This window comes from Prionailurus viverrinus, chromosome D1, assembly GCF_022837055.1.
Source record: "Prionailurus viverrinus isolate Anna chromosome D1, UM_Priviv_1.0, whole genome shotgun sequence".
Classification (NCBI taxonomy): Eukaryota; Metazoa; Chordata; class Mammalia; order Carnivora; family Felidae; genus Prionailurus; species Prionailurus viverrinus.
Window position 1 is genome coordinate 61849097 of NC_062570.1, and position 60948 is coordinate 61910044.

At 40.5% G+C, this 60948-nt stretch overlaps 5 protein-coding genes and 1 pseudogene across 6 annotated transcripts; all 6 read right to left on the reverse strand.

Annotated features, from left to right (window-relative positions):
• Positions 1-897, reverse strand: part of LOC125146688 (olfactory receptor 52Z1-like) — a 962-nt pseudogene extending 65 nt beyond the window's left edge.
• A 9325-nt stretch (positions 898-10222) lies between these two features.
• Positions 10223-13189, reverse strand: LOC125146485 (olfactory receptor 51V1). The gene is made up of 2 exons (XM_047823219.1): positions 13124-13189; positions 10223-11185 (listed from the first exon to the last, which is right to left on the reverse strand). The coding sequence occupies exons 1-2, from the start codon at positions 13187-13189 to the stop codon at positions 10223-10225; spliced, it is 1029 nt and encodes a 342-aa protein (XP_047679175.1).
• A 21138-nt stretch (positions 13190-34327) lies between these two features.
• Positions 34328-35668, reverse strand: LOC125147157 (hemoglobin subunit beta-1). Its single transcript, XM_047824208.1, has 3 exons — positions 35507-35668; positions 35153-35375; positions 34328-34582 (listed from the first exon to the last, which is right to left on the reverse strand). The coding sequence occupies exons 1-3, from the start codon at positions 35596-35598 to the stop codon at positions 34454-34456; spliced, it is 444 nt and encodes a 147-aa protein (XP_047680164.1). The 5' UTR covers positions 35599-35668; the 3' UTR covers positions 34328-34453.
• Positions 35669-38410: 2742 nt separating this feature from the next.
• LOC125146946 (hemoglobin subunit beta-2) lies at positions 38411-49933 on the reverse strand. 2 transcript variants are annotated; one of them, XM_047823876.1, is made up of 4 exons: positions 49923-49933; positions 41890-41895; positions 39426-39748; positions 38411-38665 (listed from the first exon to the last, which is right to left on the reverse strand). In XM_047823876.1, the coding sequence occupies exons 3-4, from the start codon at positions 39738-39740 to the stop codon at positions 38537-38539; spliced, it is 444 nt and encodes a 147-aa protein (XP_047679832.1). In that variant the 5' UTR covers positions 39741-39748; positions 41890-41895; positions 49923-49933; the 3' UTR covers positions 38411-38536. The 2 variants fall into 2 exon arrangements, with proteins under 2 accessions (XP_047679832.1, XP_047679831.1); XM_047823875.1 differs by lacking the exons at positions 41890-41895; positions 49923-49933 and adding an exon at positions 39780-39940 and having other exon boundaries at positions 39426-39648.
• Positions 42046-43581, reverse strand: LOC125146948 (hemoglobin subunit epsilon-2). The gene is made up of 3 exons (XM_047823877.1): positions 43479-43581; positions 43144-43366; positions 42046-42298 (listed from the first exon to the last, which is right to left on the reverse strand). The coding sequence occupies exons 1-3, from the start codon at positions 43568-43570 to the stop codon at positions 42170-42172; spliced, it is 444 nt and encodes a 147-aa protein (XP_047679833.1). The 5' UTR covers positions 43571-43581; the 3' UTR covers positions 42046-42169.
• Positions 49934-53717: 3784 nt separating the features above from the next.
• HBE1 (hemoglobin subunit epsilon 1) lies at positions 53718-55199 on the reverse strand. The gene is made up of 3 exons (XM_047878396.1): positions 55073-55199; positions 54727-54949; positions 53718-53926 (listed from the first exon to the last, which is right to left on the reverse strand). The coding sequence occupies exons 1-3, from the start codon at positions 55162-55164 to the stop codon at positions 53798-53800; spliced, it is 444 nt and encodes a 147-aa protein (XP_047734352.1). The 5' UTR covers positions 55165-55199; the 3' UTR covers positions 53718-53797.
• Between the last annotated feature and the right edge of the window lie 5749 nt (positions 55200-60948).

Here is a 60948-nt window from a genome sequence, read left to right on the forward strand (position 1 = left end):
CCCCATAAATGAGGGGGTTTAGCATAGGGGGCACTACCACATAGTGGTTGGCTACCAGGATGTATATGTGCTGAGGGACAGTTTTACCCCCAAATCTATGGGCAAAAAAGGAAAAGAATGCTGGGGCATAGAACGTAAGTATGACACAGATGTGGGAACCACATGTGTTGAGGGCCTTGAATCAGGCAGAGTTGAAGGTAACTGAAACACTGCAAAGGATCATTGCGTAGAACATAATGATGAACACAATGTCTAGTCCTGTAGACAGTAGGGTCACAGTCAGGCCATAAATGATGTTGACACTGATATTGTCACATGCCAATCTGGCAATGCCCATGTGCTCACAGTAAGAATGGGGAATGATGTTTCTCCCACAATACGTAAGTCGGTGTACCAGGAAGATGAATGGAAAGCAGATGATAAAGCTCCTGACAACAGCTGCGATGCCAATTTTCCCAGTGGCTGAGGAGGTTAAGATTGTGGTATATCTCAGTGGGTGACAGATGGCCACATAGCGGTCAAATGCCATGGCCAGGAGAATAGCAGATTCTGCCACAAAGAGGAAATGGATGAAGAACATCTGAGATACACAACTACCAAAGGATATATCCATGGAATGGAACCAGAAGATGGCCAGCATCTTGGGGGCTGTGGCTGTGGAGAGCAGGATATCTGATAAGGCCAGCATGGAAAGGAAGACATACATAGGCTCATGGAGATGGCGCTCAGTTACATTCAGGAAGAACAAGAATATTTGCCTATGACAGCTAAAATGTGCATAGAACAGATAGGGATGGAGATCCAGGTATGAGAATCTTCCAGTCCTGGGATTCCAGTGAGGACATACCACATATCCTGGGGATGGGTGTGATGGTAAGAGAAAGGGGCCATCTGGGGCAGTATATTCCAGACCTAGTATCTGGATTAAAGACCACAGGGCTGACTGAGGATTGAGGAGCAGCACCACTTTCGGTTGAATGACATCTGGTTAGATTGCTTGGCAATATTTTCTCCTCTGTGAAAAGATAGTGAGACGTATTAATGTGCTTAAAATTGCACTCTGACTCCTTCCATGGAAGAATTAAATCATATCTTGGGAAAAAAAGCTTCACGTTAGTAAGTGCTTAATATGTGCCATAGGACTTTATAAATATCACCTTATTAAATGTTCACAATAGCCTGTTGAAAAGACCTTTACAATGATCCTCAACATGGATACTGTTGTTATTGCAACAGATGCAAAAATATTCCACAGACTTTCAGCTTCTTGTCCCAGGTCCCATTGGATTCAGGGTCAGACAGCATAGATTTGAAAGCTCTGAGATCAGCCACCACCCAATACTCCATATAAAAATAAAACTAGACACAAAAACATGTCATCAAATTGTTCACTGATCGTATCCCTGAAGTATTATACTTCTTAAGGAAGAGGGAGGGAATTCATTTTTAACTAAATACATTTTGGGCAATACAGTACATATGCTCTTCTCAACCTTGATGGGCCGCTGGAATGATGCTAAGGGCCATGATAGGCACTAAACATCTACAGGTGACTTCATTGATTCTTGTCAGCTAATCAACATATTTCTTAAAATTATATGATGAATATTATAAAACCTAAAGAATGTGCAGCCTCAAACTGAGTTGGACTCTTAAATGGATGGATATGCCTGACAAGTGGTGAAGGAAAAATACACTGTCTCATTTGGGTCCCTGCTTGAAAATTAGACAATATATTTCTTTAAAATACCCCCAAGCAGGAAGTAACAGGGTTTCACATTAGGAAGTGGGGTCCCCAGGCCTTCAGTAAAAGGGAGGGAGGGTAATCTACTGGTTACTACTTTTCTGTAGTTGCAACAGAATGGATAAAAGCAAGGGATGTGTTGGGTGAAATGCCAGCGAGGAGATAGCCCATTTCAGTGGGATGTGTATGTGAGGGGGCGTGTTCCTATAAACACATAGCTATGAGGGAGGGTATAGATATGGATACAAAGCAGGTGGATGACAAGTGGCTTCCATCCTCCCCCAGTCCCCATTTTCAAATCAAAGAGGGCTGAGTGTATTTGCTTAAGAGGAACATGGGCTTAAAATATGTCTGCCTTTTTACCTCTTGATTGCATTGGAGTCAGTATCATTGTGCAACATAGTTTTACCACATTTACTTTCAGTTTTCATTAGGTGTTCAATATTCCAGTACTTCATAGCATATGATTGAAATATTTGGAATCCATTTCTTTCTTTTTCTTTTTTTTTAACTGAAGTATAGTTGATATGCAATGTAGCATTAGTTTCAAGTGTACCACACTGTGATTCCACAAGTCTATATGTTATAGTATGTTCTGTACTTGCCATGAGTGTCCCGTATGTCACCATGAAATTCTATCACAATCCCACTGACCAGATTCCCCATGCTTGGCATTTATTCCCATGACTGCAAGCTTCTATCCCTCTCTCCCTTCCTCATGTTGCCCGTCCTCCGACCTGCAGCCTGTTTGGTAAGCATTAGTTTGTTCTCTATATTCATTTGGACGCCATTTTTTTAGCCGACATAATACTCAAAGGGTCACCCCATTAGGACTTTCCTTAAGTTGGTATATGATTCTTTCAAAATAATGTAATAAAATGTTGAGATGCTTAAGTCTATCGATCTACTTTAGTTACATAAACCAACTGTGTAGCCATTTAACATAGAGCTAAAATTAATTGCTGGAAATTTATTTCCAATTGGATTACCATGTTTCGGGGACAGAAAGAAAAGATTAATCTGTGAGTGAAGTGCAGTTATGGGGAGGGGATGTTTAGTGAGTGGGGCTTCATCAGGACATCCGAGATGGGGAAGAGGAGAGTCTAAATGATGGAAGAAAAAGAAACAGAGATAGAAGAGACATAAGACAAATTTTACAGATTTTCTTCTAACTTTCCCGGTGATCTTTTGGGGCACCAGTGAGTGATCTGTTTCATTGTATTCCTTTTTGTTGTGATATAGCATTATCACCTGCAGCTCCCCAACTTATAACTCTGGGGCTCTAGGAAGCATATTTTATAATATTACTAATGGCAGATTCTGACTGAACCATGAATATATGCATAGAGGCAGGGTGTGGTTAATAGGGATTGCATACATCTGGGACCCATAGAAATATATTTAAGTGATAGCTACATCCTATTCTGACTGTATTACCACTAAAAACTACTTAATGGGAGGCTTAGTTTCCAGTTGTAAAACACCTAAAAGTAAACATCAATTACAAATGTGGGCCAGTATGTTAGGGTAGTTGCCACGTAAGTCAGATACATTTTTAGCTCAACATCAGATGAGATTAGGGCACTTGCAAAATTACCATCATTAAGATCAAAATAATTATTACATTGAACAAGTTCAAATTTTTGGACTTCAAGCTTCGGATCCTTTACACAGAGATTGAGCTAATATACAGTATCCATAAGGCCTAGACTTACTTTTGTATGCTAGACACAAATGTGAATTGGTAATTTTCACCCCCAATCTGTCATTTCTGTTTTATAAGGTGCAGACGGTTCAGCATGGTGAACTTGGCTTAGAAATGGAGTTTTAGGAGCACTTGGGTGGCTCAGTCAGTTACGCATCCAACTTCAGCTCAAGTCATGATCTCATGGTTTGTGAGCTGGAGCCCTACATCAGACTCTGTGCTGACAGCTCAGGCTCAGAGCCTGGAACCTACTTTGGATTCTGTATCTCCCTCTCTCTCTGCCCCTCGACTGCTTTCACTCTGTCAGTCTCTCATATATAAATAAACATTAAAAAAAAAGAAATGGGGTTCTATTCTATCCTCATGTTCAGTGTATCATCTTTGTTATATAGGGAAGGGAGTTGAAATCTCTGAGTTTAGGTTTTTTAATCTGTGTTTAGCCCAGCACCTGATGTATAGTGAATAGTCTGTAAATTTTAGGGGGAAATGCATGCATGTATTTGCATACATACACACATATGCATTGTCTTTAACTACTAGACTTGTTTAGCTACAAAGCCTTGCTTTTACTACTGGAACTGGAATCCAAATTCATTGCATCTATGCACAGCATTCAGGCCCACATTTCAAAGAAAAAGAACCATTGAGCAAAATGGAAACCAAGTGCGTCTAAAAGGAAAAACCTCTATTTGTGCCTTTGCAGATGGCCCATTTAGGAAAAGAGCTCAAAGAGACACTACAATTGCCCATGAGTCCCATTACAGCCACATCCAATGCCTCATAGGTCAAGACTGAGAGAAATACAAGATGATTAGTTGCTAGGAAGACGGAGCTGCCTCTGGAGTTCCCTATATTTTCTTTCTTTTTTTTTCCCCGGTGTTTCCAGGTGTCTTTTTCTACATGTCTTTGCTGAGCAAAACTCAGCTTACTTACCTATACTTTCTTGGATCCTGAAGGTATTTAACTGGTTGAGAGGGAAAAGTGAAAGCAAGATGATGTTCAGAAGACAAACAGCAAATGTGGAGCTATATATACCTCCTCTAGGCATCTCTCAGGCCCTAGACCTTCAGTCCCCAGAGGACTGAACTTTACACACTGGTGGAAGGAGATGGCCCAGAGTTGGCTCCGGGGAGAAACACGCCCACTGTCTCTCCCTCTACAGCATGTGCAGGGTTTCCTTGGTCCAGCACTCTGGGACATCCAAGTTAGCACACACTTGCATTGAGTACCCAGATCTCCTTTGCATGGCAGAGATTCTTGCTAGTGAAATACTATCTTGTTCCCATGGAGGCATCTGCAAATGTAGACTGTGAATGCCACATGTGGAAGGATTGTATGCTTTTGAGAGGGTACCTAAGACTAGATTCTGTCACCTTACTTACCTTGAAATTTTAAGGCTCTTTGGCTTTCTCTCTCTTCCATTGGTCACATGGTAGAATTCGCATCAGAAGGGTCCAGAAATGCCATTAGCTACCATAGAGAGTTTTATTTGGATTTTGATGTGGATTTTTATTTTCTCAGCCTGAGCTGCTCTTCTTCTCTTCTTTCTCCCTTTCCTCCACCTCCTCCTCCTCTTCCTCCTTCTTCTTTCAGAGACAAAGAGAGTGGACGAGGGACATAGGAAGAAGGAGAGAAAGAATCCCGATTCAGTGCTCAGTGCTCAGTGCTCAGCGTGGAGCCTGGCATGAGTCTTGATCTTACAACCTGGGATCATGACCTGATCACGAGTCGAATGCTTAACTGACTGAGTCACCCAGGTGCCTCTCTTTTCCTTTTCGTTTTTCTTTTTAAACTTTCTCTGTCCTGGTAACTTTTCTCTAAATGCATTGGGATTGTCTGGGGGTTTGGCTAAGGTTCTAATTATAATCATAATCTTAATTTCACATTTCTTTTATTGTTTAATTTTGCTTTTTAAAAAAAATGGAGAATCCTTTCATATATGTAGTAAACCTTTTTTGTCTTTTCTGTATCTATCACGGACCCTCACACAAGTTTTGTCTCTCTTGGTTATTATTCTTTCTCAATTCCTATTACAATATGTTTGCTCTTCCCTTCTGCACACTGTGGAAGGTAATCTGAGAAGCTGACTGCAATCATGCCCTTCTCTATCTCTCTGTGTGTGCTGCTGCTGTCATCTGTAGTGGAGCCCATTTCTCTTCCCCTTGAACCTGGGATGACAGTTCTTGTGACCACATAATGTAGCAGGAATGATGGTGCTGTTCTTGGGTGACTGAGCCAATGTAATACGAAGTCTGGCAACTTCTACCTTGTTTTTTATTCAAAACCAGGCACCCATATTAGGAATAGAACTCCACTGAAATCATACCAATAATATGAAGAAGCTATCCCCATGGAGAGAGGGTGACTATGGAGATGAGCCCAAAGGCACCAGGCATGGGACTGAAGTCCGTGGACTTTTCAACTCAGCTGAGGCTGAATTCTTAGTTGAATGCTGCCTATTGAGGTACCACAGCCCACTCCTTACGGAAACAGAACCATACGGTCAAGCCTTACCTGGATTGTTGACCCACAGAATTGTGAGAAACAATAAGTCATTGTTGTTTGGAGACACTACGTTTGGGGATGGTTTGTTACACAAGAGATAACAATTATAACATAGCAAATATTTTGAAATGATTTCATAATTTTCTTTTGGTCCTGACTTCAATTTGTTAAATTTAACTTTTTTTTAAGTTTATTTATTTTTGAGAGAGAGCAAGCATGAATGGGGGAGGGCCAGAGAAAGAGAGAGAGAGGGAGAGAATCCCAAGCAGACTCTGTGCTATCAGCATGGAGCCTGATGTGGGGTTTGAACCCACTAACTGCAAGATCACAACCTGAGATGAAATCAAGAGTCGGCAGCTTAACCAACTGAGCCACCCAAGCACCCCAACTTTAAACGATTCTTATATCATATGATCTATTTCTTGTCTATTTCTCGACTGTCTTTATTTTCTTATTTTATTCCCATATCTACCAATTATTCATAGAGAGAATGACTTCAGATCGAAGCAATATAATGTAGTTTGTCTAGGACACACCGGTGTGTGAGTGTGTCTGTGTGTGTTGTGTGGGTGTTCTTGCAGGGGAGACAGAGCATTTATCACCAGAAACATTTTTATTTTTATTTTTATTTTTATTTTTATTTTTACTTTTATTTTTTGTTTTCGACAGAAGCTCTTCACTGAAAATGCTTCCTGTTTTCCAGGAATATTGATAACAGTTGTATAAGGAAGAGTGAGGGGGTTCTTTCAGAGTAAGGTGGTTACTAGTTTTTTTCCAGTTTTAACTGGCAACCATTTCTGTCATGGTTTCTCTCCTCCCACAAAATCAACACTTACTCAAGAGTGCTTTCAAGCCTATGTCCATGCACTTTCAACTACTCCTATTAATTCCCCATTTGAGGAATGTCTGACTCAAAAGGCCTCAGATGTGTTCTCACTACTTTCCATTACAGGGTGGACTCTCTTTTTTGGCATTTGTGTCGGGGTTTGTGGTATGTCCAGTGTTTTCGCTAAGAGTAGGCTACTGTCCCCCAACACTCTCTCCCTAGACAGTCTTTTATGGTGTGGCTTGGGGGCTGGCTCAGAAAGTAGGAGATTGTTTTTCTCCCTATACATGAAAATATGGGTTGGCTCTTCTGCTCCCTATCGATTGAGGGAGGGCAAGGAACATGTAAACATACTGAGATACAAGTGTCTACTGTTGTCGTCAGGATCCCAGTAGCTTTCCTCAACATTTCACAGGGATTTTATGCTATCTTCTAGATCCTGTGTTACTGTGGAAATCGGCAAGGCCATTCTGTTTTCCAATCCTACAGGTGTCAGCTGTTTGTTTACTAACTTATTCATTTCCCTTTTGAAGCTACTAGTGTGTCCTTTTTACTACTCCCATTTTATATAAAAACTTAATGCTTGCATGTCTGATTTTTAAACAATTGAGCCAATATTGATGCATTACTATTAATCAAAGCCCACAGTTTACATCAAGATTCACTTTCTCTGTTACAGTTCTATGGTTCTGATAAGTACAGATCTATCCAAGAGTAGAACCTCCCTATGGAACGATTCCTGAGCTGAAATGGCATAAACAAAGAAGCAATTACCATTAATACATATGAAAAATTGTTTTAGCATTTCCAGTCCCCCAAAATATGATATGTCTTGCTAACAGATGCACAAAATTAATCTGGATAAAGCACAGATGCTCAGAGACATGTTTCAAAACTCTGGGGGGTTGATGCTGTGATGTTGAGTGTGGGTCCCCAGGAAGGCTGGCCTCCTCTCACTCCCTCTGTTATGGCTCAATGCAAAACACACACTGAATGCTTGTTTTGCTTTTCGCTTATTTTGTAAAAGTGAAAATACTCTCCAGAGTTCTTTCAAGTAGTGACAACAGGTACTGATGTAGGTCTTTCCGAAGAGCTAAGGGGCATAACGTGAACTTTCAAAAAGTGAGGGATACCTGTACATAATGTCATGTACCCTCCATCACAGTATCATACAGATCACTTTCACTACTCTACAATTCCCTGTGCTCCACCCATTCAACTCTCCCTCTCTCTTCCTACACTCCTGGCTACACTAATCTTTATGCTATTTCTAATTTGTATAGTTTTGCCTTTTCCAGAATGTCATATATTTGGAATCATATACAGATGTAACCTTCTCTGGATGGCTTCTTTCACTCAAAACTGTGCATTAAAGGCTCTTCCATGTCTTTTCATAGCTTGATAGCTCTCTTTTTTTTTAATTTTTTTTTAATGTTTATTTGCTTTTGAGACAGAGAGAGACAGAGTGTGAGCAAGGGAGGGGCAGAGAGAAAGAGGGAGACAGAATCCGAAGCAGGCTCCAGGCTCCACGCTGTCAGCATAGAGCCCGATGCGGGGCTCAAGCTCACAAGATGTGAGATCATGACCTGAGTCAAAGTCAGACTCATAGCCGACCGAGCCACCCAGGCCCCCCCAGATGGTATTTTTAATACCTGTGGTAGGTCTGTCAATTCTCAATGTGAGGACCCTAGCTGATGGCTCTAAAATTGCCATCCTCCCTAGGAAGGGGTTTAGTTATTTTATGTTAGTGCTCCAAGATAGAGAGGCCTATGTAAAGCATACAATCCAAAGCACAAACTTTCGTAACTTGTTCCTTTCTGTGTAAAACCCAGTAATCAGGAAGTGTATTTTCATCAGCTTCCTTCCTTCATTTTCCTTCCTTTGACCCCTTCCACTGGGTCATGGATTTTAAGACAATCTGAAGTTCTTCACAAGTCTCATCATTATAGTCCAATTACCCACTTCTAGAACCAGCTGTGATTTCTGAGTATGTACCAGATATTTTCAAGCCCATTGTCCACATCCATTGGTTCCAACTATTTTGGCTCATATTCCTACAAGTTGTCATAATCTGAGGTACAGATACTCAGAGCCTTGATGAATAGAGTCTTCAAATGGACCTTCCCACTCCTCATATTAAACATGACTCTCCAACCAACGACTCAGGTGTGTTAGGCATATGTCTCTGTTCTGTTAACTCCATATAAGTTCACATCAGTCCTCCCAGCATGCCTGGCAGGGCAGAACATGTCCTGCAGCTGCAGAGGCCCCTGCTTCCCCCAAACGGAGTCAGTGCTGAGCAAAGGTGATTATGTAGCATCAAAACATTGAAGGGAAGCTTGTCTAGCTGCTGAGCGATGTGTGCCCAAAGATGATCCGTGAGACACAACATGACCTCTGCCGACTCAGTAGCTAACTCTCGTTTCATTCTAAAACTGGGTCATACGGATCTTGTGAAATTGACACATGCCAAGGTGCTTTGCTCTGTCCAGGAACTATTTATTTCCCCACTTTTAAGCGGTTGGAAACTAAAGTGTGTCTTTTTGCTTTCTACACTGACTACTTAATTGAATGGAACAACAACAAGGAGAGAAATATATAAACACAAGTCTGAAATAAAAATTTTAAGTACAGGGGCACCTCTGGGTGGCTCAGTTCGTTAAGCATCTGACTTCGGCTCAGGTCATGATTTTGCAGTTCGTGGGTTGAAGCCCCGTCTCCGGCTCTGTGCTGACAGCTCAGAGCCTGGAGCCTGCTTTGGAGTCTGTGTCTCCCTCTCTCTCTCTGCCCCTCCCCTGCTCATGCTCTGTCTCTCTCTGTCTCAAAAATAAATAGAAATAACATTAAAAAATTAAAAATAAAATTTAAGTACATAGATTTAGGTTTATATCTAAAAATATTAAGAAATACTTGCTTCCTTGGTGTAAGATTACTCTGATGCATTAATCTGCTGAGTATTAGCTAACACTTTCCTCCTTAGGTACCTAAGAGATTTTAATAATATTAAACCAATTATTTTCTCTTTATCTCTGCACAGATACCTTTTTCCTTTCTTTCTTCCCTTCTTTTGAAAATTGAACTATATTACTTAGAAGGGAACCTATTTATGTTTTTTATATATATATTTTTTAAATAAGAATCAATCAGGGGCACCTGGGTGGCTCAGTCGGTTAAGCGTCCAACTTGGTAGAAGTTGGTAGTTGGTAGAAAATTTATGGAATGTTTCAGATGGAGCCTCCCACCTCTAGCCCTAAGAACAGTTGACTTCCAAAACATAGCCTAAAATGGGACTTGTTTCTGCATTTATGTTTAAAATGTATTTTAAAATCAAGAATCATAGTCCCTGCGCTAAATCTCTAATTCTAATAAAATTCATTTTTTGGTATTGAATTTTGTGTGTTAGTTATTGTTGCTGTTTTGTTTTTTTAAAGACCTGAGCACCTCAATATATTTTCAGAGAAAAGAGTCTGAGTATTCTGCTACGAATCTGCTGGGTCTTGACACTGTAGATGATGGGGTTCATCAAAGGTGGAAAAAGGATGTAGATGTTGCCCATAAGTACATGGACCACAGGGGAGAGATGCTTGCCAAAACGGTGCATCATTGTGAGGCTAATGATAGGGATGTAGAACACGAGAACAGCACAAATGTGGGAGACACAAGTCTGAAATGATTTATGTCGCTCCTCCTGAGAGGCAATTACCAGCACTGACCTAAGAATCAGGAAATAGGAGTAAAGGATCAGAATAGCATCCAACAATAGTGTGAAAATGACCAGCATCAGGGCATAGTAGCTATTGAATCTTATGTCTGAGCAAGCGAGGCGGAGAAGATCCTGGTGTAGACAGAATGAGTGAGAGAGGATGTGGGAATGGCAGTAATGGAAAAATTTCAGATTGATGATGGGGGGTGTAATAAAGAAGAAACTCCTACCTACTATGGCGAGCCCAATTTTGAAAATCCTGGAATTAGTCAGAATGGAGGAATAACGCAATGGATTACAAATAGCAACATACCTATCAAAGGCCATCGTAAGGAGAACAGAGGACTCCATGAAGGAAAGACCATGGATAAAATAGGACTGGGCAGTGCAGGAATCCAGGCTGATTTCTCGAATGAACCCCCACAGGATCCCCAGCACTGTGTGGAACGTGGACAGCCCCATGCACAGGTCAGTGAAGGCCAGCATGGCCAGGAAGTAGAACATGGGCTGGTGCAGGCTGGGCTCTGTCCGGATCACATGTAGCACCATGCAATTGCCCGAAAGCACCATGGCATAGATGGTCAAAAAGGGAATGGAGATCCAGGGATACTGCTGCTCCAGGCCAGAAAATCCAGTGAGAAGAAAGGAGGAAGAATTCATGATAGGGCTTACCAAACCGGTAATTCTGGAACTGAGATACTTCTTCCGAGAAGAAAGGAAGTATTTTTCAAAAGAAATCCTCCAATTTCAGATGAGTAAAGTGAAATTTCTAAGTAAATGAAAATATACTTAAAGTTAATTAAGTTTACAAAGTATTAGATGAGTAACTCTCTTCTTTAGCCATGTATTATCTGATACCTGGAAGAGAATAGTGTTCTCCTGATGTCATTTAAGAGCCATTATTCATCCACTGGCAAGATGCATAGATGTCCTTAGAAGCCACAAGCGAAAGCGAATAGACTAGAGGAAGCTAATTTTCAGAAAAGATATGTTACCTGGAATATTTTCCCAGAGGTTCTGGTAAAAGGTGTACCTGTAAAATTGAGAGCTGAGGTTTTTAAAGTAATTATTAGTTTCTTCCCTCTTATTCATTAAGCATTGAAAATAAAGAGTAAGAATTGGCAGGGCAACTGGGTCATTCAGTCAGTTGAGTGTCAACTTCAGCTTAGGTCATGATCTTGTCGTTGGCGAGTTCGAGCCCTGTGTTGGTGAGTTCGAGCCCTGTGTTGGGCTCTGTGCTGACAGCTCAGAGCCTGGAGCCTGCTTCAGATTCTGTGTCTCCCTCTCTCTCTGCCCCTCCCCCACTCATGCTCTGTCTCTCTTTGTCTCAAAAATAAATATAAACGTTAAAAAAATTTTTTAAAGAGTAAGATTTAGCTTTTAAGTATCCAAAATCTGTTTAAATAGTCACTGTGTACCCATAGTTTTCCATTTTCTGCTGCTCTCCAAGTATATTTTTCTTCCAAATAGTACTTAGGGAAAGACGCTCCTGTTTTATTCCACTTCAGATAACATAGCCAAGAAGTACTCTTTGTTCTCCTGTGGTGATAAGTAGAGAGTAATATTTATGCAAGAGGCCTTTGGTGAGTGATTTCCCAGTAGAATTCTCACCCCCTGAGATGTTCAACTTATCTGTGCCCTTGTGATATGGAGACTTCGGTTGAAGACAGTCTCAGACACCAGCCCACTTAGTCATTTATTGAATCAGTAGGTTAAGTATTCATTTAATATACATTTATTGAACGTATGAGCAGGGTTTTTTTTCTCTTCCCGAGAACCTACTATTCTAAAGCTTCGAAAGAGGGCCAATGTCAGTTAAGTCCGGAATTTTAAAAAGCCTCATTGCAACAGAATTGACTTGCTTCTTCCTCACATTGAGTTCTGCCCCTGGGAGTCATGATAAAAGGTTTAAGCCTCTTATAATGTAGGCAGATGTTTAAAAGTCCATACTGGCTTTTGTGTTTGATTTAATTGTTCCAACATGTTAAATTAGCCTCAGATTCTGACTTCATCTTGTGACCTATTTCCCATCTTTGTCATACTAGCCCACCAGGCAGCTCCTCAGGCTAACCTTCTTCTGAATGCACCCTGTTTCCCTGTGAGACCTTTTCTAGAATCCTGTCTATTGTTATTGCTTGCCCTGAACCCCTCTCCGCATTAGATAACTTAGCCTGCTATTTTTAATTGTCTCCTTCGTTGAATGATTGGAGTGTTTGCTCTTGGAAGACAAATCTGTTAGCCTCAGCCTCAAGCACTTACCTTCTTTTATTTCTCAAACATCATTTTTATTCTTTCATGAGATTTTCTTCCAAATATTCTTTCTGCCTAAGATGCTCTTTTCACAGAGATGGTCTTTCCCATCTTCTCCCCAACCTCTCCTCCACCTTTAAAACCAGCCTGTCCCTTTCATCTTCAATTCAACTATTACTTCTCAGGAAGCCCCTTAACTAAGACAGATTTCCCCCGCATATCTATTATTTGGGTAATCATATTTATCTTTATATAACTTATTGAATTTACAATTTGATATTCATTAGCCTACATAAGAGACTAAGGTCTCTACTAAGTTCCCTGAGAGGGGGCATAGTGTTAATTTTTATTCACCATTGTAGCCTGAAATTTACACCTCAAAGTCCTCACCTCTCCTGTGAGCTCATACTCATGGATACAGCTGCCTACTTTGATATCTTCATCTGGATATTTCATCTCAAAACTCAAGTTATAACAAAAAATATTTGGTTTTCCTCATAAAATGCCTTCACCAATCACAATATTGCTTAAGAAAACTCTCAAGAATCTTTCTCAATTCTTCCCTTTCCTTCCCTTTCCTGGATATCAAATCCTTCATCTATTTCTATAGTGTCCACCCTAAAACATACCCAGAATGTGTCCACTTCTTACCTATACATTACACACTGTCACTGTACTGGTAAACAACATCATCAACTGTTCCTTGGCTATTGTAATTGGCTAATTTACCAGCTAGATTTATTGTTTTTGCACTTGCCCCCTAAAGTTGTATTCTCCCCAAAGAAACCAGATTGCTCTTCTGCAAACATCTACTGGATCACATGAGCTTATGTTAAACAAAACAAAACAAAACAAAGCAAAACAAAACAAATGCCACTGATGGATTTTCATTGCTCTTAAAATAAAAAATAATTTATTTCTCATAGTCAGAAAACTTTAAATGATCTGACCCTCACACACCTCTCCATCTACATCATAGACCACTGTTATTTTAGCTCCCTAATATCCAGGAATCTTTAATTCCTCAAAACAAATTAAGAGTATTCCTGCCTCAGAGTCTTTGTTCTTAATCTTCTCTCTGCTTAGAATTATCTGTTTCAAGTATTTGCACAAAACCTCTTTTCTTCATTTAGGATTCTCCCGCTCCAGATGACATAGCCAACAATTACTTTTTCTTCTTTGGTAAAGTTCATTGTGGCTTCCTCAGAGGGATTTTTGTAACCCACCAACATTTCTTCTTTCTCTCAAATAAGTTACTCTTGGCACAATACCCTGCTTTGTGTTTATACCACTTATCGTATGCTGATTTTCCGTTAGATCTATTGGAAGTTCTGGAAGACCAGGAGCCATGTCTGGTTTATGCTCACTGAAAGGCAAAATGAAGTTTAGCACCAAGTGGGCATTTAGCAATTAATTATTGAATTATTTGAATTAATTTATGAGTTAAGAGCTGCACAATTACAAAGGTATAAAAACAAGTTAGGGTTGCCTGGGTGGATCAGTCAGCTAAGCATCTAATTCTTGATTTCAACTCAGGTCATGATCTCACAGTTTATGGGTTCAAGCTACATAGCCTGCTTGGGATTTCTCTCTCTCCCTCTCTCTCTATCCCTCCCTTGCTTGCATGCCTTCTCTCAAATAAATAAACACCAACATCAAAAAAAAAAAAAGAAAGAAAAACAAGCGAAATTCAAATACATTGTAAAAATGTTGTGAAATCTAAACACTCATATCTTGAAGTACACATCTGGCCCTTGCTGGCCATGTGCTACAAAATATGTGTCATCCTATGAAAGTTTTATATAATATGTAAAACAGATGCAGCCCTAGGCATTCCTGCTGACCCTGAACACAATACTCAGAACCCAAATATGATTCTTATCATTCACAACCTGACCCAGACATGGAAGCTTGGCCATGGGATTGGTATCAAACGATTGAAACATTCTGTGAGTATAGGCATACATTAAAAGCCATACTCTCATTCAAGCTTCTTCAGACTAGCCAAGAAGGTTAATGGTGCTGCCTCAATGTTGGAGAATTTTTTTAAATTCTATTTTGAGATAAGGTGGAAATTAGGAGAAGGTAGGGCTGACGAGATGAATAAATGAAGATTTCAAGAAGAAAGTGGTTAGATATGTCAGATGCACTGTATGCTCCATCTGTATCAACAAGGGAAAAAAGAATATCATTTCCCCAAACATCATGCTATGCTATGGTACCTCAAAGTCAGTGTGTGTAATATTTCTTTCCAAATTTCTAGCAACCAGAACAATGCCAGGCACAAAATAAATAATTAGTGAGGACAACCAGCAGTGAAGTTGAGTCGAGGGCAGTGGTAGGAGATTATGGGGCTGGCTCTGTACGCTTTGTCTGGAATGTTGATTTGGAAACCCTATCTGTGATCAAATTAAACAGACCGTTCTTTCAGAAGAGTCTTTTCTTACATCCTCCAATTCAAACTTACCTACATGTTCAGTTACCTCTGCATTTCTTTTATTTATTTTTTTTTCTGTTCTTTGGAAATGATCCTCTATTTGATTACTTGCTGCCTTTTTCTCAGATTAGGAAGGGTAATGACCAACAGTCTGTATTTACCCTAAAGGAATAAAGGAAGACTGTTGGATCTAAAAGTCAGAGCCTTTTCAGTATATTGAATAAAAAACATCTGTTTGCCAGGATAGTCCAGGTTTCTGCTTGTTTACTCATAGGATTATTTAATGACACTCATACACAACCTGCTTTGGACAATAAATTAAATGGTCTCATTCTTTGAGTAATCCCTTTAATGGTCCCATTTGGACACCAGAAGAGGGTAGAAGCAGCCCATTGAATTGTCCCCTCTTCAGGGATGCATAAAGCAAGTTTGCTTTAGAACTGGGTAAGTGTAAGTGAGGCCAAGCCCTTCAGAGTCTTGGCATGGCTGAAGAAGTAAGAACCTTCTATAACACTGATCCAAAAAACTGGGCGTTCAGGAGTTCTCAGTATGTTAGCGTTGGAGGTGACTTATTTACCACAAACCCACAATAGGCTTAAAATCCCAGTTTACAGGGATGGTTAGTTACTATTATTCATTTTGTGAATATTCTCTTTATTATGTATTATTTATTTATCTATTCTTATTATATATTTCTTACTAATTGTATTATATAAGATGTCTATAAATAATAATCTCATTATAGTTAAAATATTGAAAAATGATTATCCATAATTTAGAACCATGATAAAAATTTAACTGTGGTCATTCTGGTGTTTGAGAAGTTTCTGTCAGGATTTTTATAGTTTGATTGTACTATGATTCAAATGATCTGTATCAAGGAAATTTATCTGTTTTAACGCTTATTCTATATTTAAGACAATGTAAGAAAACTGAAATAAAAACCAGACATAATAAGATATCAAACACTGAATGAAAGACAAAAACCAAGAGGAAGTGGTTGTAAGTGGCATCTAAATCTATCTTTAATCATACTAAAATAAGCAATTAATTTTTTTACGGGGGGAGAGTGTGTGCACAAGTGGGAGAGAGGGGCAGAGGGAGAGAGACAGAGAGAGACACAGAGAGAGAGAGAGAGAGAGAGAGAGAGAGAGAGAGATTCTTAAGTAGGCTCCATGCTCAGCACCAAGCCTAATGAGGGACTCAATCTCAAAACACTGGGATTATGACCTGAGTTGAAATCAAGAGTCAGATACTCAACCCACTGAGCAACCGAGCCCCAGCAGTTAAAATTTTTAGTATAAACACTGCAAGTGTTACAAATGGTTTTTTTAATTTTTTTTTTATTTACATCCAAGTTAGTTAGCATATAGCACAACAATGATTTCAGGAGTAGATTCCTCAATGCCCCTTACCCATTTAGCCCATCCCCCCCCCGCCACAAACCCTCCAGTAACCCTCTATTTGTTCTCCATATTTAAGAGTCTCTTATGTTTTGTCCACCCCCTGTTTTTATATTATTTTTGTTTCTCTTCCCTTATGTTCATCTAGTTTGTCTCTTAAAGTTCTCATATGAGTGAAGTCATATGATGTTTGTCTTTCGCTGACTAATTTCACTTAGCATAATACCCTCCAGTTCTATCCATGTAGTTGCCAATGGCAAGATTTCATTCTTTTTGATTGCCGAGTAATACTCTATTATATATATATATATATATATGTATATATGTATATATATATGTATATATATACACTACATCTTCTTTATCCATTCATCCATCGATGGACATTGGGGTTCTTTCCATACTTTGGCTATTGTTGATAGTGCTACTATAAACATGGGGGTGCATGTGTCCCTTCGAAACAGCCCACCTATATTCCTTGGATAAATACCTAGTAGTGCAATTGCTGGGTCATAAGGTAGTCCTATTTTTAATTTTTTGAGGAACCTCCATACTGTTTTCCAGAGTGGCTGCACCAGCTTGCATTGCCACCAACAATGCAAAAGAGATTCTCTTTCTCCAATCCTCACCAAAGTCTGTTGTTGCCTGAGTTGTTAATGTTAATGATTCTGACATATGTATGGAGGTATCTCATAGTGGTTTTGATTTGTATTTCCCTGATGATGAGTGATGTTGAGCATTTTTTCATGCGTCAGTTGGCCATCTGGATGTCTTCTTTGGAGAAGTGTCTATTCATGTCTTTTGCCCATTTCTTTGCTGGATTCTTTGTTTTGTGGGTGTTGAGTTTGATAAGTTCTTTATAGATTTTGGATACTAACCCTTTATCTGATATGTCATTTGCAAATATCTTCTCCCATTCTGTCAGTTGCCTTTTAGTTTTGCTGATCATTTCCATTGCTGTGCAGAAGCTTTTTATTTTGATGAGGTCCCAGTAGTTCATTTTGGCATTTGTTTCCCTTGCCTCCAGAGATGTGTTGAGTAAGAAGTTGCTGCAGCCAAGATCAAAGATGTTTTTGACTGGTTTTTCCTGGAGGATTTTGATGGCTTTCTGTCTTACATGTAGGTCTTTCATCCTTTTGAGTTTATTTTTGTGTATGGTGTAAGAAAGTAGTCCAGGTTCAGTCTTCTTCATGTTGCTATCCAGTTTTCCCAGCACCACTTGCTGGAGAGACTGTCTTTATTCCACTGGATATTCTTTCCTGCTTTGTCAAAGATTAGTTTGCCATACGTTTGTGGATCCATTACTGGGTTCTGTATTCTGCTCCACTGATCTGAGTGTCTGTTCTTATGCCAGTACCATACTGTCTTGATGATTACAGTTTTGTAGTATAGCTTGAAGTCCGGGATTGTGATGCCTCCTGCTATGGTTTTCTTTTTAAAGATCGCTTTGGCTATTCAGGGTCTTTGCTGTTTCCATACAAATTTTAGGATTATTTGTTCTAGCTCTGTGAAGAATGCTGGTGGTACTTTGATAGGGATTGCATTGAATATGTAGATTGCTTTGGGTACTATCAACATTTTAACAATATTTGTTCTTCCTATCCAGGAGCATGGAATCTTTTTCCATTTTTTGATGTCTTCTTCAATTTCTTTCATAAGCTTTCTATAGTTTTCAGTGTATAGATTTTTCACCTCTCTGGTTAGATTTATTCCTAGGTATTTTATGGTTTTTGGTGCAATTTTGAATGGGATTGATTCCTTGATTTCTCCTTTTGTTGCTTCATTTTTGGTGAATAGAAATGCAACCGATTTCTGTGCCTTGATTTTATATCCTGCAATTTTGCTGAATTCATGAATCAATTCTAGCAGTTTTTTGGTGGAATCCTTTGGGTTTTCCATATAGAATATCATGTCATCTACAAAGAGTGAAAGTTTGACCTCCTCCTGGCCGATTTGGATGCCTTTTATTTCTTTGTGCTATCCAGTTGCAGAGGCTAAGACTTCAATACTATGTTGAATAAGAGTGGCAAGAGTGGACATCCCTGTCTTGTTCCTGACCTTAGAGGGAAAGCTCTCAGTTTTTCCCCATTGAGGATGATATTAGCTTTGGGTCATTCATATATGGCTTCTATGATCTCAAGGTATGATCCTTCTATCCCTACTTTCTTTTTTTTCCCTTTTTAAAAAATGAAATTTATTGTCAAATTGGTTTCCATACAACACCCAGGGCTCATCCCAACAGGTGCCCTCCTCAATGCCCATCACCCACTTTCCCCTCCCTCCCAACCCCCATCATCCCTCAGTTTATTCTCAGTTTTTTTTTTAATTTTTTTTTCAACGTTTATTTATTTTTGGGACAGAGAGAGACAGAGCATGAACGGGGGAGGGGCAGAGAGAGAGGGAGACACAGAATCGGAAACAGGCTCCAGGCTCTGAGCCATCAGCCCAGAGCCCAACGCGGGGCTCGAACTCACGGACCGCGAGATTGTGACCTGGCTGAAGTCGGACGCTTAACCGACTGCGCCACCCAAGCGCCCCTATTCTCAGTTTTTAAGAGTATCTTATGATTTGGCTCCCTCCCTCTCTTTTTTTTTCTTTTCCCTCCCCCATGGTCTTCTGTTAAGTTTCTTAGGATCCACATAAGAGTGAAAACATATGGTATCTGTCTTTCTCTGTATGACTTATTTCACTTAGCATAACACTCTCCTGTTCCATCCATGTTTCTACAAAAGGCCATATTTCATTCTTCTCATTGCCACGTAGTATTCCATTGTGTATATAAACCACAATTTCTTTATCCATTCATCAGTTGGTGGACATTTACTCTCCTTCCATAATTTGGCTATTGTTGAAAGTGCTGCTATAAACATTGGGGTACAAGGGCCCCTATCCCTCAGGACTCCTGTATCCCTTGGGTAAATTTCTAGTAGTGCTATTACTGGGTCCTAGGGCAGATCTATTTTTAATTTTTTGAGGAACCTCCACACTGTTTTCCAGAGTGGCTGCACCAGTTTGCATTCCTATCAACAGGGTAAGAGGGTTCCCATTTCTCCACATCCACTTCACACATATAGTCTCCTGTTTTATTCATTTTACCCACTCTGACTGGTGAGAGGTATTATCTCAGTGTGGCTTTGATTTGTATTTCCCTGATGAGGAGTGACATTGAGCATCTTTTCATGTGCCTTTTGGCCATCTGGATGTCTTCTTTAGAGAAGTGCCTATTCATGTTTTCTGCCCATTTCTTCATTGGATTATTTGTTTTTCAGGTGTGTAGTTTGGTGAGTTATTCATAGATTTTGGATACTAGCCCTTTGTCTGATATGTCATTTGCAAATATCTTTTCCCATTCTGTTGGCTGCCTTTTAGTTTTGTTTTTTCCTTTTCAGTGCAGAAGATGTTTATCTTCATGAGGTCCCAAGAGTTCATTTTGCTTTTAATTCCCTTGCTTTTGGAGATGTGTCAAGTAAGAAATTGCTGCAGCTGAGGTCAGAGAGGTTTTTTTCCTGCTTTCTCCTCTAGGGTTTTGATGGTTTCCTGTCTCACATTCAGGTCCTTTATCCATTTTGAGTTTATTTTTGTGAGTGGTGTTAGAAAGTGGTCTAGTTTCATTCTTCTGCATGTTGCTGTCCAGTTCTCCCAGTACCATTTGTTAAAGAGACTGTCTTTTTTCCATTGGATATTCTTTCCTGCTTTGTCAAAGATTAGTTGGCCATCCGTTCGTGGGTCTAGTTCTGGGGTTTCTATTCTATTCCATTGGTCTATGTGTCTGTTTTTGTGCCAATACCATGCTGTCTTGATGATTACAGCTTTGTAGTAAAGGCTAAAGTATGGGATTGTGATGTCTCCTGCTTTGGTCTTCTTCAATATTACTTTGGCTATTCAGGATCTTTTGTGGTTCCATACAAATCTTAGGATTGCTTGTTCTAGATTTGAGAAGAATGTTGGTGCAATGTTGATTGTTGTTTGATTGTTGCATTGAATGTGTAGATAGCTTTGGGTAGTATTGACATTTTAACAATATTTATTCTTCCAAAGCATGAGCACGGAATGTTCTTCCATTTCTTTGTATGTTCTTCAATTTCCTTCATAAGCTTTCTATAGTTTTCAGCATACAGATCTTTTATGTCTTTGGTTAGGTTTATTCCTAGGTATTTTATGCTTCTTGGTGCAATTGTGAATAGGATCAGTTTCTTTATTTGTATTTCTGTTGCTTCATTATTAGTGTATAAGAATGCAACTGATTTCCGTACATTGATTTTGTATCCTGCAATTTTGCTGAATTCATGTTTCAGTTCTAGCAGACTTTTGGTGGAGTCTATTGGGTTTTCCATGTATAATATCATGTCACCTGCAAAAAGTGAAAGCTTGACTTCATCTTTGCCAGTTTTTATGCCTTTGATTTTGTTTTGTTTTCTGATTGCTGATGCTAGAACTTCCAACACTGTGTTAAACAACAGTGGTGAGACTGGACATCCCTGTCGTGTTTCTGATCTCAGGGGGAAAGCTCTCAGTTTTTCCACATTGAGGATGATATTAGCTGTGGGCTTTTCATAAATGGCTTCTATGATGTTTAAGTATGTTCCTTCTATCCCGGCTTTCTCAAGGGTTTTTATTAAGAAAGGATGCTGAATTTTGTAAAAGGCCTTTTCTGCATTGATTGAGAGGATCATGTGGTTCTTATCTTTTCTTTTATTAATGTGATGTATCACATTGATTGATTTGCGAATGTTGAACCAGCCCTGCATCCCAGGAATGAATCCCACTTGATCATGGTGAATAATTCTTTTTATATGCTATTGAATTCGATTTGCTAGTATCTTGTTGAGAATTTTTGCATCCATGTTCATCAGGAATATTGGCCTGTAGTTCTCTTTTTTTACTGGGTCTCTGTCTGGTTTAGGAATCTAAGTAATGCTGGCTTCGTAGAATGAGTCTGGAGGTTTTCCTTCCCTTTCTATTTTTTGGAGCAGCTTGAGAAGGATAGGTATTATCTCTGCTTTAAATGTCTGGTAGAATTCCCCAGGGAAGCCGTCTGGTCCAGGACTCTTATTTGTTGGGAGATTTTTGATAACTGATTCAATTTCTTCACTGGTTATGGGTCTGTTCAAGTTTTCTATTTCATCCTGTTTGAGTTTTGGAAGTGTGTGGGTCCTAAGAATTTGCCCATTTCTTCCAGGTTGTCCAGTTTGTTGCATATAATTTTTCATAGCATTCCCTGATAATTGCTTTTATTTCTGAGGGATTGGTTGTAATAATTCCATTTTCATTCATGATTTTATCTATTTGGGTCATCTCCCTTTTCTCTTTTAGAAGCCTGGCTAGAGATTTATCAATTTTGTTTATTTTTTTTCAAAAAACCAACTCTGGTGTCATTTATCTGCTCTACAGTCTTTTTTAGATACTATATTGTTTATTTCTGCTCCGATCTTTATTATTTCTCTTCTTCTGCTGGGTTTGGGGTGTCTTTTCTGTTCTGCTTCTAGTTTCTTATGTGTGCTGTTAGTTTTTGTATTTTGGATTTTTCTTGTTTGTTGAGATAGGCCTGGATTGCAATGTATTTTCCTCTCAGAAGTGCCTTTGCTGCATCCCAAAGCGTTTGGATTGTTGTATTTTCATCTTCATTTGTTTCCACATATTTTTAAATTTCTTCTCTAATTGTCTGGTTGACCCATTCATTCTTTAGTAGGGTGTTCTTTAACTCCATGCTTTTGGAGGTTTTCCAGACTTCTTCCTGTTATTGATTTCAAGTTTCATAGCACTGTGGTCTGAAAGTGTGCATGGTATGATCTCAATTTTTGTATACTTATTAAGGGCTGTTTTGTGACCCAGTATGTGGTCTATCTTGGAGAATGTTCCATGTGCATTCGAGAAGAAAGTATATTCTGGTGCCCTAGGATGCAGAGTTTTGTATATACATCTGTCAAATCCATCTGATCCAATGTATCATTCAGGGCCCTTGTTTCTTTATTGACCGTGTGTCTAGATGATTGATTCATTGTTGTTAGTGGGGTATTAAAGTCCCCTACAATTACCACAATCTTATCAATAAGGTTGCTTATGTTTGTGATTAATTGTTTTACATATTTGAGGGCTGCTGATATCAGTGCATAGATATTTATAATTGTTACCTCTTCCTGATGGATAGACCCTGTAATTATTATATAATGCCCTTCTTCATGTCTTGTTACAGGCTTTAATTTAAAGTCTATTTTGTCTGATCTAAGTATGGCTATTCCAGCTTTCCTTTGACTTCCAGTAGCATGATAGATAGTTTTCCATCCCCTCACTTTCAATCTGAAGGTGTCCTCAGGTCTAAAATGAGTCTCTTGTAGACAGCAAATAGATGGGTCTTGTTTTTTTTTTTATCCATTCTGATACCCTATGTCTTTTGGTTGGAGCATTTAGTCCATTTACATTCAGTGTTATTACTGAAAGATGTGGATTTAGAGTCATTGTGATGTCTGTAGGTTTCATGCTTGTAGTGATGTCTCTGGTACTTTGCAGTCCTTGAACATTTCACTCACAGAATCTCCCTTAGGATCTCTTTTCAGATGGTTTATTGGTGATGAATTCCTTCAGTTTTTGTTTGTTTGGGAAAACCTTTATCTCTCCTATTCTGAATGACAGACTTGCTGGATAAAGGATTCTCAGCTGCATATTTTTTTCTGTTCAGCACATTGAAGATTTCCTGCTATTCATTTCTGGCCTGCCAAGTTTCAGTAGATAGGTCTGCCACTACTCTTATACGTCTACCTTTGTAAGTTAGAGCCTGTTTATCCCTAGCTGCTTTCAGAATTTTCTCTTTATCCGTGTATTTTGCCAGTTTCACTATATGTCGTGCAGAAGATCGATTCAAGTTACGTGTGAAGGGAGTTCTCTGTGCCTCTTGGATTTCAATGCTTTTTCCCTTCCCCAGATCAGGGAAGTTCTCAAATATGATTTGTTCAAGTACACCTTCAGCCCCTTTCTCTCTCCTTCCTCTGGAATTCCTATGGTATGGATATTGTTCTGTGTGATTGCACCACTTAGTTCTTTAATTCTCCCCTTATACTCCTGGATTGTTTTATCTCTCTTTTTCTCAGCTTCCTCTTTTTCCATAATTTTACCTTCTAATTCACCTATTCTCTCCTCTGCTTCTTCAATCCTTGCTCTAACTGCTTCAAGTTTATTTTATACCTCATTTATAGCATTTTTTAGCTCCTCATGACTATTTCTTAGTCCCTTGATCTCTGTAGCAATAGATTCTCTGCTGTCCTCTATGCTTTTTTCAAGCCCAGTGATTAATTTTATCACTATTATTCTAAATTCTTGTTCTATTATATTGCTTAAATCGTTTTTGATCAATTCGTTATTTGTCACTACTTCCTGGAGTCTCTTTTGAGGGGAATTCTTCCGTTTTGTCATTTTGGGTAGTCCCTGCAGTGGCGTGGAACTGCAGAGCACTTCCCCTGTGCTGTCCTGAGTAACTTGTGTTGGTGGGGGGGCCACAGTCAGACCTGATGTCTGCCCCCAGCCCACCGCTGGGGCCACAGTCAAACTGGTGTGTACCTTATCTTCCCTTCTCCCAGGGGCAGGACTCACTGTGGAGTGGTGTGGCCCTGTCTGGGCTACTTGCACACTGCCAGGCTTGCGGTGCTGCTTCCATGGGATCTGGCCTAGGGCGTATTAGCCAGGTTGGATCCTTAAGGTGCACAGGGGTGGGAGAGGCAGGGTTAGCTCGCTTTGCCATCAGTGGTCCCCTGCAGGAGGGGACCTGCAGCACCAGAGGGAGGCAGGTCCAGAGGAGGGATGGATCCACAGAAGCACAGCATTGGGCGCTTGCACGGTGCAAGCAAGTTCAGTGATGGGAACTGGCTCCCTTTGGAATTTCGGTTGGGGGATGGGAGAGGGAGATGATGCTTGCCAGTGCCTTTGTTCCACCGCCGAGCTGAGCTCTGTCTTCCAGGGCTCAACAACTCTCCCTCCCATTGTCCTCTCACCCTCTCCACTCTCCGAGAGCAGAGCTGTTGACTTTTAACATTCCAGATGTTAAGTCCCCCTGGCTGTCAGAGCTCATGGAGTCTGGCCCCCCCGCTTTTGCAAGCCAGACTTCAGGGGGTCTGCCTTGCCAGGCGGGCTGCCCTTCCACTGCCCCAGCTCCCTCCCACCAGTCCGTGTAGCATGCACTGCATCTCCTTCCTTGCTACCCTCTTCCATGGGCCTCTTGTCTATGCTTGGCTCTGGAGAGTCTGTTCTGCTAGTCTTCTGCCAGTTTTCTGGGTTATTTATGCAGATGTGGGTGGAATCTAAGTGATCAGCAGGATGAGGTGAGCCCAGCATCCTCCTATGCCGCCATCTTCCCAGGTCTCCTATCCTTACTTTCTAGAGGGTTTTTATCAAGAAAGGATGCTGTATTTTGTCAAATGCTTCCTCTGCATCTATTGAGAGGATCATATGGTTCTTGTTCTTTCTTTTATTGATGTGATGAATCACATTAATTGTTTTGTGGATATTGAACCAGCCCTGCATTCCAGGTATAAATCCCGCTTGGTAGTGGTGAATAATTGTTTTAATGTATTGTTGGATCCAGTTGGCTAATACCTTGTTGAGGATTTTTGCATCCATGTTCATCAGGGAAAATGGTCTATAGTTCTCCTTTTCAGTGGGGTCTCTGTCTGGTTTTGGGATCAAGGTAATGCTGGCCTCAGAGAAAGTTTGGAAGTTTTCCTTCCATTTCTATTTTTTGGAACAGCTTCAAGAGAATAGGTGTTAACTCTTCCTTAAATGTTTGGTAGAATTCCCCTGGAAAGCCATCTGGCCCTGGACTCTTGTTTTTTGGGAAATTTTTGATTACTAATTTGATTTCTTTACTGGTTATGGGTCTGTTCAAATTTTCTATTTCTTTCTGTTTCAGTTTTCATAGTGTATATGTTTCTAGGGAAAAAAAATTGAATAAATGATGCGAGATCCTAGGTGTGTTTGGGTCTGCATGTTGAAAGTGGCTTGTTCGATTAGAGAAAAAAGGGGGAAAAAGAAATCATTTGAAAATTTGAAAAAAATGAACACACTAAAGTAGACTAAAATGAAATGATAGAAGTAAAATAAAATTTGAAAAAATTTACAAAAAAGTAAAAAATATAGTAGAAAAAAATTTAGAAAAATATTTTTAATTAAAATTGAAAATAAAAATGAAGTTTTTCTCTTTCTGTATTCAAGAAAAATAAAAGAAACAGAAGAGAGAAAAAATAAATAAAAATTAAAATCAAGAAAAGAATGAAAATTGAATAGATGGACCAGATAACAACTGAAATATGACTGAAATTGCTTCATTTTCCCCTAGAAGTCAAACTATGAAGCGCTTTATAGTCCATAAACTAAGCAGGCGGTGAGACTTGTGTTCTTGAAGAGGAAGGTTGGCCCAGTTGGCTGGGGCTTAGTGTAATGGCTCTGTTCTCCACTAGATGGTGCTGCTAGCCTACTGGGATGCATTGTTGTGATGGTGGTAGGTGCTTAGTAGCATGCGCTGGAGTAGTGAAAATGGCGACACCCAGCTACCCAGTCTCTAGTATTGGAACTCTATTCTCCCCGATCAGCAATTGTGTACCCGTCCTTCATCTTTGGCTTCCATCCACTCCCCGCTTCCACATTGTCTGTGACCAAGCCCCAGGCAGCACCTCCCTCCCTAGTTTTGTCTCAGATGCCACTACTTTCCCCGGCCCCCCACTTCTGAGGCACTGCGGCCTTGACCCATTCTTCCCCTTTGCAGAGGGTCTCACCGAGGAATGGCCAGGTGCCAGCCACATCCAGGAGTGCTTGCGGGACTGTGCTGCTGCTGATACCCAGATACTGCAGCCATGTGCCAGCGCGCCCCAGAAAAAGTTCGGGAGACAGTGTAGCAGCAGTGTTTCACGGATTATGGAAAATCACAACACACAGCTGACACCACGCTTCACCCCCAATGACCTTGTTCCAGCACCAGTGAATGTGGCCATTCTCTGGGGTCTGCTGGGCCCAGGTGGCCTCACAGCCTCTATCAAATGTCCTTCCAGCAGTGGAACCGCTTCTCCCCATGTGGCCTGAGAACCTCTCACACGCTACTCTGCTCCTGGGGATCCAGCCTTCTTACCAGAGCACCTCCAGGTATCGAGTTTCAGACTCTGTGTGCCCCCTGTTTACAGTCTTAATGGAATTTAAACCCTCTCCTTTCTCCTTTCTCCTTTCTCCCTTCTCCCTTCTCCCTTTTTAGCTCAGTCCCTGCAGCTGTTTCCCATTTTCCACTTTTTCTTCAGCTGCCTTTGGGGAGGGGTGCTTTTCCTGTATTCTACCCCCCCCCCCCCCGCAGCTGTCTCCATCTTCTCTCCTCATGCAAAAGTGGCTCCCTGCCAGCCGCTGCTTCTCTTTCCTCAAATTCATCTCTCCACGCCATGTACTTGCTGAATTCTGTGGTTCAGGTTATACAGATTGTTGTGTTAATCCTCAGACCCGTTTTCTAGGTGGGAAGGATGGTTTAGTGTTGGTCTGGCTGTATTTCATGGATGTGAGACACACAAAAAACTTCCATGCTGTTCCACCATCTTGGCTCCTCCCAAGTGTTCCACATATTTTAAATTCTCCCCTGAAGTTTACAGAATAGGCCAAGACTATCTTATTCATCCCCCATGTTTTCAAGATAAAAAAAAACTTGCAGGGTCTTTCTAGGAAATTGAGTACCAGAATACACACTGCTAGACTCCTGCTGTTGTCCAAGTCATTTCTATGACTTTAGTGTAGGCACCAACAATCACCATTTTCATTACTTCTCTTGTTCTGTAATCCTCACACAGTGGAGAAGAATAGCTTGGCCAGCAATAAAAAAATGTATTGTCATATTAAATCAGTAAGGTCTTCAGAAAGACCTAGAAAACTGGTGGATATTATAGAAATTAATAGTCACATCTAGAGAGGTATCAGGATGGTTTAGTTGATTAGGCATCCAACTCTTGATTTTGGCTCAGGTCATGATCTCATGGTTTATGGGTTCAAGTCCCACATCAGGCTCCTCAATGACACTGAAGAGCCTGCTTGGGATTCTCTCTCTCTCTCTCTCTCTGCCCCTCCTGTGCTGGCTCTCACTCTCTCTCTCTGTCTCTGTCTCTCAAAAATAAATAAGTTTTAAAAACAGTTACATCTAGAATTATGATTTATTCATGTAAATTTTATTACCATGATCATGTTTATATGCTTGACAGAAATGCTATTAATAATGAAATTTTGAATTCACATACTGGCATTAATTTCCAGTTCCACCCTCCTTTACAGGAAGAGGATATAAGAAGAAATAAATTAGTTCCTTTGTTCCTGTTTCATCCCCAACAGAGAGAGCACTACTTTGCTGAGAGTGGAACCTAGGCCCAGATAACTGGTTATTGTGTCTCCAGAGCATGGGAGAGACAGATACCATAGACAAGACTAGAACTGGGGGATTCTCAGATGACTGTTCAAACTCCTTCACAATCAGTGGGAACCCAAACTCCCAAGGGCAAAAAGGGCTTCCAGGGCACCCCTAGATAACATGCCTTGCCTGCTAGCCCTACTACTGCCACAGAGATGAGGCTCTTAGCTGCAATACCTTGTGCAGAGAGTAATGCTGGCCATATCTTAGGATGGTAAGCTTGTGGAGGGGCAAAAGTTAACTCACCCAGTGCAACTCTAACCTTAGCCAGATGAGGGAAGGGTGAGAATATAGCCACAGTATCTCAGGGAAGGGAGTTACTCAAAGCAATTTACCAGGATGTTATTGCTAGGATGTGTTATTTCTGGGGGAAAAAAGATGGTGGGTAGACTTCCCTCTAGGGCTTATGTGAAGCCATGGGTGACTAACATGGCCTTTGCTTACCCTATCCAAGATTCTTCTGCTCTGATGATGCAGTGCTGGGAGACTGCTCTTGCTGTGGCCTTTGATAATGTTTTTTTTTTTTTTTTGCATTATGTGAGAATAGATCACTTTTTATTTATGGGAACCAAATTTCAGTGCTTCTCAGCCATTGTTATATTGTGACATTACAGAAAATGTCAAATTTTAATTGCTTAAATTCCTACAATTCCTAGATCCTTGAATTTCTGAACACTTCAAAGATGATAAAGGCTCATTACATGAGATGCTAGTGTCTCAGGTTCTATAGACTTACAAATCATGTATGAGCCAGGCCATGTCTTTCAGAATAGAAAGAGCAACTATTTGGAAGGTGCTATTGTCCTCGAATGGGACAAAATTCCCAGGAAAAGCACTGGTAGCATATAAGTGGTTCATTCATTTAATCCTTCATAGACTTTATAATTTTTGTCTTTCTTTTTAGCTTTTTTTGGGGAGTGGGAGTTTGTTTTATTTCATTTTGTTTTTGAAAATACACTGTATACAGGCACTGAGGTCCAGGTCCTATGGTTAAAAAAAAACCACAAAGACCACAATCACAAAGTTTGTAGGTTAGTGAGTAATAGAGTTTGGCGTGATACCTACTGTACCACTTTTAATGCATCTCTATGGAAATATAAACGAAGGTCACAGTTAAAGACTTTCAGAAAGAGAAAAGGTCAGAAAAAAATATATTGTAGGAAGTAACACCCAACACTGGAAATACCTTATATATCAGTAAAAATAGTGGCAGTGACGATCCAGGAAGGGATGGTAGCATGTGTAAATGTCTAAGAATAAAAGAATATGTATGGTATATGTGCTATCTCTCTATTGTTAATCTTATCCTGATTTTTTTCATTTTATCTATCATGATTGATTCATTTTCCTCTTTTTAAAATGTATATATATTGAGCTCTATCATTTTCTTAATATCTGACTTATTTATACAACATAATATTTGTGAATTGGATTCATATTGCTGACATAACTATAGTTGACTCTTTTCCATTGCTGGATGGTATTCCATTTTATGTATATACCACAAATACATTTATTGCTACTACTCTGGATGGACATTTGAGTCCTTTCTAGCTTTTGACTGCAATAAATAATCTTGCTATGAAGATTATTGTAGATATTTTGTACACACACAAGAATTTCTGGAAACTACTGGGTCATAGGGTATGTATATGTTCATCTTTAGCATATGCTGCTGAACAGTTTATCTTTCCATTGAAGAAGCTGAGTTCCAGCAAGTTTAAATTATTCATGGCTACATCCAGGAACAATAATAACAAGTACACATATTTTTGACCATATTTGACTAGAAATTGTATGAGAAGAACAATTGTGGGAAGCAACGTGGTGCCAAATAGGCACAAAATGAGAGAAATACAAGGGTCTCTCCTCTCAAGGTCATCTCCCAGAAATATCTGATTAAACTTTGAAGAAGGCTATAAGTCATCTTGGTAAGGTAGAAAATCTCTTCCCTGCAGACAGTAGATCATTCTTTTTCCATAGCTGGGTCTAATGTGTAAAGTGATAGCAAGGAAGAAATGCTTATTTTTAATACTTATTTATTTATCTTAGAGAGAGAGAGGCCAGAGAGAGGGAGAGAATCCCAAGTAGGCTCTGTGCTGTCAGTGCAGAGCCGGATGCGGGGCTCAATCTCGTGAACCATGAGATCATGACCTGAGCTGATATCAAAACTCAGAGAGAGGCTTAACTGAGTGAGCCACCCAGGTGCCCCGAGAAATGCTTATTCTAAATTTTCTATTATTTTAGTTTACTTATGGTAAATAAACAATTAAATTAATGTCCAGGTTTCCTTCAGAATTGTTCTGCTTTTTCCCTTTCATATTTTTTTTTTTACCTTTTAGATATTTTTTGTTACTTTTATTTCCTCTCTCCTCTTCATGGCTAGCCTTAGTTTAGGTGAAAAAGCTGATATTATGGTGAAGTTTAAGGCTTAGCCCTACCACCTATCTGAGCAGGCAGGCAGGCAGGGAGCTGAGAAAGGAGGGGACCAGTCTCCTACTTCCCTCATGTGCTCTCCACTTCATGAAGAAACTCCCCAGCTCAGGGCTTATCATAGACTGAGAAAGTCAACTTTCTTATGCATTCCACTCCCTTACCAACAAAACAAAGCTACCTTCATCTCTTTTTTCCCCTTTTAATAATTCCTCCATGAACTTCTTTGTGGTATTTCTTAGTCTTTTTGATGTCCTCTGATTTCCTTTCAGAGATAGGACTTGAGTTAGTTTAAGGACTACAAATTAATATTAATGATTCAGGTTGGCCAAGAAGACCAAGGGGTGCATCAAAACTCTGTGTAGAAATATTTATTGTCCCATGCATCTGAGAAGATAAGGGTAGAGGTAATTTAATATATTGAAAGAACAGGAATCATCTTGGACTAAATTGTTTATACTGTCTACGTTATTTTTTTAAATTCCTATGTGTAATTAATGTACTGTGTTATATTAGTTTCAGGGGTACAATATAGTGATTCAACAATTCTATACATTACACAATGCTTTTCATGGTAAGTGTACTCTTAATACCCATCACCTATTTCCCCATACCCCCCACTTACCTCCCTTCTGGTAACCACCAGTTTCTTCTCTATAGTTAAGAGTCTACTTTTTTTATTGTTTGTTTATTTTTTCTTTGTTTGTATCTTAAATTTCACCTATGGGTGAAATCATAAGGTATTTTCCTTTATCTGACTAATTTCACTTAGCATTATACCCTCTAGATCCATCCATGTTGTTGCAAATGGCAAGATTTCATTCTTTTTATGGCTGAGTAATATTCCATCATATATACATACCACATCTTCTTTATCTGTTAATCTATCGATGGATACTTGGGTTGCTTCAATAGTTTGGCTATTGTAAATACTGCTGCAATAAACATAGGAGTGCATATATCTTTTTGAATTAGTGTTTTCAAATTCATTGGGTAACACTCAGTAGTGAATTTATTGGATCATAAGGTATATCTACTTCTTTGAGGATCCTCCATACTGTTTTCTATGGTGACTATGCCAGTTTGCACTCCCACCAATAGTGCATGAAGGTTCCTATGTTTCCACATCCTCGTCAACACTTGTTGTTTCTTGTGCTTTTGATTTAAGCCATTCTGACAGGTGTGAGGTGATATATCATTGTGGTTTTAATTTACATTTGCTGATAATTAGTGATGTGGATCATCTTTTCATGTGTCTGTTGGGAATCTGTATGTCTTCTTTTCAGAAATGTCTGTTCATGTCTTCTGTCCATTTTTAATAAGATTATTTGGGGGGGGGGGTTGGTTTTGAGCTATCCCTCAGTGCTCATCAGCTCCCAGGTAGTGAAGATTAGAGTGCTTGGTGGATTCAGAGTGCATCCTTCCCCATCCCTCATGGCCTTCACCTCCTTGGTTTCTCTTACTGTCTTACTGTGATAACAATATCCTTTCTCACTCCTACTGTCTACACCAGGATATGATCCAACTCTCCTCCTCTGGCTCATAGATCAACAGCCTCTGTGCTTGATTGGTCATCTTGCTTGCCATGGTCCCATATTTCTTTTTAATAGTGCTTTCTTCTATTCTGATTCTCATATCTGAAGTGCCCATTGCCTCCTGAAGGGAGTAACTCAAAGCTTTCACAGCCGTGTGTATGTCACATTCTGATATACTTTATGTTACTTTATGTCCCTCTGCTAGGCCCTTCCATTGCAGGCCATTCCTCCTTCCTCATCCATTTCATCATGGGCAAAGTGTACATCTTCTTTCTATTGTGGATGAACCCAGTCATTCCTAGCATCAAGACCGACTGGATCCACTGAGCCATTATCAAGGTATTCTCTCTGAAATGGATGGAAATCCTGTGTGTTCCCAGTAACAAAGTGATTAGTTGTGACAAAATTTCAGGCCTTGTTCAGCTCTAACGCCAGGCCCTCACATAAATCTGAGAATCCCCTTTCTCATTTAGTTGTAAGAATTTAGTAAATGCATTCATTTTAATACATTGCCTGGAGACAATCAGAAAATAAAAATCAGTCCTAGAAGAAAAAATAAGTAACTTTATAAAGAAATTTGCAGAAGCAAGAGTAATTTTGGAACATCTCTGGCCCTTTCTTGTTTTATGAATGTGAATAATTGAGATTGTTCTGTACTGCTTGATACCTATTGAAGTGAGAGACTCCTTCCCATGAGAAGCACAAGTGCTAAGCGGCTTTCAAACAAGAATAGTAATCTCTATACATGAAATACACACCCTATGTACTCTGTTTCTCTCTTTCATCCTTCTCTGCCTCCAACTAATGCTTGTACTGGAGTAGAACAGCAGCCAGATGGTACCTAGTCGTGTCAAAATGGGGCATTTGTCATTTGGAGACACTATACCTTTGGCCAAATAAGTGTCAATAAAGCCATCTTTGGCTTAAATAATTTTGCACAATTCTGCTTAAAAAGAGTGCTCTCTAATAGAATCATCACCAAATTGCACACCCTGGGCCACTTAATATTATTAGTGTTTCCCATCCACTGTCAGGCCCTTCTTTTGACCTCCTAGAATCTTCACCTTCCTCCCTGCCACACCTTGCCACTCCATTCTGATGCTTATGTGGGCATGTGTAGTCCTGTTTCTTGTAGATACTTGCATGACTCTTCGTTCCACTTTGCTTGTATCAAAGATCTATCTAGATCTACAGGAGCTCTGCTCTTCCATGCTCTCTCTGTATGCAAATTCATTAATACTCAGGTCAATAACAAATGTGAAGATTCCTTCAGCAGACGAACAAAGTTGTCAGCAAGGCATACTTTTAACTCCCTTCTGATCCTGAAAGTTTAGAGAATCATCAGTTATGCATTTAGAAGGACAGCTTGTATTAATCTCCATTCTGTGTCTGAATGAAGCCTGAATATTAATTTAATTAATTGATTAATTTACTTGTTGGTTGCAATACTTTCAGAGTCTTCCTAGCTATATTCAGAATGGGAATGTGGGAAAGGACAAGGACCACTTCAAAGTCATTTGATTTCCAGAATCTAGGATCCACATAAGTGGCTATTGACCAGGAAATGAAATCAGGGCGTGTTGCTGGTGGTAACACTATACTAATAACTAGAAAGGCAGAGATGTCATCAGAGGCATCAGAGAGAGACGGAGGAGGGAACAGGCTTCCAATCACTTCCTGGGTATGCATGCTGAAGCATCTTGAGGAGAATAGTATTCCATTTGGTGTGAGCCCACAAAACGATTGCAAGACATTAGTGAATATCAAGACATGAAAAGTCCCTTTTCACATTCTCCTTAGTCATATATTTCTCAAAATATTACTTGTTCCTTCCTTCCAATGCAGACTGTGAAATTCTCAAGGCCAGGAGCAGTGAAACTACCTCCCCCGCTTTGGGTCCTTCATATGGAGTCTCTGTTATAAGATGATAGAGGGAACCAGGATAAGAGTGATGAGGAGGGCAAGTAACGGTACAGCAAAAGATGAAGGGAAATCTTAGAGGAACAGTGGAACCTTCAGGAAGAAAAACTTGGTGGATTTAGGACTGTGAGGCTCTGGACAACTGGAGAGAGGGAAGACATTTATAAGGAAGGCTATATAAAATAAATGACTTAAATAAAGCATAGGAAAAATCCAAACCCCAAATCAAGCCTCCACTTGAATCCTTCTCTAAGGGAAAGTAAAATAGGCAGCAGGATCTGTTTCCCACATATGTAGCTATTTACGACCTCTCCTGTCATGGAGGCTAAGATATTAGATATATTTTCCCAAGGTCTGAACTAGCCCCTCATTTCTTTATGTTTTAAATGCTTTGCTATCCCATACCACGTACCCATTCGAGTGAGAGATGCAGAAATAATTTAAATACACCAGTGCAATGAAAATAAATATTCTTTATTAGGCAGGAGCCAGATGTTCAAAGAATTTCATGATTTAGACATGTCCAGGTATTAAGGTCTGGGGACCAAGGGACTTTCCCTGGAAAGCAAGAAAGGGAGCTCAGTGGTATCTGTGGGCCAAGGCACTGGCCACACCAGCCACCACCTTCTGAAAGGCAGCCTGCACCTGGGGGTTGAATTCATGGCCAAAGTGGTGGGCCAGCACACACACCAGCACATTGCCCAGGAGCTGTGGGGAAGAGACAAGAGGTATGTACATGGTTAGCAGAGGGATCCAGCTTAGGCTCAGTGTACCCCAGCCCCATCCACAGATGCAAGTTGTGCACATAGAATATAAGCAGAAACGTACTGGATTTCAGATGCTGCTATTGATGTGACTCTAACCATATCAGCCTGATTTTACATTTAGAAATGTTTCTTTCCTTCTGACCTAAACTGGAACTTAAATATCACGGTTATTCTTTCAAACTATGTAAAGAAGCAATCATATTTTACCCTCCTTTCTTTCAAAGGAAGAGATAAGGGAAAAAATCATTAGACTAAAAAATTTTAGATGGATTAAGAGAAGTGTTTAAATTAAACACTCAAAGTTTAATTGAAACAATCAAGGAAAGTCATTACAGAGAACAAAAAGAGGACAAGCAAAGAGGGTGAAATAAAATAGTCCTGAATAGTCCATATTGGTGCAACTAGAATACCTCTTTCCCATTTTAAACAACATCCAGATATCCATAACCTTTACGGACAACATGAGCTTGTCCAGAAAAGGGAAGAGAAGGAGACTACCTCATAGACTCACCCTGAAGTTCTCGGGATCCACGTGCAGCTTGTCACAGTGCAGCTCGCTGAGCTTAGCAAAGGCGCCCTTGAGGTCGTCGATGTTTTTCAGGCCATCACTGAAGGAGTTCAGCACCTTCTTGCCATGGGCCTTCACCTTACTGTTGCTCATAATGGCATCAGCAGAAGACAGGTCCCCAAAGGACTGAAAGAACCTCTGAGTCCAGGGGTAGACAACCAGCAGCCTGAAGGGTGAAAACAGCACAGAGGGACAGAGGGAGTCAGTGCCTGTCAGAAGCCCCAGGGACTGAGCCTTCTCCACCTGCCCAGCATCCATTCACTCTCCTTAGACCTGCCTTGCAACCTGGATACCAACCTGCCCAGGGCCTCACCGCCAACTTCATCCACGTTCACCTTGCCCCACAGGCCATTGACCAGACCCTTCTCCTCAGCACTCAGAAATGACATGGTGTCTGTGTGGTTGCTAGCGAACACAGTTGTGCCAGAAACAAGTGTAAGCTGGTAGCTATCCCTGCTCTTCCTTTTATGCCCAGGCCTGATCTTACCCTCCCTGCTCCCGTGAGCAGATTGGCCCAGGCCTAGGTGTGGTCCTGCAGGGGGAGGTCTGAATGATGACAGCCATAGCCGTCCTTCAAATGTTCTAAATGTTTCAAAAGCAAATACACACACACACACACACACACACACACACACACACATTTTGTTTGACCTGTAGGCTTTGAGTTTCATTTTACTAAATTTAAACCTCCATTAGCTTTACCATTGCTTTACATTCAGACTGTTTCCAAGACTCTATTTCACACTCCTGATATCAGAGTTCAGGTGTAAGTGTGCAAAGGGAGGTCTGGACATATCTTTTGTAGATATGTCATGAGAAATTCAGAGGCCTTACTAAATAACAATATGGAGTATGTTTATATTTTAAATGTAACGTACCAAATTGTCAAAGCCATAGCTTTGCTATCTTGACTGACAGAAAGTAGCACCTACTTAGACTTCCCCTACCATTACTTGTACTCAGAAATGGTTCCCCTAAGTTCTGTTATATCTTCTTCCTTCAGTCTTCTTTGGCCATTAATGTATGGACCACTCTTTTGTGCTGACAACTGCTAGAGCCACCATCTTCCTGGCTTCCGGACAAGAACTGCTGTTCTATCTTACCGTTGCTTCTTAGCATGACTGAAGAGGGAAATGGACTTCTCCTTTTCTTACTCATGACTCTGCAGTGACAAGGCTGAAAGTTGTAATAAGACATCAAAAGCTCAGACTTATCAGAGAAAAATAAGAATATATGTGGCTATGTTCTGAGCCTCGGGCTCAAATCCTGATCAATATTTGAAGATTCTAGAAAGCTTCTAGACCCAGTGCCCTCTTTTCCTTTTAAACTTATTTCTACCCTGTGAAGGGGAACCACAGGATGTCTGCTTTACCTTGATTCCAGCTCCATTGGGCACTAACATACACACGTACACATATGCACACATGTGCACACATGTGCACACACACACACACGCACACACACACAGAGTCCCCGAGAGAGATAATTTTTTAAATTTTATTTTTCTCCAGTATGTCAAGTTTGCACAGTTCTTAATGTTTTGAACCAGGATGGGCCTAGTCTGAGTGTAATGAAGAGTATGACTTCAAGATTCTCTTCATGACTATCCATCCTGAAGAAGATTCTCTTGATTGTCATCCAGAGGTATGTTGTTTTACGTGTTTCAAAAATGCCACTGAACCAAAACACTTTTGTACATGCAGTAGTGTTCAATTTTAAATCCCCTTCAGTCATCTAGGCATTTCAACAATCTAATACATATTTTCCTGGGTCAAGAAAGTTATCTTTTACACTTCTCTTCCAGATGCACAATCTCTCAATTACCTCAGTTTAGTATCCTTTCAAAAATTAAATTAAATTAAATTCATAAAATTAAATAAAGCAAAAATACCCTAAGAAGAGCAGAACTCAGAAAAGTTATGGACATACAGTTTTTAAAAGTCGTAGCCTTATATGAAAAGCATTAAGTCAACCTAGCCATAACTTTGATAAAGTATGTGGTAATTATTACAAGATACTTAATGTTTCAGTTTATAATTGCCACTGGCATTTCCTCCACTGGGCTCAAGCTTTTATTGACATCGCTAAGTTGGCCATGGTGTTGACTAATGAAAAGCAAAGGGGCAATTTTTTCCCAAGTTAAATATGAAACTGTATATCTCCAGGGGCAGAATCTTGACTTCATTCTGGGAACTTTTACAAATATGTAAGGCATTAGTTCATAAGGCCCAATGTCCAGCAAACAAGGAACAGAAAGCAAATCTCTGATCGGTGTTTTACTTCCCTATGTGCTTCCTCATTGCATATTGTAGCATCAATACCAGAGGAACTCTATGCAATGGTCCCTTGCTCAGATTGTTCTCTAGTTCCACAGTTCAAAGATGGGGAATAATCACTTATTCATCCACTGACTATTTCATTTAGTACATATTCACTCACTGCCTATGGAGGAACTTAACAGAGCACGGTTGTCACATAGGACAGTATAAAATGGTCAGACACATTTATACAGCATAGAATGTGAGTGTGATGGATAAGAAGAAATGTTAAAAATAAGTAGAAGGGATGGGTTTGGAAGGATTTCCTTAGGCAATATTGGAAAGTTTATTAAGGCCAGGGTCCAAAGGCCTCACAAGTAATAAACAAGCATTGAATTTTGTCTAAAATGGGAGGGTGGGAGCAGGAATTATTTATGAGGGTTTTTGGGGCAAGTAAAAGATGGAAGTTATTCCTTAGAGCAGGAGCACTTGAGGAAGTGTGGTATTGAAAGCTACACTGCAAGCAAGGCATGTAGGCAAAAAAAGAAACAGGACAGTGTCTTGATCATTCATTATGTCTCCAGCTGAGCACAGTATTTTTTTAGTAAATGTTGGAAATAGATCAAAGCATTAGCCTGAAGGCTATGTCTTTTGTGTGAAGCCTTCCACAGAGGCCCTGTAATGCCAGTATTCTCTATGTATTTAAAACTGTCTGGACAATGCAAATGCTCAGGAGGGAGAAGTGTCCTACATTAGTGACTATGCATGGTGCCCCTCCTTTTCTCATTTTCCTTGACCTCTTTGAATAAAACATAAGAGCTTCCTATCTGTAGATCCTAAGGGATTTAGCATACCTCCAGACAAAAATAAAATAAAATAAAATAATAAAATAAAATAAAATAAAATAAAATAAAATAAAATAAAAGTGAAATGACTCAGGAAGTTGAGTTAAAGTTCTTTATTAGACAGAAGTCATACCCTTGAAGGTGGACATTATTTCATCAAGTTCAGAAGATCGAATTTAGGGAACTAGGTTCTTCCAGTGGTCACCAGAAAATAGGCCATGACCTCAATGGTACTTGTGGGCCAAGGCACTGGCCACACCAGCCACCACCTTCTGAAAAGCAGCCTGCACCTGGGGGTTGAATTCATGGCCAAAGTGGTGGGCCAGCACACACACCAGCACGTTGCCCAGGAGCTGTGGGGAAGACATAGATAGAAAAATATACATGATTAACAGAGAAATCAAGCTTGGCTTCTGAGAAACTGAGCCAACAATCTTTTTTTTTCCTGCCCATGCTCTAGCCCAAATTGATCTTCAGGTTATCTCCATAGGCAGAAATGAGTAACCATATATGTATGTATACTGTATAGTTTTATTATATATGTTTTATATAATAAGGAACAGATTAATTAGTCTGATGATGGCTGTTTTAGCAACTACTGCTTCCCTACTTCCCTACTTCTGGTCTACCATCCTAAGATATTCACTTTCCTTTCCTTTCCATTGAGTCTTGATTCCATAAAATTCCAATTATTCTTTAATTCTGAACTGATTTTTGGACTCTAGATGACATCTTGAGCCTCTGCCCTTTGAGGAGCCCTTCCAATCCCCATTTGGAGAGATAGAAAGACTATTCCAAGTGTAGAAGTAGAAGATGAGAGCTAGTATGTATAATTTGGGTACTGAGTAGGGAAAAAAATTAGGGAGAAAAAGAGAGAAGCAAAAGATAAACTATTAAGTAAGAGCTTGATTAAAAAAAAACAAGAATGTGAGAAAGGAAACGACGTGGAATACTGAATGAAAAATATGAAACTACATACATTTTGAAAAGCATTCAATGATGATATATTCTAAAGTAAAAAGGAAGCTGGAGGATGAACAGGTAGGTAAAGGAACCAGAGTAGAAGACTAGAAAGTGAAAAGAAAAAACAAACGGAAGATATCCTAGACTCACCCTGAAGTTCTCGGGATCCACGTGCAGCTTGTCACAGTGCAGCTCGCTGAGCTTAGCAAAGGCGCCCTTGAGGTCGTCGATGTTTTTCAGGCCATCACTGAAGGAGTTCAGCACCTTCTTGCCATGGGCCTTCACCTTACTGTTGCTCATAATGGCATCAGCAGAAGACAGGTCCCCAAAGGACTGAAAGAACCTCTGAGTCCAGGGGTAGACAACCAGCAGCCTGAAGGGTGAAAACAGCACAGAGGGACAGAGGGAGTCAGTGCCTGTCAGAAGCCCCAGGGACTGAGCCTTCTCCACCTGCCCAGCATCCATTCACTCTCCTTAGGCTTGCCTTGCAACCTGGATACCAACCTGCCCAGGGCCTCACCGCCAACTTCATCCACGTTCACCTTGCCCCACAGGCCATTGACCAGACCCTTCTCCTCAGCACTCAGAAATCCCATGTTGTCTGTTTGTGTGGTTGCTAGCGAACACAGTTGTGTCAGAAGCAAATGTAAGCTGGTACTATCCCTGTTCTTCCTTTTATGCCCAGGCCTGATCTTACCCTCCCTGCTCCCGTGAGCAGATTGGCCCAGGCCTAGGTGTGGTCCTGCAGGGGGAGGTCTGAATGATGACAGCCATAGCCGTCCTTCAAATGTTCTAAATGTTTCAAAAGCAAATACACACACACACACACACACACACACACACACACACTGGAATATTACTCCGCCATCAGAAAAGAGTGAAATGTTGCCATTTGCAACAATGTGGATGGAACTAGAGTGTATTACACTAAGCAAAACGAATCAGAGAAAGACAAATACTATATGATTTCACTCACATGTGGAATTTAAGAAGCAAAGTACATGGAATGGAAGAAAAAATGAAAGAAGATAGAAACAGAGAGGGGGACAAACCACAAGAGACTCTTAACTGTAGAGAACAAACTGAGGGTTGCTGGAGGAGAGGTTGGGGGGATGGGCTAAATGGGTGATGGGCATTAAGGATGGCACTTGTGTTGAACACTGGGTGTTACATGTAAATGATGAATCACTGAATTCTACTCTTGAAACCAATACTACGCTATATATTAACTAAGTTAAATTTGAATAAAATCTTGGAAGAAAAACAAAAACAGAAAACTTTGTAATATATTTGTGAGGTAGGAATTATTATTCCACTTTACAAACAAGGAAATTCATTCTGGGAAATGTTGACTAAACTTTTCGAGGTGATGGGGATGTAATTTGATCTTTTCCTGCTATTCCCAAAGCCCAGGCTTTTTGCTTCTATGCCAGGGGCTTGGGTATTGGAATTTGAAGTGATGGCCACAAAAATGGCTGTGCTCAACTGCCAGCTCCATACAAGAGACTCTCGGCATTTTCTGTTCTGAGAATAGGTTTTCCTCTTTTCATTCACCAGACAAGGAACCTGGCTATCATATGTGACTTCACTACTCTCTACTGACTCTCTTCCAAGTCCTGCGGTATCTTTGCCACAATGATACCTTACTTTTTTCTTAGTTTAATTGCCCCTGTGAAGTTCGGTCCTTTGCCCTCATTCTAATCACAGCACATTCCTATGGATAGATCCACGTTAGACCCTGTCTTGTCAGTTCTATATCCATACATGGATTAGTTTCCCTAAAATTCCCTATTCACTATGTTACTCGTGTGTGCAAGAAATTTCACTGGTACTTTGCTTATAATGATAGTTTCTTTTCTGCTTTTTCCTGGCAGGAGTGTCCCTAATTTTATGCCGCTGTGCTGCTTTCAAGGGACTGATTTCTCCTCTGTCACTTAGACCCTGCATTTGTCATTTTCCCACATTAATGGCCTTTTGTCTCCACCAAAGGAATTGGAAACATGTTCCAGGTCACAGAACTAGCAGGTGAGGTACAGATTCAAATCAAAGCAGTTACTTCCTATGCCTTAGAGACAGTTCCTCCATTAATACCACTGAAGACACTAGGGAAAGTTTAGAGCATGGTCCTTGCCTAGGTCTCTGGGTAGTCCCATCTGAACTCTATTACAGTTGATAAAAACATGTTTCTTATATTAAATGGAAGCAAAATATAGCACCAAAGAGCTCTGAGCCTATACAGTCCCCTCTGTGAACCCCAACTCACCACAACATTCTTCTTACATTTTTCTAGAGTATCTCCATTCACTCCCTTTTGCTGAAGACATTATTCAACTACTTTCCTTCCTAGAAGTACCTTCGTTTGAAGCTACTCTTTTTTTAAGTTTATTGATTTATTTTGAGAGGGAGAGAGAGAGAGAGAGAGAGAGAGAGAGAGAGAGAACAAGTGGGGGAGGGGCAGAGAAGGAAGGAGAGAGAGAGAATCTAAAGCAGGCTCCACGACTTCAGTGTAGAGCCCAATGCAGGACTTGAACGCACAAACTGTGAGATCATGACCTGAGCTGAAACCAAGAGTTGGATGCTTAACTGACTGAGCCACCCAGGTGCCCAAAGCCACTCTTATCTTGAAGAATCTTATAAGGGTCTCTTCTCTATCCTCCCCAAACTCCTTATTTCAAATAACCCCATTCCTTATAGGATTGCTTTCTTTTAGCTGAATCAACATAAGAGATAAAGACAGAGAGAGAAGACAAGGATGTTTCTTATAGAGCACAATGTTTATTTTATTTTTATCATATAGCACTTAAGTAAGGGGGCAGGACACTGCCCATCTGCAGGAGATGGACTCTTGGAACACAGGGCCATCCAGTAGGTGCCAACATGGTTAGATAAGCACCTCAGTGGTACCTGTGGGCCAGGGCATTAGCCACAGCAGTGGTCAGCTTCTGCCAAGCAGCTTGCACCTGTGGAGAAAACTCCTTGCTGAAGTGAGTTGCCAAGACAATCAAAATCATGTTGCCTAGAAGCTGGGGAGAGAGTGGGGATAAAAAGAAAATGGTACCTAGTGAACAGAAAGCCTCAAGCTGGTCACATCCATTATCTTCCTGATAAGAGATTGAGTAACTTTCAGGGTCATGATCCCACAGAAGTTTACCATAATATGCTTGACATCGGCATCAATATGACTCCTAGCCCTGAACTTTCCATTGTGTCTGGCCTTCTCTCATTTGCCCTGCCAGCTTCCACATTAGAATATTGCTATGGATGGCTTCTCTTTTGTAGAGACTCTGTCGTTTTTTTAAGTAGGATTATAGTACTGCGAGTATAGTCTAAGTCCCCAGATAATATGTACATTCAAATTGGTCACTCACATGACAAAGAATCTTCTGCCATGTATATGAGAGCATTCCATCACTGCTAAAGGGGGCAGGGTTCACAATCATCCATTGAAAAGATTGCTGTTATTTTGTCTTGCTTAGTCCAGGTTCTAAACTCAAGAATCATGCATAAATGTATTCATCATTTTTAGACAAAATTTCAATTACCAAAGGTAAGGCATTCTTCTTCCTGTAATTGTATGCTCAGGCCAAAACCATTTAACTCAGTTGTGGCCAGTGTTCTTCCCTGGTCATAATAATTGTTTCAGAAATATAAGATGGCCAGTGGTCTCCACTGGTCACAATAATTATCCTACTCCATCTTAACTATGACGTTTGGAACAACTTAACTACCAAAATCAAGCTCTTCCTTAAATATTACATCCCAACAATTACCTTCATAGAATCAGACTTAAGTACCTGTGTTTCCTAATGTACCCACAATGCAAATATCTGGGGTGAAGGAACAGAGCACAAGCATGCCTAGAACTCACCTTGAAGTTCTCAGGATCCACATGCATCTTGTCACAATGCAGCTCACTCAGCTCAGCAAAGGTGTCCTTGAGGTCATCCATATGTTTAACAGCGTTTCCAAAGGAAGTCAGTACCTTCTTGCCATGGGCCTTGACCTTGGGGTTGCCCATTATGGCAGACTCAGAGGATAAGTTGCCAAAATTGTCAAAGAACCTCTGGGTCCATGGATAAACAACCAGGAGCCTGTGGGATGATCATAGTCACAGACCAGATGCAAAGTCACAGTATGTAAGAAACCTGACCAGTTCCCCTTTCAGGAACACTTTCTGCCTTCCTGCCCCCCTCCAGTGCCTACCTTCCGAGGACCTCGCCTCCAACCAACTCCACGTTCACCTTGGCCCACAGGCTAACAACAGCAGCCTTCTCCTCAGCCGTAAAATGCACCATGGTATCTGGGAGCTTACTGGTGATCACTAAGGTGCCAAAAGCAAGTCTGTGCTGCTGCTGCTTCTCCGTGTGGCCTTTTATTCATCACTTCTAGTTTCCAGGCCCTTGCTTCTCCCAATGAGGTGAGACTATTGGTCAAGTGTGGGTTGTCACCACCAGGGTGGGGTTTGGACAAGGGAGGGTCAGCAGGATGGACATTTGTGTCTCTGATAGTGTTGGGTGGCTCTATCAGGAGGATTCTGCTGCCCTTCCCCACCATCCACTATGCATGTCGTATCTCAGTCTTCCCACCCCATCAGCCCTGAGATGACCTGCAGGCTGACCATGAGGCATGACTAGAATTCAGAGGCGTAAGAATTAGAGATCTTCTGGGCATTGTGTCAGGTGTTTACAAGACATCACTCTGATGTTTTCTTTGGGTATAAAAGAAGCCATAGCTTTTCTTGGTCACCAGTTTTCCTAAAGCTTAGATGAGGCTTATACTTTTATAAGTGAAGAAGAAAAGATCCCAATCCAGCTTCAGTTCAGAAATAGGACAGGTAAAAACTAAGTAATTTGGAGAACTGAGTACTGCCTGATTGTTGGTGAGTTCTATTAAAATATATGTGCATCTCCTTGTCTGAACAATTTTGTTCACTCTGATTATACACACAGTGTCTCTGGCCAATAGGAACTATTAACTCAGTTGTTTCAAAAAGATACAGAATTGAGTATTGGAGAAAACTGAGTGTTCCACAGAAAATATTAGACTCTGTGGCCACAGCTAGGAATTAGGGGAGTTGTCTCTGGCATTTATTGTATCTACACTCCTTTGTTGTGGTTAACCATTCCTCATTTCTAATCAGGCAGAGGCAATCCTCACTGACAGTGTTTCACACACTACTATCCTGTAGCCTAATGTGCTTTGGTCTCATGCGTCTCAAACAAGCATTTATAGGTCTAGATGGGGCACACTTCCAGGGATAGAGGAAATGGTTTATATTATATATATATATTTAAATATAATATATAATTATATATATTTTTATATTATATATGTATTTATATTTATATATGTATATATATAATAAAATATAAATATATATATATATCATATTATATAAAATATAAAAAATATATATGTATTTTTTTCCTCTCTCTCTCTATCTCAGAGTTTATTGTTCCCATGTTTTAAGCTCCAGGAAGCTGGTTTGTTTGTTTCTCCCGGAGATGACTCTTACAAAAAATTTTTTTTTCTCAATTTAAGAAATAATCTCCATGTGTATTTACAAAGGTACTCTAACATGTAAAGAGTTCAGCCCAATATATTAGTGTTGGATTTCTGCTAGTATAAAAGAAATCCTTTGTCTGTTTGATATAGTGAAGGCTTTTATCAATTTATCTTGGGAAAAAACTTACATTTACACTGTGGATAAGAATTGTTAAGGTTCTGGAAGCTACTTTATCATGACAGACTTGATTATCTGTGAGCTCTCAAGTCCAAGCTGTGCTGATGTGAACACTTTGGTACAGAGATATAAAGAAAAAATGTGTGAATCAATCCCAAAAAGATTTCTTCAAGGGAAGAAGTCAATGACATAAAAGAAACCCAAGGAAATGTTGACCACAGCCAGGAATCCCACCTACCCTTAGCCATGTGCATGGTCGGAGGGAAAGGCTCAGGGCCCTTGTTCCCTGATGGCCCTGGTGCTTGTTTGGCCCACTGTGTGCACACTGGGACCCCACAGACTTGGGGATATCTGCATCTCTGAATGTTGGCAAATAGCCTCCCACATTTCCAGCAAACCAACAATGATTCTGGTAGTTACCTCTAACTCCTGCTTTTCTCTCACCTTCTTTAGACAATTACTTTGCAAGAATTTTTTACTTCTCCCGTTCATGGCTGTTTCACACTTCCACTTTATTTCCATGCTCACTGTTCCCACTGCTGTCTGGAAGCTTATCGCATCGATGCTAGATCATCATCACAGTCATCTATCAGTTTTCTGGTCATTCATCCATCACGTATTTAAAAAACACATATTGACCGAGGCCAATAATGCCATGCATTGTTTTAAAAACTGAGAATCTTGGGGATCCTGGGTGGCTCAGTTGGTTAAGCATCTGACTTCAGCTCAGATCATAATCTCACCGGTCTTGAGTTCCAGCCTGCTTGGACTTTTCCCTCTTCCTGCTCCTCCCCTTCTCTCAAAAATAAATAAACATTAAAAAATAAAAAAAAACAACTGGAAATCCTGGAAAAAACAAAACAATGTATCTAGTCTCATCGTGCTCACATTCTAGTGGGTAGAGGATACTGACACTAATAATTAAATCAGCAAAGAAGTTCAGATGGTGTTTGTTATATGATGAGGAACAAAATGCATCTGATGACATGGTGGCAGGTGACTAGACAAAAATAATGTAAGGACAGAGGTCTGAAAGGAAGATACATTTGAACTGGGACCTTGATGACAATATGGAGCCAGGCATAAGTAGTTTCCTTGAAGCCAGGAAAGGCAAGTGTGAAACTTGGAGGCTGGACAGAAAAGGAGAAAGAAAGAAAGAAAGAAAGAAAGAAAGAAAGAAAGAAAGAAAGAAAGAAAGAAAGAAAGAAAGAAAAGCCTAACACGACAAGCCTAAGGCATGACAAGATCTGAGAGAGAGAGATGTTAAGGGGAGAGTGGGAAGGAGCAAAGTTGGAGTGACGGCCCCAGGCCTCACCATTTGGGCACCTGAGGGTAGAGTGTGGGTATTTTACACTAAGGCGTGGGAAACGAGCAGAGATTTGTAAACCTGGCATCAGTGTGATTGCTAATCTACTCAACACCCACAGCGAGGCTAACTTTCTCACTGTCCTGTCCATCACATTACAGCTTTGTCTATAACTCGAAATTAACTTCTGGTCAGAGGAATACTCCTGTGATCCTCCCCAACTATTCTGTGCAATATCTTTCCTTTCCCTTTTGATCTCTCAGTGCTCATCTGCTTGGCTGAGCTGCCTTCTCAGCCTCTTCTGGTTCATCTCCCCCCACCTAAATCCCCACCTCTCTGAGTAGTTTATAGGGATCTCCCTTCTTTGAAACACTGTAGCAAATTTCCCGCATGCTGTCTCCTGAAGGTATGCAGTCAGTTTAATGTCCCCAGCGGCTCTCACCACTTAAGCCACAAAGTTCTTTCCTAAAGCCCAGGGCCGGTTCTTTGGACGTGATTTCAAAGAGTTATCCCCCTGCTCAGACCTCCAACCCCTCCCATCCCTAATCTATCCTCACAAGAGCTTGTGACAAACCAGCTGCTTTTAGAAAACATGTTCCCCCCTGTTAGCAGAATGGAATTGCAGCCCTTGCCTGGACCTTGACCTTTTGAGAACTGGGTTAATTTTCCCTAGAAGAATCCCCACTGGTACTCTATCTCCATCCTTTGTCTTTACCAGAGTCCTCACTCAGACCCATGTAATCATCTGGTTCAGAGGAGTTCTTGTCCCATGACACCCATCCTCTCTCATCACAGCCTCCCCCATGCCCCCAGCCACATGTCATTAGCTTTAACTTGAAGAGCCCCTAAGTGTATGTTTTCCCCAAATGTATGTCCCAAGCATATATTCCTTTCATTGCCCTATTGTTTTTTTATTTTCTTGCCAAAATCTTTACTGCATACAAATATTGAATGGGGAGATTGCATGCACACACACGCGCGCGCACACACACACACACACACATACTCACAGTGCAACAAATAATTCCTGGGATTGTCACAAGTGTAACAGCACATGGGAAAAGTAGAACTGAAGACAATCAGTAAAGAATTCTTAGCAAAGCACTATTATTACCATTGCTATTATTATTATTATTATTATCATTACTACTACTGCTACCACTCCTATTGCTATTGTTTGAAAATAAAGCTCTTCTTTGCTGACTCTACAATACTAAACAGGGGACTCAGTGATCCCAGTTTCCCAGGAGCTGTGGAGGTGGCAAGAGGTAACAGATATGTACAAGGGACAGAGTGTTCCAGGTGGGCCTCCAGGTATCTGGCCAGCCAACTTCCATTTAGAACCACACCAATGTCAATTTCCCGCAAAACCTGGGGTCTTGCCCAGTGACTAAACACAAGTGTGTTCTCCTTGCTGGACTAACCCCTGGCCATGATTCCACTTTTTCTTTCTTCTCCCCACGACCAACCTCCTATTTTGTGGGCTGAAAAACAAGGACCCACAGGTTTCTTTCCATACCCACTCCAGAACACATGTTCTTGCCATTTCCCTCCCTCAGAGACGATCTGCCCCACCTTAGGATTTATAGGATTTAAGTTTGAAATGGGTCTCTAGGAGCAATTTTGTACAAGTGTCCAGCCTATATATGAATAACCTTAGCAATGTATTTGTGAACCGTAAGTTCCTTCCTTATATAGAGCCAACATTTGCCTGCGTAGATATTTCTCCTTGGCCTTGTTTTTTCTGCCTCAAGGAGAGAAAAAAAGTAAAGTTCAAGTTACCAATAGTCATTTTTCTTCACCTCTATACAAGTCTCTTCTAAAAACAAAGAATTCAAACAGGTCCCTCTAGATTTCGAGAAGTGCTCCTTAGGCCCTTTGATCTTAGTTCAGTTCTCTCAACTCCAATGTTTCCAAATATTCCCCTTCTCACAGCCATCCTAGATTGCAGTCAGGTCAGTTGTCTAAGCTGTCCTAAAGCTAAAAGAGGGTGTGAACATCTCCTAGATTTACCTGAAGTTCTTAGGGTCTACTTGTGACATATCACAGCATTGCTTACTCAAATGGACAAAAGTGGCCTTAAGATCATCCAGGTGCTATGAGGACAATTTATATCTCATTGCGAGTGGGACACAATTATATTAGCAATGATCTCTTTAAGGGGGCAATATTTGAGCTGAGGCCACAATGGCATGAAGTTGCTGCCATGGGAAGATACTAAGAAAGAAAGGTTCTAGAAGTTGGAATAGCAAATGTAAAACTCTAAGGCTGGAAAACGCACACCCTCCCACACATACGCAATGTTCCCGTATATGCAGAGTGACAAATAGTGGGTCAATGGTGTTGATATGGAAATAGCAAAGAAAAGAGTGGTCGGAGATGATAGTAGAGGTAACACATGCTTACAGCTCTTCAGGATTAGCTTCATTATCTTGAGTAGGAAGCCATTAGAGAATTTTAATCATGATACTGATACCATTTCTAATCTGTTTGTACTCTTGTCTAGATTAATATTGCAAGAATATCTTGTTCCTTCCCAAACTGTTTTGCTCAAGTGGCTTTTATAGACTATTGAGAAATATGAGAGCCCATTCAAATATTAAATACTCTGATGTTGAAGGCATGCATTTTGTGTGTGCGTGTGTGTGTGTGTGTGTGTGTGTGTGTGTACGTGTTCACAATCCACGAGGACAGCAAGGAAAAAGGGCTGATGGAGGGAAGATGTGCTCAGGGGAGAAATAAGAAAAACACAGGAAAAGAATAAATCCTGCCATTTTAATTTAGAAAATAGAGCGATGTTTAAAATAGAGAATAAGACAAATGCAGGATTCAAAAGTGTTAGAGACTGTAAGTGTTTGCAGAAGGTGCTCTATACATGTGTTTTAAGTGTGTGAGTGACTGCAAGCGAATGGTGCATCAGTGACTCCTGTCTATTCTGCTCTGTTGTTATATAAGACTGTGGGACTCCTGAAAATGCCAAAGAAACTCCAGAGGCTGTTGAATTGGAGCCGCCATGACCTCATGTGCCCCATCCAAGAAGCCTACATTTGGGGAACTCTTCGGGGTGGGTGCATGCGGGAAAGATTCTGGGGAAGAAGCAGTAGTAAAGATCAGTGAAATGGGAGTAGAAAGGAGATTCAGTCTTTTGAAACTTATTAATTATTTGTTGAGTCACTTTGAGCTTTCTAGAGACTTCTTCAACACGCTGAGGTTTGAAATGATTGCCATGAGAGCAGTTGTGTTCTTTCCAGCTTCAAAGTAAGAGGCATCTGGGCATTTTTTTCCGTGTCAATAGAGACAGAGAAAGAGTCCTTCTTTCTTACTCACCAGACAAGAAACTGGCTATCATCTGTGACTTCCTCACTGTCAATCAATTTCCAAGTCCCGCTGAATCTTTGTCCTGCCTGTTCTTTTCCCAGTCACTTTGTCATCACACCAAGTTGCTACGGCCAGTCCCAAGTCTATACTTCTTCTCTGATCGGATATGCACCCACATATGTATCAATTTTATTAAAACTTATTATTCATATTCCCCTCCTGAACAATAATTTTGACTGTTTCCCTGAACATAAAATAATACTAACTCCCTTCTCTTCATTACCTGGTCTCTCTAAATGCTTTCCAAAATGATTATATCATTCCTTTGTTTTGAAAAAACACCCATCTCCGGGGAGCCTGGGTGGCTCAGTCCGTTAAGATCACGATCTCGTGGTCTCTGACTTTAAGGCCCACAGCAGGCTCTGTGCTGACAGCTCAGAGCCTGGAGCCTGCTTTGGATTCTGTGTCTCCCTCTCTCTGCCCACCTCCCCCCGCCCCTCACCCCCCCCCCATACCTCTGTATCTTTCTCTCAAAAGTAAATAAACATTAAAAAGAAAATTTTAAAAAAATACCCGTTCCTCAGAGGGACTCTGCTGTTCATGCACAATTTGATACTTCATCCCCGCCCCCCCCACCTCGCTTCCCTCCTGCACCTATCCCTACTGGCTCCAACCAGTATGCAATTCACATCTCAAGCCCCTCCCTGGCCCCCACCAGCAGCCTGCAATGACTTGAAGATGGTTGATGAGGCTTGGGTTAAAACAGTAAAAAGGAAGAATTGTAAATATCCTCCACATTAAGTGAAGAGTTGCGATAATGTATCATTCTGTTGTTCAGCCAATCTTTACAAGAAGAGGCCACCACCCTTCTTGGTTTTCAAATCTCTTAAGATTATATTGGGCACACAATTTAATACTTCTTAAAATAGGAATAATGTCTCTATCTAACATCAAAAGGAAGCAGAATAGGAAAAAAATATGTAGATTAGGGCAGGATTGGATGTTACTCCAGTGTTTTTTAATCCATTTTATATAGTCTTTTAATCCATTTAAGCATTTTCCTTACTTACCTAAGTAACAGAATATTCCCTTGGAGTCATCTGGCAGCAGTCTGGAAGATTCCATGTATTTTCCAATTTGTCTCTGAGCACACAGGTGTTCAGGCTGGTTGGGGGAGAAGGGTGCCAGTGTTTGTTCAATGCAGAGAGTAGTTGAAGATTCCGTGGGATGGGCTGCAGATTAAGAGAGTTGTCTCTGGCATGTGCTGGATCTACCCTTGCTTGCTATGTTTAACTTCTCTTTATTTCTAGTAAGCAGAAGCAATCTTCACTGACAGGATGCCACACACTACTGTCCCCGTAACCTATGGTACTTTGGTCTCAAGCATCTCAAGCAAGCATTTATAGGACCAGACAGTGCTCACTTTCAGCGGGAAAGGGAATGGTTCATTTTATTTTATTTTTTCTCTCAGGGTCTATTACTCCTGCCTGTAGAGTTCTAGGAAACTGGCTTGTTTGTTTCTCCCTAGGATTGCTCTTTAAACGAATAACACTAGAAAATCCACTTCCATGTTACTTACAGGATACTCTAAATTTTAAAGAACTCAACCTACTACATGAAAGCTGAATTTCTGCTACTAGAGAATTACTCTTTTCAAACACTCATTCTCTTGTGTTCTGAGACCCTCATTTAATATCTGTTTGTTGAATAACTGTCATCATTGCTCTAAGTACTGGAGACTTAAGATAAATGAGGAAGAGAAAAAAACTTTCCTCTTAACATTTATAACATGGCATGGAAGATATAGAAAATGGATAATTAAGCCAATCTACAAAATAATTTCAGTTAATATCATTTGCTATGAAAAAATTAATATCTGAACTTAATGAGGGAGAGCCATGATTACACCAGGCAGGATGAGTCCCTCTGAGGAGGTAGTATTTGAGCTGGATCCAGAATAAAAAGAAGGAATTTGCCATGGGGAAATATTGGGATAAAAGATCTGAAAGCTGGAATAGGGAATCCAAACCTCTGAGTTAGGTACAACAAACCCTTGGGATGCTGGAGATAAGAATAATCGGCTGGTGCAGGTAATATGTAAAGGTAAGAAGAAGCAGGAAATGTTGCAGAGGAAGCATTAAACCTAATAACTTAGGACTTGTCTTCAGTGGTAGAGTGTAAGAAGCCATTACGGGATTTTAATCATGGCAATGACATAACCTCCTAACCTCTGTACTCATAGCCAGATTAATATTTCAAGAATATCTGGTCCATCACAACATTGTTTTTCTCACATGGCTTTTATTGCCTATTGACAACAATTAGTCCTTTTTTCATCTATTAAAAATCGGAGTCATCCAGACCTGTGTGCCTATGTGTGCACATGCACGTGTGTGTGTTAATTATGAAGTTGTTATCATGTAAATAGTCCTGGACTGGCAACTTCAAGATCAAAATCTAGACCCTTAAAGGGTAAAGAATGTATCTTCTGCCCACCACTCCATCATCACCATCCTTGACCCCGAGACATGCAGAATTAGCGTAAAAGTTGAGGGCAAGAAAGAGAAAATGAGGCTGATTAAAAATGAACATTTGTTGTTGACTGAGACACTGACTGACAGACTAAGTAAAAGGCTTAGTACCACTAACAGCTCCTGTTTACTTTGCTGAAGGGCATAAAGAGAGGCTACTGAGGCTCAGAGACCACTGTTGTTGACAACCTGCAACTATGTAATCATTGGTGTCTCATCTAAATCGTGGAGACATAAACCCAAATTAGAAGGTAATTCAGAGGACAAATTCTGATCAACGTGCAGGGGCAATGAAATACCTAACAGATATGAGAGTTTGACTCAAGGCCTGGAGGTCTAGACTCCCTAAGTAAAATAACAACGACTCCCTCAAGAGTCATTCAGTTCTTGCCATTCCCACACAGGGGTCCCCAAGGTAGTGCACAGCCTCTTGTTAGATCCCCCAGGGCTGGGAGATTTCAGTCATTCCCTACCACCTCCTTCCTTCTCATCCACCCCAGCCAATCAGACACCGTTTCTTCCTCACTCGACCTCTGCTCCTCCTTCATGTTTTGCAGATCTCTCTGCTCTTCTTGGGTTTAGGCCATTATGTTTGTTCTTCTGAATTAGCATCTACATCTAATCTGCAATTTGGAATTCATTTTGTGTTCATTAAGCTGATAACTTCCCCCCACCCCAACTCCTATTCCTTGAGTCATTATAGTTCTAAGGATATTTATTGTTTACTCTTGCCAAAAACATAGTAATAGTTTTTATTTTTATAATCAAAGCCTTGGATTATCTAGTCTTTACTAATACTCTATTTTACTGTCTCCTCTACTTCCAGAAAGCCTTTTCCTGCAAGAAATTAGCTCAAGCCCTAATTTACTGGTTTTAGACTATGAACCTTTGTTATTATCTCATCTGCTACATGAAGCCTTGGTCATTCTTCTCTCCCCCGAATTCATATAATATCCTAATGCCAGCTTTATTTTAGCATATGTTATGTTTGATTATAAAATAATGCACAGTGATTTCCCACTGTGGCTCCCCACTGAGACCATGCAAGCCTTTGGGAAAGAACAGACTTTTGTTGGTTAATGGACATTTTTCTGGAAAACTCTGAGCCATCCCTCAATTCATCCTCTTATGTCCAATTCAGGCTCACATGACATATGATAAGTTAGCTGATTCAAAATGTACATTAAAGCAAATTGAAAAAGTAACCCTAGCCGAGACCTTAGACCCATGCAAAGCTTTTACAGCTGAACCCTGACACACACCACAAATCTATCTTGATTTCTTCTGAGGCACTTCTTAGCATCGCCTTTATTCCCCTCTACTGTAAGTTTATGCCACACTGTCCTGTAAATCCCTGTTCGCTTAATTAACCCTTTCCCTAACCCAGAAAATATCTTCCCCATCCTAGCATACACCCAAACCTTCTAGAATTCTCCCATAATACCCATCTTCCTTTGATGAGTCCCTACACACTTCCCAAATGAGCTCTCATTTCTCCCTATGTCTCACCTCACCCCTCAGCCAATGAGTGAAAGATGCAGAAAACACAGTATTCATTTATGATGACTGAATAGAATGAACTTTATTAAACAGAAGCTGTGCTCTCAAGGCCAAACGCAAGTCCCCATATGCAGAAGGAGGGCCCTGTGGACACAAAAGAGCACTGTTGAACTGGAAGGAAGACTCAGTGGTACTTGTGGGCCAGAGCAGTGGCAACACCAGCCACCAGCTTCTGCCACATGGCCTGCATATCAGGGGTGAATTCCTTGCCAAAATGAGAAGCCAGAATGATCACCAGTACGTTGCCCAGGAGCTTGTAGGTGAAAGACAAAATGAAAAAGAGGCACATTGAGTACAATTTTTTGAAAAGAATTGCAGAAAAAGTGGTTCAATACCTACAGTCCCTGCCAACTCCATACCTTAAACTACTTCAAGGGTTGTGTCTGCACGAAATCAGGTAAGCTAGTCCCTAAATTCAATTTAATGTGTATGAGTTCTCCATTCAACACCCTACCCACCTCTATATCCATCCTCTTGCATCTCACCATCTTTATTTGCATCTCTCCCTCCCTCTTATCTACAAGTTGTCTAATTCCTATAACAACAGGATTTTAGGGTGGCATGGGTTCTCACAGTGAGTTTATTTAAAGTCTCCAATCAGGACAGGGACAAGTCTCCACTTGGTAATAATACTGACAGGTAATAGGATATATTTTGGAGAAGTTGTTGTATTTTCCTGTGACAATCTGTCCAAAACTCCCCCCACCCCAAATCTCTCCCCACGCTTCAGTCATCAGAAACCATGTAAAATAAGACTTTCTTCCTTCCTTGAGACAGAACTTTATCAAATGCCAAATTCCATTCCTCCTTGAACAAGTCTTCTTTTCTCTGATGTCGTTTCAATTCTGACAAAAGTTCTTGAAAAGTTTTAAGCAAACCCTGGCTGCTAGTAGGCCTTTACTGTCACTAGTCCTGAATCAAGGTAGTCCTGGTCATGCCCTTTGGCGGTCTGTCCTTCTAACACCAAGTTTGACCCATTATTTCTGAAATTCTTGTTAGTCTATATCAAAGTAGAAAGTATAAAAAGAGCACATGAACATTTCCTGAACTCACCCTGAAGTTCTCGGGATCCACGTGCAGCTTGTCACAGTGCAGCTCACTAAGCTTAGCGAAGGCGCCCTTGAGGTTGTCCATGTTCTTAATAGCATCACCAAAGGAGGTCAGCACCTTCTTGCCATGGGCCTTGACCTTGGGGTTACCCATTATGGCAGAAGTAGAGGACAGGTTGCCGAAGTTGTCAAAGAATCTCTGGGTCCAGGGGTAAACAACCAGGAGCCTATGTGATGGGACCATAGCAGGTGGAAAATCAGAGACTTTCAAAGCTCTTGAGGAATTTCCCAGGCAAGTGGCCAGGCTCATATTCACCATCCTTTCCCATGCATTGAAACCCAGTGCCTACCTGCCCAGGGCCTCGCCTCCAGCCTCTTCCACATTCACTTTGCCCCACAGGCTAGTGATGGCAGCCTTCTCCTCAGCTGTAAAATGCACCATGATGTCAGATCTGGGAACTTACAGGCGATCAGAGAGAGAAGCGGGTATGTGCTGCTGTTGGAAAGGGTCACCTTTTATTCTTTACTGCTGACCTTCTGGCCCCTTGTTCCTCCTAGTTCTTTGAAATCATTGGTCAAGGCTGAGCTGTGTCCCTCAGGGGTGGAGTCAGATCAGGAAAGGGTCAGCAGTGAAGAATGCACACTGAACTTGTGATAATGTGTGTTGTTCCTGAGGCATTGGTTCCTCCTCTGTCCTCAACACAATTTTCCATTTCCTTTTCACCCTCTTCTCTCTCCATGTGATCCTCCAAAATGACATCCACCTCTCCCTTTCTTCTTCTTCAAGAAAGACATGTAGAGAGGAGCTAAGCCCAAGATAGGGAAATGATTCTAGCCAGACAGTTTTAATATTTGGGTTAAAGATGGTGACAGGGACAAGAACAGAGTGAGGAAAAAAATACAACTGTTGACACAGAATCTCAGCCAGTTTTAACTCAGTTGAGGAGTGGATTATAACAAAGCCTCTGGTTCTTAGTTTTCTAAAGCTGACAAAACATACACATGGTTACTTCATGAAGCTGAATGGAGTAACAAGGGATCCACAATATGACTAAGACTTCAATCCCAAAGTACAATACCCAAGGGTAATTTCATAGAAAGAATAGACAGAATGAACTTACATCCTGGGCTTCCCAGGAACCTTCTCTCTGTCCTTTTCTCTGTGACTTCAGGAGAAACTGGCTATTTTGAGATTTCCCTGAACTCTCGTTTTCATTTTCTGCCCTACTTACACTTCTTTAATTGGTGAGACAGATAAGGAGTCTGCAATGATTTAAAACCAGGGCTTGTGATCAAACTGACGAATGAATAGATTAATCAGGCTAGGATTTGGAGTAGGTTTAATGTTTGCTGCGGCCATAGGTGCCAGAGGCTTCAGATGCCTCTAGTGTCCTTTTGTTTGCCTGTTTGTTTGCTGATGCCACTCTTATCTTTGGGCTTCCCTAAACTCTCATCATGAAACAGAGTGTGCACCTTGCAACTTCTTTGGCTGCAATCCACGGTTGTTATTCTGGAGTCCTGTTGATAAGGTGGTAAAGAATGTTGGAGAAGAAGCATTCTCTAATTGCCTAATCCAGTTTCAATCTTTAATGGACCAGTGTGCTTGGGCTGTGATTTTTACAGCTTTCCCCTCTGAAAAAAGTCAGGAAAACCTCCCTGGGCTAGACTATATGGCTTAGGATGACAAGATTCTAGGTCAAGAGAGAAGATATTTTATCACTAAAGGAGAAGACCAGTGAATGGACAAGAAAGAGCTACTCAGTGAAGAATAGCCCTGGGTGAATAAGAAATTCATTATCAACAGAGATAGGGCTCTAGGTTCCCAAGGCAAATTTTTTACAGATCTAGTGTGAGGACAGTGACCCTTTCCTTAGACCTTGGGTATGAGGATTATACATTGCCATAGCCCAGGGAATAAGAACTAGGCCTCTTAATACCAAGAGTTTGGGAAACATGCCTTTCTCTGAAGCAGACAGTATGAGTACGTTCACCCTCCTCCTGATTCAGTGTAGACACCAGTCTTTTCTTAAATTCAGAGTATGGGATTGATCTTCACCCTCTTGCCTCGTGCTCACTGCAGGACCCATATCTCATCCTCTATGAGGGCCTTTGGGAAAGATCTGGCTTGCCTCCAGGGATCTGGCCCACCTGTGCTCTCTTACTACTAACAGCTGTGGGGAAAGGTTTCAGGAAAGATGACAGGATTGAAAGAGGGGATATCTGTAGTTCAGTGCAAGGCTTATAAATTCTGATTCTGGAGTCAGGTAGGCTGAATGTAGTCTCATTACTGCTTGGGTGTTGGTTGATTCAAACTAAATTACCTCAGCTGCTCATTTTGAAGCATTTTACTCATTTCTCCTATGAAACATGATTATTATCTCCCTTTCCTGGAAAAAAAAAGTATAGAGATAAGTGATATTATTATCCAGATAGATCAGAAAGATTAAATCATCAAAAAGCAAACAATATTTATTTATTACATATAAAATTAAAGTTAATAAAGTAAAAAAAAACATGTTATGTCTTAAGGTATTTAAGTTTAAAGGATTTTTAAAAAGAAATTCCAAAATTTGACCAACATTAATTCCTGCCTCTTATGTGTTCTGTAGCACTTTTGTTTTTAGAAGCTTTGTGCAGGATTTTAAGAAATTTAAGATGCCTCTTTTCAGGAAGGAAAAGTAAAATATTTTCTTAAGTCTTGGTAATTAATTTATCACATGTATAAATCCTATGAGTCAAATATTATATGTGTAGGTGCTATTAATGTGAATTGTATAAATTACGCTGTTGGTAGGTAAACTAGGTCTTTGGCCTCACTGCATGTTTTTTCATAGTATTATCTGAGAAAAATTACTTCAAACGTTATTCTTCACCACAAATATTTTTTTATTTTTAATTTTAAAAGTGGAGAATCATAGGGTTTATAAACCACTGAAGGCACAAAAAGCTATGTACAATTCTTTTTTTTTTAATGTTTATTTATTTATTTTGAAAAAGAGAGAGAGATAGAGCGTGAGCAGGGGACGGGCAGAGACAGAAGGAGAGAGAATCCCAAGTAGGCTCTGCACTGTTAGCATAAAGCCAGAAGTGGGGCTTGAGCCCATGAACCATGAGATCATGATCTGAGCTGAAACCAAGAGGTAGATGCTTAGCCAACTGAGCCACCCAGGTCCCTTGTGTAGGACTCTTTATTAAAGAAGTTATCAGTTAGTCTGCTTCCATTAGGCATCTGAATTTGTATTCTCATAACATAAGTAGACGGTTTCCATCAAAGGCTCTAGGAGGTGTTGCATCAGCCTAGAATACACTGGTTACCATGAGTAGCAGCAGATTCTTGTGGCTGCCATGAAGGATGCCAGTGAACAGTTTTTAGTCACTGAAAGAATGAGAGAAAAGACCACACTGACATCAGGCAACACTGCTGGTTTCTAAGTCCCTTGCCTCCTTGGCACCTCTCTCACAAAGCCTGTGGGTGAGTCAACCAGAGCTGGGTTGCATTTTCAGAGTGATTTCTCCCCATTGGCAGCTTACAACATGGACTGACGAGGGAGCATAAGGCCGCAACCAATCCCCCTCCCACCCCCACCAGGTGGGATATGTGTGGTATTCCTCAGGTACTTCTGGCTGCCCAAGAACAAAGGAAAGGGGAAAAACAAATGGTTTGCAGATAGAGATCATAGTCCTGCAGGACCTAAGTCTCCATCATCTCTCCATAGCGATGTGGAAAACAAAGGCAGAACATGGCAGATAGAACTAAATTTCCTTATAACCTGCAGCCCATTGACAAGTACTTGAGACAGGCTGAGTTAAATGTTTCCCCAGGAACTCCTTACTGTCTTAATGTTAATGCTTTGCTAGAGAGAAAAACAACCCTAGCTTGACAATAGCCAGGCCTCCAGTATCCTGTGAGTCTTCTTTAGCATATGAAAATCTCACTGGAAATTTCCCTGGAACTTTACTTCCCCTGACCCCATAGTATATAACCAGTCTCTCCTCTTGGTCCCAGGGCACCTCTTCCTGCCATGGGTCCTGTCCCTGTGCTTCAATAAAATCATCTTTTTGCACCAAAGATGTCTTCAAGAATTCTTTCTTAGTCATTGGCTCCGGACCCCATGAACCCCACTATTACCCACTATTACAAAACCTCATCATGGACATCGGTGGCTTGCTTGACTGGCCTCTGGGATCACTGTGCCTCGGGCATAGCCAGAGATATGTGTGGATGTTAAATAAGCAAGAGGAAGAGGAAATGGAAACCAGAACCAGCCAGTTATTGCACACTTTTCTACATGATGGACCTTGAAGGTTAAAGCTGGAATCTGACAGTTTAGATAAGTCATAAATTTCCCATTTCCTCTGAAATGTAGCTTTATTTTCCTGCTTTCCTTGATGCTTTCGACCTTGAGTAAAGTTCCTTCATTTATTTTCGTGATTTATTTTCAAAAGCAGGAAATCCCTGTTCTTTTTCTTGTTTATCACAAATAATATTGCCTAATGGATTCTATGAACTAAGAAAAACAAAGAAAAAAATACTCTGAAGGAATAACACTCTGATTAGAACCAGTGTTTTCTAATCTTTTTTCCCTTCAGTTTATTGCACCACATGGGTTATTGGTTCATAGTCCAAGGCTCTGACCCAAGACCTAAGTCAAGTAGTGGTTTATAAACTTTCTCAAGTATAGTACCTCTGAAGCACGCATAGACCCAGTATTTAGGTTCTACCCAGGGTTGATTCAAATGTGGCTCTTCTAGGTATAAGGCTTAGTATCTTATATACAGAAGTGATGGAAAAGATCCAGTACTATGGTAAGATTCCATGTCTGCTGCTAGAAGATTGGGAAGTTCCTGACTTGGTGACTTTTGAATTCTAAAAAACAGTTAATGATTGTTTAAGTTAGACATGCTATCTTCAGTACTTTGGATATTCAGTATTAAAGCTGCAGCATAGCATGTGTCCCGAACAAAAAATTTACATCTCTCTGGAAGAGGATACATTTAGGGTTTGATAAGTAAGCAGGGCTTAAATGGAAGCAGTAATGGTTATGGTTAGACCCCATCTATTAACAAGATCATCTACCATGCAGAATTAGGAGAAACTTGGGCACTTTCCTTTCTTTTGTAGACCTAGTGGGACAGTTAGTGATTGCTCCTCCCCTGAACCCCTTGTAGCCCTTGCTAACTCTCGCTTCAGAAGAGTTCTTTCTGAAACCAAATTCCTACAGCCTGTATCTTACTGAGTTTGAGGCACCTGTGAGGGAAAAGAATGTATTTTTAGATTCCTAGACCAACAGGCTAATGTAGCTCTTCTCTTTACTCCAGCCTCATTCAGGCCCTAATGTCACCAATCTTTTCCTGTCTTTGTTTGATTGATTGATTTTGTTTTTATTTTGTTTCTCTTCCTCTCCTCTTTCTTCTCCTTCCTTCTCCTTCTCCTTCTTCTTATTCCTTAGGTTTGTTAGTGTATTTGTTTTCTGGGATTGGAGGAGGGCTTTTATTTCATTTTGTTTTATTTTTAATCAACAGAGACAGATCCAGTGTTTTTCTCCTTCTAGGGACTTGTGCTGGTGATAGCTGGGTGGGGTCAGAAACTGTGGGCATAGATAAGAGCTCAGGACCACACAGAGCTGTGGCAAGGGAGGGAAGTAACTAAAGACAGTGAGAGCCAGAGTGCTTCTTTTCCTGCCTTCAAAGACCCCATCCTTGGTTCCTACACAAGTTGATAAATGCAAAAAAATGTGGGCTAGGGTTTGAAGGTCCTGCATGGTTAACTGCTCAGAAATGCCTGATAAATATGTTCTGTGTAATGTGTGTGTGTGTGTGTGTGTGTGTGTGTGTGTGTGTGTATGTGTAGTTACAAATACGTGAGTATTGTCAGAATACAAAGGCTGCAGGGACTAAGTAATGCACAAGGCCTAGGTAACCAGGGGAATAAACTGCATTCTCTAAATTTAACTGAGATTAACAAATAAATTTAATGACAAAAAGAGAGACTCAAAGCCACCTTAAAAAGACAGAATGACTCCCAGACCAGAAGCTCTTACCTATAATCTTATGAGATATTCTGATGTATAAAGAAAAAAGATGCTACTCATTACAGAATTGACCACTAAAGAAAGTATAAAAAACAGGAAGACCTTTTTTGTTGGCTTAGATTCTAGAGATGTTCTGAACATGTCTAGAATGTTCATAACATTTATGTCCAGGCCATGGATATCCTTGCCATGCT

What these genes read in the sequence shown, in the direction of transcription:
- LOC125146485 (XM_047823219.1), bottom strand. Translation starts at nt 13,189, where the DNA reads ATGAAATATCCAGATGAAGATATCAAAGTAGGCAGCTGTATCCATGAG. An exon ending in AGTATGAGCTCACAGGAGAG is followed by an intron (nt 11,186 to 13,123) that starts GTGAGGACTTTG and finishes TCTTCTCGGAAG; the next exon opens with AAGTATCTCAGTTCCAGAAT.
- LOC125147157 (XM_047824208.1), bottom strand. Translation starts at nt 35,598, where the DNA reads ATGTCATTTCTGAGTGCTGAGGAGAAGGGTCTGGTCAATGGCCTGTGG. An exon ending in GGCGGTGAGGCCCTGGGCAG is followed by an intron (nt 35,376 to 35,506) that starts GTTGGTATCCAG and finishes TTCACCCTTCAG; the next exon opens with GCTGCTGGTTGTCTACCCCT. An exon ending in TGGATCCCGAGAACTTCAGG is followed by an intron (nt 34,583 to 35,152) that starts GTGAGTCTATGA and finishes TCTTCCCCACAG; the next exon opens with CTCCTGGGCAATGTGCTGGT.
- HBE1 (XM_047878396.1), bottom strand. Translation starts at nt 55,164, where the DNA reads ATGGTGCATTTTACAGCTGAGGAGAAGGCTGCCATCACTAGCCTGTGG. An exon ending in GGAGGCGAGGCCCTGGGCAG is followed by an intron (nt 54,950 to 55,072) that starts GTAGGCACTGGG and finishes CCCATCACATAG; the next exon opens with GCTCCTGGTTGTTTACCCCT. An exon ending in TGGATCCCGAGAACTTCAGG is followed by an intron (nt 53,927 to 54,726) that starts GTGAGTTCAGGA and finishes TTCACCTACAAG; the next exon opens with CTCCTGGGCAACGTACTGGT.
- LOC125146946 (XM_047823876.1), bottom strand. Translation starts at nt 39,740, where the DNA reads ATGGATGCTGGGCAGGTGGAGAAGGCTCAGTCCCTGGGGCTTCTGACA. An exon ending in TGGATCCCGAGAACTTCAGG is followed by an intron (nt 38,666 to 39,425) that starts GTGAGTCTAGGA and finishes TCTTCCCCACAG; the next exon opens with CTCCTGGGCAACGTGCTGGT.
- LOC125146948 (XM_047823877.1), bottom strand. Translation starts at nt 43,570, where the DNA reads ATGGTGCATTTTACGGCTGAGGAGAAGGCTGCTGTTGTTAGCCTGTGG. An exon ending in GGAGGCGAGGTCCTCGGAAG is followed by an intron (nt 43,367 to 43,478) that starts GTAGGCACTGGA and finishes ATCATCCCACAG; the next exon opens with GCTCCTGGTTGTTTATCCAT. An exon ending in TGGATCCTGAGAACTTCAAG is followed by an intron (nt 42,299 to 43,143) that starts GTGAGTTCTAGG and finishes CTCTCTCCCCAG; the next exon opens with CTTCTAGGCAACATGATTTT.